Source organism: Trachurus japonicus, chromosome 6 (assembly GCF_045865225.1).
Source record: "Trachurus japonicus isolate A0001 chromosome 6, Traja_1.0".
NCBI lineage: Eukaryota > Metazoa > Chordata > Actinopteri > Carangiformes > Carangidae > Trachurus > Trachurus japonicus.
In genome coordinates this window covers 28,571,487-28,632,434 of record NC_140912.1, presented here as the reverse complement: position 1 = coordinate 28,632,434, position 60,948 = coordinate 28,571,487, and the positions used below count along the sequence as shown (strand labels likewise).

Genomic DNA, 60,948 nt, shown 5'->3' with positions numbered 1-60,948 from the left:
TGTGTAATAACATAGCGTAAAATCCGTGTTTTATGAAATTTTCCTTTCCTTATTCTGAAACCTTCATGTGTTTTGTCAAATGCCAGTGGGGCGATTGTGAGATGTCGCTGCATCGTTAAATATTGTGACCTGCAAAATGTCATTGTGTTTTCCCATCAGTTTTGTTCTTGTTGTGGTTGTTGTTTTGTGAAATGTTGAAATTTTGAACTTGTGAAATGTTGTGTTGCTCCAAAATTGCACATGAGAATAGAAACAGTCAACTTCCTGTTTGTTTCAGAGAATGTGTTTGTGCATCCTGACATTTTCTACACGTCCATGATTTTCTGAAATGTTTGTTTCGTGTCTTTGTGTTTTCTGAGATGTCGTGCATTGTTAAATTTTGTATTTTTGAAACATTGCAAACCTGCAAAATGTCATTAATCTTTTCTGAAATGTTGTGTAACATGAAATGTGCTTGATGAAACATTGTGGTTTGTAAAATGTCCCTCTGTCATCGTGTTTTCTGAGCTGTTGTGCATTATTAAATATTGTGTTTTTGGAATAAAGCATCATATTTTGTGTGATGGATGGTGTCTTTTGGTCTGAGATGTTTGGCTGTGTTTGACCCAACAGGCCACCGTACTGACGGGATTACAGTCACTTTATCATCCCTCGCTGACATGGAGGAGGATGTTGTGACAGCTCGACATGACCTACTTCCACGACTCGGTGAATATCATGTGTGTGAGATAAGAAGCTGATTGGTCACACCTTCCCGGTCAAGACTGGTGCGAGTCTAGAGAGAAACAGAAGTGTGAAAATGTTCCTTCACACAGGAAGTCGTCCTCGGGGAGAACAGAGGGCTGTAACTGAAACAGTTTTTTTTTTTTTTCCGTCTTCCTGAGGCGTCTGATCCAAAAGCCAATTACACACTTTTATCCTAAAGACAGAGTCAGATGAGTTATTCTCCTTAAACGTCCTGATTTCTCTTTTAAAGGATTTGACCATTGCCACTCGGCAAAACCATCTGAAATTTACCACACTTTTATCATTAGGACAATTTAAAGGGATAGTTCAACATTTTGGCAAATTGGCCCATTGCCATAATCCCTATAGTCATAGCAGTAGGTTTGTTACCTTTATTATGGTATATGCAAGCTATTTTTAGAACGGTGGAGCAGAGCTGTGAGCTGCTCAGAGCTACGCTACAGAGGCTAATGGGATTTCTTGGTTTCCCTCATCAAACTCATCAAATACACAATCCAACGACTCCAAAACGTTCTGGTGGACAAGTTGTGACCAGACAGAGTTGTTCTCTAGGTAAATTCAGAGACTGCTTGCTGAAAAGTTGCCCTTGACGGGAACACGCATCAGCTGTTTTGCACGAATTTACCTCCAAAACAACTCTGTCTCGTAACGTTCTGTTATTATCTCATAGCGTGGTGAATGTGCAGGTCACAACTTGTCCACCAGAGTGTAACAGACCCACTGCTATGACTATAGCGATTATGGCAATGGGCCAATTTGCCAAAATGTTGAACTATCCCTTTAAATCCATAGTTGCATCTTATTTTACCTCCAACTGCTCTTCTCTGTTTTCAATTTATCTTTGTCACTTTTACTTTTTGGTATTTTGGATGTGCTTATGTAGCCTACGTTTTGTGTTTTGTCTCGGCTATATTGTAAATGCGGTTGCTCCTAAATAAAGGTTATACTAAGATCATAACAATTAGAAATAGTTTCACCTTTGGCTTCCCACACTAATGCAGTCTGTAATAATCTGATATCTGACTTGAGGAGAGGAGCAGCTGATGAAACCAAGTGGCAATTTAAAGATAATGAAATATTTGCAAATGTTGCATGTGGGTTTGAGTGTTTCTTTGAAGACCACAGGCGTCTTCGTTACCTGCACACAGAAGAGGCTGTTTTCCTGCCTATCACGTTACCTCATGAATAATCAATGCTGACAGGATCCATCCCGTGAACTGAACTCGACATGAAACTGAGAACTTCATTCATTCAAACTTGTTGGCCGACGTCCTGCCTGCCCATGCACCGGGAGCCACATCATCTTCACCCCGGAGCATCGACGCTGAAGTTTCAAACCCTGAAATGTCACTCAGAGCCAGATCCCACACGGACCTGCAGACGGCGGGGACAGCAGCAGTCGTAGCGTCCTCTCTGGACGACAGCTTCTACAAGTCCTTCTCCATGAGCAGCAGCAACGTGGGCAGAGGCGGCCGCTTTGGGAACGGGGCGGGAGAAGAGGTCAAAGGTCTCTGCAGGCCGAGCAGGAGGCCCGTCCGGATAGTGAGGCCGGTCAGCGCCGTCAACCCCAACGGATCCTTCCTCCAGATCAACCACCTGCAGGGAGAGCTGGTCCGCAAGAGGAAGGTGAGGAGGAGGAGGGAGGAGGAAGGAGTCAGACTTCAGGCCAAACAGATTTAATTTCTTTTAAAAAAGCACCTGGAGGTTTGATGTTCATCATCATATTTTCATCTTCCTGTGTCGTATCTAAAATATAAATCTTCCCTTGAGGACAAAAACTCATTAATGTGCATGAGTTAACAACAACAGTGTGTGTGATGGCTGCAGGGCCAGGCTGAACTGCTGCTGTGCAGGTTGTTGACGGGCTTTTATTGTGGAAACTCCTGGAATGATAAGCAGACATTAGTATCTACTGAGGCACAACTCTTGAAGGATTAAAGTATATAACATTTATACCGGGGCTCGTGTCCCAGTAAAAGGCGTCTGGTGAGGAAGAATAGATGAAATTCTGCAAGAGAGAAAATTCAAACAATATAAGTTTATTTCATATTTTTCTGTTGTATATCTTTTTGGATGAACATCACACCTGATGTTGTCGACTCGTCTGCACAATGTCGTCACTGCTGAGAGTGAGGAGCAGGTTGCATGTAATTAGTTATTAGGTGTTATGTCACTCAAGAGTCATGGAAGCTGAGAAACTGGAAAATATGGACATTTAAAAGAAGGCAATACAAATAAAAATAAAAAACAATTGAAGAAGAAATACTCTAAAATATTTAAAATCAAAAAGAAAAGCCCAAAATAAAAAATAGAAATAGAAGAGTGCTTGGTGGTTGAGTGCACATCCCATGTTGGCAATGCCCAATGCGATGATCGCTGCATGTCGTTCCCCCAGTCTTTCTCCCCACTTTCCTGTCTCTCTTCACTGTCCTTGGGGGGGGGGGGGGGGTTGTCCCGTTGGCAAAGTGACAGTGGCCTCAGAGGACAAAAAAACTGGGACAACTGGGAGTATTTCAGGAGCATGGAGCAGTGAGGTGAAGATCTAAACCATATTTCGACACGTCTGCTGTTTCCTACTCCTTCTCCGTTGGTTTATTTATGAACGCGGAACTTGTGAATCGCGCTCTCTGGTTGGCTGGATTTTCCATTCGGGCTGCTGTAAAAACATGGCGGCGCAAGATGGCGACACTCTCTAAAGCAAGACCCTATATATAAAATTAGAATTGTAAGGCTACAAAAACCAAACAAATTTTATTTTATATCGATTACACACTTATATAAATATATTCATGGGTAATATATTCAGATTTTGTCAATAAACCTTAACAATTATTACACACTGGACCTTTAAAAATAATAATAAAAAAGGCTTTGCATTCAGGACTTGTCCTCACAGTGGTGAGTAAAAATGTAAACATTGAACATCCACAGCTCCGTTACAGCTCCAGCTGCGCAGTGAAGAAGATCATTTGACAGAGATGAAAGTTCAGACCACCTACTAAATGGACCTCATAGTGAGATTATTCTCTGAGCAACAGGTCCGGAGTCTAAACTCATGATGAAAATCAAACATTAAAGTCAAACGGTCACAGTGATGATGTTGAGACTGGACGTTAAGAGTCTAAATGTTCTGTCACGTCAGGTTTTTGATGGTTGAAATGAGTCAATTTATTTCTCTAATGTTACAAATGAGTTTGATTTCAAAGCAGAGGAGTCGTTCTTCACATTTTTTCCCCCCCATAATCTATCATTTTGGGCTCCTCAGGTTTTTCCTTCTGCACCACATGCCACTGATAATGTTGCTGATGTTTCCTCAGGAATGTGAAGATCTGAAGAAAGAAAACAAGTTCTTATCAAATGAGATCCACATGGAGCGGATCATGATGCGCACGGAGAACGAGCTGACCATGAGGAACCTCAGGAACCTGAACCAGGAGCTGCAGACGCAGGTCAAAGAGGTGCGTTCAAAAACACCGCTTTTTACACAGCGCATCATCACTCACAAGAGATAAGACGACGGGGCGAAGGAGGCCTTCAGACGTTAACACAGAGAAACCACCCAAACACATCAGTTTGACAGTCTGACACATTGGATGTAATGATATGAACTGTACAGTAAAGGTCAGGTCATTTTTTGGCTGTTATGAAATGTTATTATTATTATTTATGTATAAATATGAGGTAAAATACCATTTAGCTGTGCGCTTTAAAGTTTGTTTTCTCCACATGGATCATCTTAGTGAACAAGAATTGAAATTGAGAAATTTATCCTAATTATTATAATTTGCTTTGTGCACTTGTATATGCACTGATCTGCTTCATGTTGGTTTCTATTTTTGTTTGGCTTCATTTTCACTTTAAATAAGTGATTTCTGTCTCTCAACTCAACTCAACTCAACTCAAAATGTATTTATATAGCACATTTAAAAACAACCAGTTGCCCAAAGTGCTGCACAACATACATAGAGTCAAGTGCTAGCAATATAGATAAAAACACCATAAATCATCAACATAGAGTAACAATAAGATAGGGCAATAAAAACAGATGATGCCGACTCTCCATCACATCACATCTTTTAATCTGCATATGTACTAATCTGTATTATGTGATTATGTAGTGAAGACAAAGATAAAGAGGAGCAGGGAACTATCCTCTTGTCTTGGATGATGACTAAATAATCAAGTGTGATAATTAGACTCTGTGACAGTTTGACATTGTTACAGATACGAGATGAGTCACACAGTGAGCCACCGTTTATCAGGCTTTTCTCTGAACACCACGTTATCACAGTGTTACATGACGACACTTTGGTAATGGAACTGCTGCCTTTAAAATCTATTTGCACATAACATTTGCAAAATAATTGATAGTAAGAGGACCAGTATATTCTTGTGTATATCATATAAAAAATGCTGTAGAAAGTAAAACTTCAGTGCTGCAAATTGATTCAGAAGAGGCCAAGATGTGATGCCTTTTTATTTATGAGTCAAACTGCAAAAGGACTGGATCATACATTTCCCAGAATGCAACTAAAAGAATCTTTTACACACTTAATGCTCTACACAGTTATGTTAATGCGTAAAATCTGTGGACTGGCCCTTTAATAATAGGAGTTACAACGTACTGAGTCTCAGATTGTCTCCAGTCTCCAGTCGGATGTTGTGTTCCTACATTAATGTGAAAAGCAGTTTCAAGTCAAGTCACACCACAGTGTCGGTGTCACTGACTCTTATTCTTCAGCTGAGCCGGGAGTCGTGTTACATCTGCAGACAAAGCAGCCGTCTCCTGTTTCCTGACCGACTCCCCCATCTCCCCATCTCCCCATCTCTCTCTCTCTCTCTCTCTCTCTGTCTCTCCGTCTCTCCTCAGCTGAAGCAGAAGCTGTACCAGAGCCAGCAGAGGGCGACGCTGTGCTCCCGGGTGGCGGAGGAGGCCGAGGGGTCGAGGGGGGAGGCGGAGAAGAGCCGGGCCCTGGCCGAGGCCCGGGCCCTCGGCTGTCGGCAGGACAAAGAGGTGGCCGAGGCTGACAGGGGCCGAATGAGTGAGGAGCTGCAGCATCTTAGGAAAGAGGTGAGCACAGACACACACACACACACACACACACACACACACACACACACACACACACACACACACACACACACACACACACACACACACACACACACAGATACTGTCAGCTGATCTGCGCGGTCAAGTGTAAACAACTTATCAGCAACAGAGTGTGACAATTAAGTGTAACCATTATACAACATGTATTGTCATGTCAATTTTCCTGCCAGACATATTCACAAAGGCAACCTAACATTACTAATGCACCACAGAAAATAGTCCCCAGCACTATTAAAGAGATGGTTCAACATTTTTGGCAAATTGGCCCATTGCCATAATCCCTATAGTCATAGCAGTAGGTTCGTTACCTTTAATTGTCGGTGCAAGCTGTTTTTAGAACAGCGGAGCAGAGCTGTGAGCTGCTCAGAGCTACGCTACGGAGGCTAATGGGATTTCTTGGTTTCCTTCATCAAACTCATCAAATACACAATCCAACAACTCCAAAACGCTCTGGTGCTAAATGCAGAGACTGCTTGATGAAAAACTGCCCCCAAAAGAAATGCGCATCAGTGGTTTTGCATGAATTTACCTCTAAAACAACTCTGTCTGGTAACGTTCTGTTATTATCTCATAGCGTGGTGAATGTGCAGGTCACAACTTGTCCACCAGAGCGTTTTGGAGTTGTCTGATTGTGTATTTGATGAGTTTGATGAGGGAAACCAAGAAATCCCATTAGCCTCCGTAGCGTAGCTCTGAGGCTCTGCTCTGCTGTTCTAAAAATAGCTTGTACCGACAATTAAAGGTAACAAACCTACTGCTATGACTATGGCGATTATGGCAATGGGCATTTGACAGACGTGTAATAATGCTGTGGAAGATCTGAGGAATGAGGATGTTTCTGAGTCTAGGGTCCCTCAACGATGTTAGAGTTAATTACAGGTGATTGGAGAAGACCTAATCATTTAAAAAGGGACCAATTACAGTCAGGTTTTGATTAAGAAGGCAACAGAGAGAGACTAGTACCTGGTGCCATCCTGCACATCATGGGGCGAGAATATCAGTGATGAAATATCATCATCATCATCATTTCCACAGTTGTCAACGTTAATGAGCAGCAGATGGTAAATCCTTAAGCATTTACAGAGAGAGCGCCCTCTGTCTGTTACTGAATAAACATCATACAACTCAGTTTGTAAACCTGTCTTTGTCTCATCGCAGCACACTGATGTGCAGCTTCTTCTGGCACAAACGGAGAAGAATTATTTTGAAACCAAGCTGAAGCTGGACCGGGTGTCTGGAGAGAAACAGGCCCTGCTGCAGGAGAAACGGAGCCTGGAGTCGGACAGAGACGATCTCCGACACAAGCTGAGACAAGTCACACAGGAAAATGTCCAACTCAAAGACAGGTGAGAGTGTGTCTCTTCAGTTTAAGGTAAAAGGTTTGTTTGATATTATAGATCTACTCTATTTCTCTAATTTTAGGGAATACAATGTCATTTGGATCCATTTGATCCTTAATTGACCAGAAAAAAACTAAACTTGGTCAAGGTACAAAAACAAAAGTATAATTTATTCAGTCCTGATACATTCCCCTGTGTTGTTGCTGTATTGAGCTTTACATCTTTGGGCCACTAGGGGGCAGAAAAACATTATTTCCTTCTCACATATTGACACATTACCTGTTACACAGTCACAGAGAAGTGTGCTGAGGTTTGAAGAAAAGACAAAACAGTGTGTTTTCAGGAAAAAAAAAACAACCTTTGAAGCTGTGTGAAGGAAAGTTATGGGGACCAAGGATGGAGCCCTGATGGACGCCAGATTTCAGCATAAAAATAAACAAAGTGGTCAAAATTTTCTAAAAAGGATAATCAAAGTTATTTTTTTGTAGCATTTTTCTCATAGTAAGCTGAACATGAGCTCTACACACTGATGGGTCAAGGTTTGTTTGTTTAAAGTGGCTGAATGATTGTTATTTTTTGACACTTAGTCACAAACTGTGTTGACAGTGTCCACCGTTCTCAGCTGATAGTAGATAAAACCGTGTCCAGTATCACCTAATGAGTCTTAAAGGAGGGAAACTGGGACAATGAGCAGCGTCAGAGGAAGGACATGTTCATCGTCTCCTATGTCTTGTGTAACAAGAGGAAGAGGCTTTACAGTATGGTTGAACCTGATTATGGCGCCTTATCAACAAAGGAAGCAATAAATCCACACACAGTAGCAAACCTGATGAAATCTAGCCACCACAGTAAAAATCTGTCCAAAGGATAATTTAAGTAAAACTGATCTATTACATCAGCCAGTGCTGCATCCAGGGCCGTCGCATATAGGGGAGAAAAGTGATGATAAATATAGATTTAATGGTAGAACTCATACTAATGTTGCATCAGTATCAAAACATGAATAATTATAAAGTATGTTTTATTTTCTAAGCAACAAGCCCCTGCCTTCTCTTTAAAAAAAATCCTTTAGTGCATGCATGGAGCAACAGTAGCCCCCCGCAAAGTCTATAAGATAACGTAGCATAGACGAAGAGACAGAGTGAGATTATATAAAAAGTTGCGCAGTGGTGTCTTGAAAACTAGAGTTAATTTAAAGGGATAATTCACCCAAAATCGATAATTCACCAATCATCTACTCACCGTCATGCCAAGGAAGGGTTTGGAGAACTTTTGGAGTCATCAAAGCACTTTAGGAGTTCCAGGGGGGGTCCGGCTGGCAATGGATTTTCATATAATGGCGGTGGATAGAGTTCACTTTTGAATCATCCAAAACACACACTATGAAACATCCAGATACCTCCATACTGCTCATCTGTACTGACCCAAGTGTCCTGAAGCCACCACATGAAAAAGTTGTTCGGAAAAAATTAATTTGATCTCTGTTTTTATCCTTGTTGTAGTAGCTCCCAGTAGCTGTGTTGATGTTTGTGTGCATGCGCAAGATTTGCTGCGAGATGTTCGTTCGTTGTTGTAAACCATTGGATGTATGATGTAAACACGGAAGAACATCTCGCGCAGCCACTGGGAGCTACTACTACAACAAGGATAAAAACAGAGATCAAATTAATTTTTTCCGAACAACTTTTTCATGTGGCAGCTTCAGGACACTTGGGTCAGCACAGACGAGCAGTATGGAGGTACCTGGATGTTTCATAGTGTGTGTTTTGGACGATTCAAAAGTGAACTCTATCTGCCGCCATTATATGAAAATCTGTTGCCAGCCGGACCCCCCCTGGAACTCCTAAAGCGTTTTGATGACTCTGAAAGTTCTCCAAACCCTTCCTTGGCATGATGGTGAGTAGATGATTGGTGAATTAGCGATTTTAGGTGAAGTATCCCTTTAAAAAAAAAAAAGCAAACAAACCTAGAGCAAATGAAAATGTGGGGACATCATGCTAGAGAGCTAAAGAGCTAAAGTGTACATATCAAGAGTTATTTCAGACTGTTGTTTTGTCATGTTGAGATTCCCAATAAACGATGTTGTCATCTCAGGGAAACAGAGGAAATAAGATGTATGGATGTATGGCCACTCAGGGCTTCCATACTATAATATGTGTGGGAACGGACAGAGGAGCTGCAGATGAGACGAGGGATTGAAAAAAGACATAAGAAGCGGCGCGGTGCATTCCTGTGGGAAGGCCAAAAAATCCTGTCGTCCACACGTCTTTTTTCTCTCGTCCGTAGCTTTGAGAAACAAAGATGAGAGTGATGAAGTTTCATTCATCACAGGGTGTTTTTTTTCCCCCCCGCTGCACTCACTTAATAAAACCTCATTCAATCTCACTCCTTCACCCTGGTGTTGACTTGTGCAGCGGTGGTCCCTGGGTGATTCTTCAGAGGGAAACACCTGGATCCAGATGTGCTCAGTTATCCAAACACATTAGGACCTACAGGCCTGATTCTCATCTTTAAAAGCTTGTTCCTTTGATTTATTTGCTGAGAATTGGTGTGTTTATTATCTTCATGAAAGACTAGATTGATTTTTATTTCAAGTAGGCTTTGTGTAATCCTTAAAAAAATCAAAGTATGAGATCGTTTCAGAGATATTTAGGGATGTTACATCTGTGTTTCTGCTCTGTACAGTGAGATGACTACGAGGCGCAGGGCCGTGGCTTCGGAGGAGCAGAGCAAAAAGGCCCATCAGGCTCAGCGGGAGGCCGAGGCCGAGCGGCGGCTGGCCGAGAAGGAGAGGACGGAGAGGACGGCCGAGTGCCTCGGCTGGAGGGAGAAGCACCAGGAGCTGGCCGACAGGTTCAGAGCTCAGGAGGATCTGAAGGCTCTGAGGCAGAACAAAGCTGTGAGGAATAAACCACGAGGGGCTTCACCTGGTTTTGTATTTTCAAAATTGCATTTCAGGGTTTGTTCTTTTTGTTGTTTTTTTCCAACAGTGTCAGGCCAACATCAAGAGCTACGTCCTGTGCATGACAGAGAGCGACCAGAGGGTGAAAATCCTCAAAAATCAGGACGGTAGCCCGAGAAATTTCACGGTGAGATGCTCCTAAACTCATCTACAAATGGGTTAGGGTTAGGTTTTTGATCCCATATTGATGTTGTGAGGTCACTTCCTGTTTTATGAATGAATGAATGAATTGCTTTTATTATTGTGTCATGCATACTTCTGTATGCCTAGCCCACATCGGCTTGTAAGACACCAAGAAAACAAACGGGGTCCAGAGCACATCAAAGAAATAAGAGAACAAACAGGGGTTCAAAACCATTATCTGAAAAAAAGAAGAAAATAAAATAAAATGTAAAACAATGCCAAGGTTCAGGAGAAATCATCAAAAATTAATTAAACAAAGTTTCCTGTCTTCCTTTCCAGGCTTGAGAAATAAAACTAGCAGTTTTAAACACACTGAAATTGAACAACCACTCCAACTTCTGCTCATCAGAACACCAAAATATTTTAGGGTTTTGTCCACAGATTTCATGAAATAATACCTCTCTCAAATCATCATACTACATACAATATAAAAGGAAATGAGACTCACTTTCTACTTCATCCAACTCACACATTTCACATATTCTATTCTCCTCTGGAATATTCTTAAATCGAGAAACCTCAATGGCCAGAGGAAGAATACCAGTGATGTGTTTTGTTTTGTTTTTGTTCAGGAAGGAGATCCTGTGTTTATCTCCACACCAGAGTCCAGTCCTGACGAGATGGAGAGGAGCTCATCCAGGTAAACAAATGAAAAAAGGCTCAGGGCAGCAGCTGCTGTGAGTCGTGTGGCCACCAGGGGGCGCCACACACTGTGAAATATTTTCACCAGGTCATTTTAGTAGATCTAGAATAGATTTCACTGCAAATATTAACACTAACACTTAGATACAAATAAGAGATGATGGAAGAAAGAAATCATATTGATGAGTTTAGGAATGAAAAGTTAATTTAAAGGGACTTATACATAATTTATTTTTCTTTTAAATATCACTACATATTGAACTGTTTCCTCAGGACCATGCTCAGGGTCTCTGCCCCACACATCGGCCGGGATCTGGGTCCGAGTCGCTTCGACGACCTGCCTGCCTTCGGAGGAGGGGATCGACCCGACTCGACACCTCCGCGCAGGAGCAGGAAGGTGGTGGAGTATTTCTGGATCCCCACAGACCAGGAGTGATCGATCGCATTTTAAAGAAAAGAAAGGAGGAAAAATTTTGCTTTTTTTTTTTTTGAGAAAACGCTACAAATAAAAGGTGAAAAATACTGTTGGTGCTCATGTACTGGACTTTATTGACATTAAAGCAATAGAGGTGCACAATAATTATGAATACCTTATACAATATGATCCAAATCCATTGCCTTATACATAAACATGGCTTGTGAGCACGATTCTTCTTGGGTAAAACTTCATATATGTTGATCGTTTTTAGCTGTTAGACTTATTGTAGTGAGAAGAGGAGGGAGAGAGGGGGGAGAGGGGGGCAATTAAACTCATCTAGAAAACATAAAAAGAAAGATCTGCTTTCATTTTTAGCCAATTTAAGAACAAAACATTAAAACATTTACTCAATAATTAAAATCAAAACAAAAAGTCTAACTCAGTGTGAGCTTGAAGTGTGGAAACCTTTTAGCAGGTAAGTCCAATTCATTAAAAACAAGCTTTTTTGTTTTCTTCCTTCTTTTGCATTGCTTAATATTAATACTCGTAAACCATGTGAAGTGCCATAGGAAATATTCTGCTTCAATACATTTATTGTGCACTCAGGCCAGGACCAAATCAAATACTTCAACATCTGCTTGGACTCTTCGGGTCGTCTTAGATTTCATTATCCCAGCACAAGGAGAGAAAAAAAAATCAAAAACAAAACAAAAAAACAAAAAACAAAAGCCCATCTAACTAAGAGGTAGAAACACAGGCAACTTTGAAACGTTACGGCGGCACACCATTGATTACAGTTTTAAAATATTGTAACATTTGGAGGATAAGTATTGCAACCACTCAACGTAATAAAAGACAACAAAGGGAAGGAGGAGGGAGGCAGATAAAAGGGGAGGTGGGCATCACAAAAAAGGAAGATGCTCATCAGTGACTATGAAGAGCACTTTTATTTAAAATGAAAGAAAAGAAAAGAAAGAAAACATGTTTTAATTCATTATGAAATGTTTTGCCAGTTCATGCTTCACTCTCACTTCAGCGCAGCCCCTCGATTTTAACGATGTTGAGGATTTTCACTGCTGATTTCACATCCCCTCTGTTTGTTAAGCATCACATCATAAGTTTGTGTGTGTGTGAATAAATGTGAGATGAGAGGGGGAATCCAGGCCGGGCCCCTAAAGAAGATCACAGAAAGCAGATCACTGACAAAGACCTCTTGTTATTAACTTGTCTTATAATATATATACTGTATATATATTTTGTTTTTTAACTAGCGATTAGTGAAGCTTGCCACTAACTTGACTTAATTCATGGGGAGGAATCTAAACATCCTTTTTAAACCAGTTTCCTATCAGCGGGGGAGGAGGGAGGGAGAAGAAACAGAATCAGGGGAGGGAAACTAGATGGGAAAAGAAAAACATGCAATAATAACAATAACAAAAAAAATAAAATAAAATAAAAAAAGTTACAAACCTAACAATCAGAGCAAAAGAAAAAGAAAAACACAACAACACATGGTTGAGCCACTCCAGACTTCATGTAGCTGATCAGGACACAGATCCAAAATCAAACATCCATTTTTTTTTTAGGCAACAGATCACAACGATGCTCGTCAGCCTGTCGTCATGGTGAGGGTGGTAACACATGAGGCCCCTACAGGTACAAGCTTTTTTCGGTTTTATATGTTTTCTCTTTTTTTTTTTCTCGTAGCGAGACAAGAAGCAGCTGAGTGCCACGTGGTAGTGGTTAAATTAAGCACGGAGGAGTTTTAATCAAAGGAGAAAAAAAAAGGCGAGTGTAGTAGTAGTAGTAGTAGTAAAGATAAGGTTGTTCTTCTACACCATGACGCTCCTCAGTCTGCTTCGTCCTCCGACTCCTCCTCCTCCGCCGTCTCCAGCCAGGTGAGCCACTGGTTGACCTGGAAAAAATATATAAAAGGAGGATTTGAATTAATTTCTGTCAATCTAGAACAAAATTAATTGAACGCTGGAGTGTGACGGCGTGTCTGTACCTGGAATAAAGCTTTTCCTTTTCCAGGGAATTCTTGGGTGATGTCTTCTTTCCATGCGAGGAAGGCTTCTTCTTCAATGATCTCCATGTCGTAGAAGTTGACAAAGTAGCGCAGCAGCATGCCTGAGGGGGCAAAGAATCATTAATCAACAGTTCCAACAGCAAAATAAAGATATAACATTTTGTTATACCAGTCGTAAAACAGCATACGTTTGTGGTTTGAGACAAAATCAGGGCTCCGACACATGTGAAATTTCTAAATTTCATACTTTTCCAGACTTCTCAGTAAAAAAAATTCAAATAATTTGTGACATTTGAGTAATTACATGTGTATCATATAAATAAATTGTACAATTAATCGTATGCCATTATAGTTTAGTTTAACTGAGCGCTGCTCCCTGCTGGACAAACTATGGAATGAAAAACTGTTTCCAAGTGTCTCATTTCATTGTGCATTGTGTGTTCAGGGAGGGGGGGTCTGTACCTTTAGGGAAGCCGCTGGCGTTGCAGTGCACCTGCAGGGCGTACAGGGCGCTGACCTGCAGCTCGGTGTGGTCGTGCAGGAACTTCTGCATGACGGGCTTGAAGGCCAGCAGCAGCTGTTTCTCCTGCTCCAGCTGCTCTTTGGAGGGGGCCGCCAGCTGCTCGTCGCCGTCCGCCTCCGCCATGCACAGCTCCTGGGAGATGTACTGGAGGAAACTGAGGGGGGGGGGGGGGGCGTTACGTTACGAAATCACCAAACACAAGGAGAGCCAGTGTTGTAATGAGTGTTCTTTGAGTTTAGATAATACAATAAACGATAAACAAAACACTAGAAAGATCTAATCTGCCTGATGTTCCTTTGCTTTTCCTGTATGAGGCTGTTCTATTTATCTACATTAATATCACTATGAACTTAATACATCTGAGTTTTGAACTGTTTATTAAGCCTGAAAAGAAAAATCTGAAAACACTAGATGCTCCAAATTTGATCAGAATTCATTCTTCTAGTCGTCTGCAGCCCTGTGAAACACTGTGTGCTGTGTAACAAAAACCTACCGTCTTCCAACTTATTCAATGCACTGATCCACCATAAGCCACTAAAACAAAAACACAACAGCTTTGTGGAACTTTAACAAAGTCAATGAAACTGATAAAACACACAAGTGCATCTCAATAAATTTGAATATCATGGAAAAGTATATTTGTATGTCAGCAATTCAATTCAAAAAGTGAAGCTAATACATCATATAGATCCATTACACACAGAATTATTTATTTAATTTCTTTTAATTGTAATGATTATGGCTCATATTTAATGAGGACCTAAAATTCAGTATCTCAAAAATTTTAAGTATTACAAAAGACCAATTTAAAAAAGCATTTTTAATAAGGAAATGTTGGCTTTCTGAGAAGTATCTCTCTCTATATGCACTCAATACTTGGTTGGGGCTATTTGACTTCTACTGGAAATTGACTTTTCCATGATATTCTTGCACTTATGATTGTTTAAGTATAAAGTGTCTTTGAGCATTTGTAAAAGCGCTTACAAATAAAATGTATTATCTAGGGCTGACCTCCAAAAGTCGACTATTCGACGATTCGATTCGGAGGGGTCTGATTCGACTATGAACCTCGTAGTCGAATCTAACCAAGACCATACCATTCTGACTATATGGGGGTGCCCACGGCTGCTGAGCATAAATTGTTACATAGAATGTCTTTTTTCGTTATAAAAAGACTATTTTGATATAAAATCTGCCTACTTTCTGTTAATAAAGAGTTCAAAATTATGTGTGCGTTTAAACGGTAGTCTTAGCTTCTTACTACATATTAATAAATCACCCACTGCAGTTGCACAATTAAATGAGCGGAGGTTTTTTTTTTTTTTTTCAAATGAGCGGAGGTGAGCAGTAGGACCGTCAAAGTCACGGTACTCAGAAGTCACTGCAGAACACTCACTGAGTGGCAAAAAGACGAGAGGCAGAGCTGCCAAAGTTTAAAATCAAGGAAGTCTGACAGTCTAACTTTGTCAACATTTATCATGCATGACCTGACAGAACAGCAAAACATTGTGAGGATACATCTGACTTTGACCGAGTTAAATTCAAGAACCTGCTTTCAATCACGGAAAATAAATTAACTCCAGCGGCGATTTTTTTCCGATGGATCAGCTGTGTTTACCGTTTCAAGTGTCAATAGTTGTGATGGTTAGACAGATGAATTAGTCTCTAACACATCCTAAAGTTTGACATGTCAGAGTTTTTCAGAAGAGGAACTTGTTTTTTTTCCGACTTCCGAGTTGTAATGAACGCACCATAAGTGTCGGGGGTCACAGCTGTAATCTCGTCCCTCTGCAGCCTGTCTGTCTCTCTGCCGGTGCCGCGGTCACACTGTGTGTGTTACAGGATTGATTAACGTAATGTACGGATTGTCGAGTCCTTCTGACCTCCGTTTGTTTTGATACTACATGTTTTACCCGGTTTCTCTGTGTCCACGACCACCGCTATCCTTCATCACGTTGAGGGATGAGGGATGACTCACAGTCCGAGCAAAAGGAGCGTTGTCCAGGGCAACGTAACATAAACGCATACCCTGGCTCACAGTGGCTACTAAAAATCATCCAAAGTGTGGAAAATAAATAAAGGTATTTGTTTTACACCTACCATATTTTTTGGGTGTTTTAGCTCTTTTGTTTGAAACGGGAAAAAGTCGCAAATTTGCTGCTATCTAAAAAAAAAAAAAAAAAAAAAAGGTTCGACGATCAGTCGACTACGGCAAAATCTGACGAATCAGATTCGACTATGAAAATCCTTAGTCGAAAACAGCCCTAGTATTATCATTCTCACTCATTGATGATCGATCGGTGGCAAAAACTCCTTCACTCTAGTTCAGTTACGCTCCTGGAGCATGGTGTGTGTGTATATGTGTGGTGGTGTTATAGTTACCTAGTCATGAGGATGTTGACAAAGCCTTTATCGGTGTGAAGCTTGGGAGAGATGTTGTCTTTAATCCACTTGTAGATGGACTGTGGAGACGGGTCTGCCTTTATCTGCTTCAGCAGCTCCTTCTCCAGCTTCAGCAGCGGGAACAGGAAGCTCAGGCCCTTCCCCTCCAGGATCTCCAGCATGCGGTCCTTGTTCTGATCGATTTCTGCCAATCACACAGGGAGGAGAAGGACAAGGTGGTGAGGGGGGACGTGGGGGGTGTCACAGTGCTGATAACAGACAGAACAGGTCTGCCTTTGGTCAGCCCTACAAAGGCAAAGTGCAGTATCTGTAAAAATGCCAAACTGAGAAAAACAGCTTTTTGTGTTTTTTATTGTCAGGTTTAAGCATCAAATTATGAATAACTACCAAGTCTATAATTGATTAGATCAGTGGTTCTCAACCTTTTTGAGTCGCGACCCCCAATTTAACATGCACTGCTGTCCGCGACCCCCCCCCCAGACATGAGACTCGTGGACAGGTTCCTTGTTGTCGTTTTGGTGTAGTTACGGCCGACAGTAACTGGTTTTGAGTAATAAAATGCATGTTTGAGAGTTGCTCGTCGACGCTACATTAATTTATTAATTCATTTTGCATATTTATATTTTTCCAAAATGATTTGGCGACCCCCAGAAATCATCCCGGGACCCCAAGGTTGAGAATGGCTGGATTAGATAAATGTGGACTGAATTAAATGTATTTTGTAGTTTGTCTTTCTGACCAATTTAGACAGTTTTATGGCAGATACTGCACTTTTGCCTTGGTTTTGGTGCAGATACTGCACTTTGCCTTGGTTTTGGTGCAGATACTGCACTTTGCCTTGGTTTCACAGTGCTTTTTTGGATGGAAAAAGCCCAATAACTCTGAAAATTTTAGCAGTACCAATATCAAATTCTACCAGATTGAAGAGAATATGCCACATTTTTTTGATTGGTCCCCAAAAATATTTCTTGAAAAAAAATGCAGATACTGCAGTTTGCCTTTGTAGAGCAGAGCAGAGGTGAGGTTGTGATAGTGAACAGCCACGGAGACGAACCTGGGAGCATCTTCTGCATGTTGACCTTGCTCTGCTGGAAGAGGTCGGTCAGCCACTCCCGGTCCTTCAGCTTGGCCGTCTGTTGCAGGCAGAGCAGGAAGAGCGGGAAGTGGGTGCCGTTCTCCAGGGGGTGGGCCAGCTCCGCCACGCTCACCAGCTCCGCCATGACGGCCCGCGCCGCAAACTGGGCCAGGTACGACTTCACCAGCGGCACGTCCAGCTCGATCTTAGGGCACTGGTCTAGGACGTTGAGGAAAGCCTGCGGGTGGGGGGAGGGGGGAGGGAAATGTCAAGAGCATGAATAATGATGCAGCTCAGTGGGAACATGTGTCATCAATAATTAACAGCAGCCTTTGAGGGTAATTCATCACAATTTGAAAATGTCAGAATCAAACAGCGAGATGAGTTTGTCTCCTTTTTCTCTCTCTCCTGAACCCCCGGGGAGATTTAGAGCTGAGTAAACTTGACTGAATACAGACGGCCACTGAATGGATGCATTTTGCTCCTAAATTTTAAGACACATCACAGGTGTCAGGCCAATATGTGTGAAAATCATGAATGAAAAGGAAATGTGAATATTAGCTGTGAAAGTCGATTTTAAAAGGTCCAGTGTGTAATAATTGTCTAGGCTTACTGGCAAAATCTGAATATACCATCCATGAATATATTTTTATAAGTGTATAATCACTATAAAATTTGTTTGGTTTTCGTAGCCTTATTCCTCTTTTATATTTACATATAGCAAGGGTCTTGCTTTAGAGAGAGTAATTTCTAGGTGTGTTCACCTCTGCTTGTTCAATACATGTACAGTTTCATCTTCTTCATCATCTATTTATTTTTTCTTGTTAATCATACTCCATTACAAATAATGCTTTCTTTTTCTTTTACTGCTATTGCTGTTTATTATCTGTGCTATACATTTCTTTGCTGTTGTCTGTTTTTTATTGTTTCTTATTTTGTCAGGCTTTTTTGGGATTTTAAAAACCATGGGCCGCAGGATTTTACTTTTCATTGGTTGTGTCGTTTGTCACTGCTTTCTCTTTGTTAAATGTATCGTAAATTCTGATCCGTACAAGCACCTTGTTATTATGTTAAGAAAAGTGCTAAGAAAAGAGTAAATGCTGCATGTGCGCACCTGCATGAAGTTCTCTCCAGTGATGAGGCCCTCGGTGCGAAGTGTGTGGATCAGAGTGCTGGCGTGCTCCTTGTCCTCATCGGGACGGTCCAGGGAGCACACGATGATCTTGCTGAGCATCTCCGGCAGGAAGTGCTTGGGGGCCTTCATCTCACGCGCGCCGCTCACAGCCTCGGTCAGGTTCTTACTGTTCAAGTACTCAGTCACGATCGTCTCCTAGAAGAGGGGCAGGAGAGGGTTAGGGTTACACACACACACACACACAGAGTATATAAATGTATATGTATTTGTTTTGTTTAATTGATTCTTGGCGCTTTGGCAACATAGTTCTCGCAACATTCATGCCAATAAAGCAAATTTAAATTGAATTAAATTGAGAGAGAGAAAGGGAGAGAGAGTGAGAGAGAAAATGATTTTCTTTTGGATAATTTTTTTTGTGTGTGTGTGCGACCGTGTCTCTTATGGCTTGGTGATTGATAAATGGCTCAATTGTTAAGTTGTTTATATTTTATTGTTATTGTTTATGTTCTGCCATTGACTGTCACTTATTCATCTGTTTATTTTTTTGTCTTTATTAATATTATTTTATTGTTATATGCTTTGGCAATATAAGCACTGCCTTGTCATGCCAGTAAAGCTATTTAAATTGAAAATTGAAATTGAAAGAGAGAGGGAGAGAGAGAGAGATGAGCCGGGTCACACAGGAAACTAAAACAGACTCGTGTCAATAATATTTGTGTTTGTCTGTCCCCGGCGTCTCTCTGTCAATGAGCAGGACATCCCACGATGAACGTTGAGTAAATGTCACGGCAGATTTCAAACGCTCCACAGGAAGCGTTTATGTGCGTACAATAAGTATTTTGTGGTTATCTATTGTTTATGAGGACTTCCTACTGTTTTTTTTTTTTTACCCACCGTCATCTTAAGCAGTTCTTCCTTCGCAGGAGGTGGTTTCTTGTTCGTCTTCTGAGGTTTCTCTTGGATGGGAGGAGGGTTGGTCTTCAGGCCAAGCTGTGGAGGCTGCAGCAGCAAGGAGAGTTTGTGATTATCACTCAGATACAGTTGGATTTGGCTCATTTGAGTTTGTTTTTTTGTGGTTTTTAATTGTGCTGTGCTCTCTTACTTGTCCCAGAGGGGGGGTTTGGGTGCGTGGGGGCTGAGCGCTTGGAGGCATCATGGTGGGGATCTGAGGCTGCAGCTTGGGTACCTGGTTCTTGTTGAGGAGGAATGACTGAGCAGGCCTGAGGCTGATCTGTGAGACCAGGAAGCATCAAGGGACAGAGAGCAGTCCGACGACATTAGAAACCATCTTTATGAAAACATAAGGAAGCTGAAAATCGGACGATTCCATGCCCTCATATCTCATAATCGCAGTCAGCGGACCAGCTACCAGCTGAGGAGGAGGAAGAGGAAGAGGAAGAGGAGGAGGGACAGGAAAGATGGAGGAGATAACAGAGAGTAGAGAGGTAGAGGAGAAGCTGGCAGGAGGTTGGATTCCTCAGAATAACGCGTCTTTTTATAATCAGTGGGCAGAAAGCGAGTTACACCTTCACGTGCACAGCGTTGAGGACAGTTACCTCATCAGCATTGAGCTGTCCTTTCTTGCTGAATCGTGGAGGCATGTCCTTGGACTGCACCTGCTGCTGAGCCATGTGGTTCTGGTTCTGGTTGAGGAAATGCTGGTTCTGAACCTGGTGAAAGTCGCACAAGAGGAAGATCAGTTCTCAAATGATGCGTTCACACCAGAAGCGTAGTGAACATCGTAGGCAGCCAGCGTCCAGAGCTCAATTTGAAGTTGAGAGAAGCTCAACTTTATGCAAATGAGAAGCGTCCACCAAACCAGCAGCCAATTGCAGACCGTGAAATGTGCTGCGAAGCCTGAAAGCCCCTTTGGCCGCCTTCTGCAAGGCAGAACAACAGGCGTGTCTCCACTGCAGGAACCGCCCCCAAAGGAACTAAAGGAACTTTTACGGGGTCGAAAGGAGTCCCTGTTCCGGGGTAGGTGCTAAAATCGGCCACCAAAAACTCCCAGGTGGGGCTTGAGGTTTCCTCTGTTTCCTCTGCCCCAAAATCAGCTGCATTTTTAAAACCCAGCGGTTTTTTTAAGCGTCTATGCAGCCAGAAAAAGAGAGAATAACTCATATGCAAGTAGCAGTAGTAAAGAAAAAAAGGATGATAAATACGCGATCGCATGATTACGTGATGATCGAAACAGCGATTAAAAACCCAGCTTCATTAGAAAGCATAGAGAAAGTTGTAGAGAAACATCAGCAAACTGACGAACGACTGAAGAATAAATTACCTGGTTGGACTTAACGAAGGACTTGGGCCCCATGTCGAACTGTGACTGTGGTTGGGGGGCGATGTGGCCGCCGTGGCCGTTGAAGAGCGGGTTGGTTCTATGACGTCCCATCGTGGGCGAGTACCTGTCCTGAATAACCCCCGGACCAGTTCCAATCCCACTGCCTGGAAGACGACCAACAAATGTTTAAAAAATGAGCCAAGTATCGAAACAAACAACGTAAAGATTGAACTTCAAATAATTAGATGCAACTCCACAAAACACACGACTCTACTGAAACAACACATACCTGGCATCTGTCCAAACATGTCGGCCAATCCCCCAAGAGTCTCCCTGTCCAGTTTCATTCTGTTGGGCATGAAGGGGCTTTCCAGGAAGAAGTCCATCCTCATCCCCTGAGACATGGGCGCTGGGATGAAAACACCCAAATCCTACAACAACACACACACAGTGTCAGCGTCTTAGTGACGTGATCAGAGCTCTACTTTTTTACATTTCCTACATGAACTTAAGTGTTTAATAATAAACTACACAGCTGTCAAACCAGAAACTTCATTACTGCTGACTCACACTCTGCACAAAACGAAGCTCATGTGTATTAACTTGTAGCTAAAGGATTATAATCTTATATTTATACTTGAATGCTGCAACCTCAGCCTCTGATGTTGGACACCAACTTCTAATCATGATGACGACTGTGAATGTGACCGTTGTGTCTCTGGACTCACTTTCACTGCATCCTGACGGATCTGGTGAATCGTCTTTGGTCCGTTGTCGATGAAAGCCTTGCGGGGGATCCAGTTGTTTTCTCGCAGTTCCACTGTATCTTGCAGCAGGAAGCGGATCCTAGCGGGCAACTCCTTGTTGTTCATTAAGGATCGCATACGGCCAAAGTACTGATCCATTAAAGACTGGAGGGAGGGATGGAGAGGAGAGAAGAGGAGGACGGGGAGTCAGAAATAGCAGGAGATGCTTGTACATAGTTGATGACAGCTGGATTTACATTAGCAGTGGCTGGGAGCCAGTTGGGGCATTAGGTGAAGCTGCGTCTCGTCTGACGTCTCGCCAGAGCCCAGTCAGCGAATGACAAGGCAACAGTTTGACCCACACAGGGAAACAACTGTCCAGCTGAGCAGAAAACCTAAAATGTTCGGTTTTTCCTTCCCACACTGGTCATTTTATGGAGATTGTTAATTCTTTATAACTAATCGAATCTGATTCGTCAGGTTTTGCCTTTAGTCAACTAATCGTTGAATCATGTTGTTTTTTTCCGTCATCGATTCATGATCTCATTTGCGTCTTTTTCCGCTCCAAAAAAAGGAGCTAAAACACTCACATAAAACATTTTTAATCCTACAGGTGGCTTTAGATAACAACAACAGGACTTTCTCCATCCATCCCTTTCCTCATCTCAGTCATTAGGCTCGCATGCGGTGTGCATGACATCACCGACTCTCTTTCGGGGACGGTGTAGCAATGACGAGTATAAAAAAAGGAGAAAAATTTGTCTGTTTTTCCATTTTGAAACAAAAACCAAAAACCTAGACGAAAAAACATTGTTTTCAGTTTTTGTTTTGAAATGAAAGAACAGAGCGTACACGGATTGTGTGGCCATGATACGTGCATCAATGCTCGTCGCCGGTTCAGGGGTCGAGTGTCACAGCACCAAGGACAGCGCTGTTTTGTGTGTCTGTGTGTGTAATTGCGGCACGATCAATAGACAGAGAATCTGTCCATTAGTTTAATCTTGTAAATATAACTTTAGGCCCGAATTTAATTTTCCCTCCATTGAAGGGAAATGACATCAAGTGCTGAAAGAGAGTGAGAGAGAGAGAGAGAGACTGTGCGCCGGTGCTCAAACACTCATTGTGATGTTTGTATCAAAATATTCTCGCCTATATTATAAGAAAACAAAGACATTCTATGTAAAACCAGATGTTCAGCAGCAGGAGCACCCCTATATATTCAGAATGGTACGCTCTTTAATTCATAACCACATTTTGTGACGATTCAATGACAAGGTCGATAGTCAAATCAGACCTCTCCGAATCGAAACATCGAATAGTCGACTATTCAGGGTCACCCCTAATTCTTTATTCAATTGTGTTTTTACTAGTATAAAGTTTCAAGTTTATTTATTTAAGAAACTGGACAATGCATATTAATGAACATTCAAGAAAAAAAAAAAAGGAAACACGCCGTACAGCTAATTTCCATCTCTTAGTGGTAATTTATGAATAGATTCCTTTAGCTTTACTGCTACAGCCTCTGCAGGTGGCCGTGGTTTACAGGAGCCGTTACCTTTGCTTTCTCATGGTCGAGTCTCGGCCCCACTGTTCTCATTATCTGACAGAGGCACTCCAGATCCTCCCCCATATCCTTGAGCTGGACTCTCTTCTTCTTTTCCAGAAGCTTCAGAAAAAGAAGAAGAAAGAAGAAAAAAGATTAATGGGAGAAATGAAATCAGAGAGTCGTGCCAGGTATTCTGCTCTGTTTTGATCAAGGTATGCAGCGGTTTTTCTTTTGATGACAACTCGCACCGTCTTCCGCCGTCTCACAAACGAGAAACAGCGACTTCAAACGCAGCACAGCGGCAAAACAACAACAACGGCGGAGCCCACTTACTGTTTTGATGCACTTATGAAGGATAGATTCGTGGATGAGGTCGAGTTTGCCAAGTTCCCCGATGAATTTAATGTTGCCAAGCATCTTGATCTTGGCAATGGCACGCTGCTCCTCCTCCTCAGAAGTAAGAGGGTTGTCATGTTTGTCATAGACTGGAGGGGGAAAAGGGTGGAGGAGAAAAAAAAAACGCAGTTAGTGAAGCGAATGTTGCTAAACGAGCTGCTGCGGCGGCGGCGGCTCGGACATCATACGACGCGATGATGGACTTACTTTCAACATTTCTGGTGCGGTTTTCAAATTCATCTTGAAGCTTGGAAATCAGCAGTCTTCTGAAGGTCTGCAACAGCGACAAAGAAAAGCCGTCAGTCAGGTGTAATGCAGCGAGCCGTGTCAAAGCAAAGTGCTTCCAGAAAAGCTGAGCATGAAATCGCATTACAACCATTTGCATTTTACATTTTATATTTGAGAGCTGGTTAAAAAAAAAAAAATCATTAAGAAAAAAGTAGAGTGGTGCCTGCTCAGCAGAACTGAAGTGGCACCAGGGTAATAAGAGGATATAATTAGAGCTTTAAGGGCGTGGAAATGCCCCGGCAGAGTGAGGAACAACCAGACGTACTGTGCTCTGCTTTTGGGATGTTTGGATCTCAGATGATGGGCCATCAAAGTTTGGTGCGTCCTCTGCCAAGCGCAGACATAGCTGAGCATAGAGCGAGCTATACTTCGGCTCTTCTAGGGCTTTGTCTACAATCTGCACCACAGAGAGAGAGAGAGAAGGAGAGGGAGGGAGGGAGGAGGGAGAAACCAGAGACCACTCAGGTCATTATAACATGCATTGTATGGGTATGAGTCACTCGTTGCAGCCTGCCAAGTATCAATGAAAATGCGTTTCCATGTCGCAGATCGCTAAAGAATAAAATAAATCAAGTCAAATGTAGGCTTTCTTACCAGCAAGATGATTCCTTTAAGGACGAGTTTTGAATCTACGCCCACGTTCAGGAGCTCAAGGCATAGCTTGTCAAACTTCTCAGGCGTGAGTTTGTTGAGTATGCTGCAAACACGAGGAGGCAGAGAGAGCAGGAAGTTAGTACGACTGTAAGATCAAGATGCTGGGATGATGTTATTATTCTATCACAGTGGGTTTTTCTTTTGTATTTAGATGCATGTGGCTCCATAAAAATGGGCTTTAATAACACTAATCATAAAGAATTCATATACTAAAAACAGAAGACAGCAAGTAGTAAAAGTAATTAACCATTATTGTTTTGTACTGTTTTTACTGTAGTCATTCAAAAATTTTACAAACAATTGGTGACGCTTCGCTGTCTAACCGCTCCTTCACATGACTGACTGCAAAAAGCCCTTTATGATAAATTCACAGGACTCATTTACATCTCATTATACACACTTTGCACTGTTGTTGTTACTCAGAGAATGAATAGAATAGCTTTATTGTCATTGTACTGCTGTTAGTACAACTAAATTTAAAGAGCAAACTTTCAAGCGCTCCAAAGTATAAAAAAATTATATGCATGCACAATACAACAGTACTAAGACGTAATAAAACACAATAAATAAGTAATAACACTCCAGTCTTTAGAACAGCGCTCTGTTAGCGTGTCAGTCAGTGCTGAACACCTTTGCTGATCATGAATAGAGAAAAAAAAACAACAAGAAGAGAAACTGTGCCTAGGAAACAGGAACAGTTCCTCTTCTTGCTCTAATGCTCCGTCTCATTTAGCGCAGCAGCGTCGGTCTGGCCTAAATCTGGCTCATTTGCTGCAGAGAAGTCAACATGTGTAGTAGGTTATTCTTGACGGGGCTGCAGAGGCAAACATCTGCATCCTGCGGTGGCCACTAGCTACAGCTTACATTCCTCAGGAAACAAAGTCACTGCTTCAGTATTTTATTTTTTTTTTGTGCTTGTAAACATCACCTGACAGAGAGAGAAAAAGACACCGGGCTCCAAAACGCCTTTAAGCAAAGCACATGTTACATCTTAATGAATGTAATAAGACTGTCTGTGCCTGCAGGACGAACATTAATATGTTTACACTCATCTGACCTTTGGTGGCTTCAGCTATTTAAGAGGGGAAACTGAAATTTCATTTTCTAACAAGTAGTTTGGTATTTTATTTTCTCTGTGTCAATCTGACCCTGAGTTCTGCAACCTTTGTCCAAGACAACGCTCCAATTTTTAAGATCACTGTTCAAACATTTACTGGTGTTTTGTGTTTTGTTTTGTTTTTTCCCCAGGAAGGCTCTACTGGCATGAATGAACTGTTGCAAGCCAAGCTCCTCTAATCTGTTGATGCGATGGGTTTAGTACATTTTGTAAGAACTGTACTCTGAACACAAGTGAAATGCGGTAACAATCTTCAGGCCACAGGAGATCAACATTCCTGCACATTCTTACTGCGGTAAGACTGGATAGAGGGTCAAAGAGGAGGAGTGTTAAAGGGATAGTTTAACATTTTGGCAAATTGGCCCATTGTCATAATCCCTATAGTTTTAGCAGTAGGTCTGTTACCTTTAATTGTCGGTGCAAGCCGTTTTTAGAATGGCAGAGCAGAGCCGCGAGCTGCTCAGAGCTACGCTACGGAGGCTCATGGGATTTCTTGGTTTCCCTCATCAAACTCATCAAATACACAATCCAACAACTCCAAAACGCTCTGGTGGACAAGTTGTGACCTGCACATTCACCACGCTATGAGATAATAACAGAACGTTACCAGACAGAGTTGTTTTAGAGGTAAATACGGAGACTGTTTGCTGAAAAGCTGTCCCTGAAGGCAACGTGCATCAGCGGTTTTACATGAATTTACCTCTAAAACAACTCTGTCTTATAACGTTCTGTTATTATCTCATAGCGTGGTGAATGTGCAGGTCACAACTTGTCCACCAGAGCGTTTTGGAGTTGCTGGATTGTGTATTTGATGAGTTTGATGAGGGAAACCAAGAAATCCCACTAGCCTCCGTAGCGTAGCTCTGAGCAGCTCACGGCTCTGCTCCGTCGTTCTAAAAATAGCTTGCACCGACTCCTAAAACTATAGGGATTATGTCAAATGGATATGCCAAATTTGCCAAAAATGTTGAACTATCCCTTTAAATGTGACCTCAAGAGTTTGAACCTTACCCTCTCACTTTCCTGAAGATTGCATCATGTCGTTCTTTTTCGTTGCTGGAGTTGGCATCTCGTCTAGTGCTTCGTGAAGGAACCCATCTCTGAACGCTTTGCCCTGGGGTTTTCCCCAGGAACTCGCTGCAGAAGCAAACACAAAACAGACCCGAGTGAAGTTTCATACAATCTGATGACACTGCGGTTGCTAGAAAAAAGAAAGAAAAAAAAACACATACAAACACTCCTCCGGCACAGCTCTTGTTTGAAGAAACTAATCGCTTACAGTACTTATTTTTACAAGTAACTGCACACTTGTACTGCAAATGCTGCACTACTCGGTGTATCTTAGAGTCCACTCCACACACACACACTAGGGCCTCAGAGAAGATGCTTGGTCTTCCTTGCTTGAAATTCGAGTGTCTGGTGCAGATAATTCACCCCGAGCAGTCAAAACAATATTTGTTCTTTGTTTCATAAGTGTACCTGCTCTGCTGCCAGCTGTAGGCCTTGAAACGCCTTCATCCTTTTATACCGTTTGTTGTAAAACGATCCCAGACTGCTGCCTGAGCCGGTAAACAGCAGCGAGCGCTCTATCTGAGGTTGACTGACATCATGTTTCAGGACTTCTGGGTATTCAAATCAAGAGTTTCCTGGAATTCTCTGATCAACAAAAGTTGTCTAGTCTATTTTTCGGGCAGCGAAGGAAAACACTAACAATAGGCACGGTGCTAAAGTGTTGTTAATACCACCGCTACATGTTTGACACATGGTCTTTAAAACAAAATGATGGATGACAAACCTGTTGCCGACAGTCTTGGGATAGTGCTGAGGTGCACCCCTACCACCTCCTCCCCCCGAAGAAGCACTGCAGAGCAAACACAATGAGCGGGACACATTAGAACCACACACACACACACACACACACACACACACGATGCACTGACCTTAATTTACACAGCAAAAACACTTCAGCAACGAGCGCCCTGATGCAGGATACAGCTCCATTTTAAAACCAGGTTGCAGAGAACACAGTATGATCTGTTAGGATCAGGATGTACGTTTTCTATGCAATAATGATCGATCGTGTTTTAACTACTGCAGGGAAAACGATGTCAACTCTCCTCGTCAGTTATTGGAAAAACAATAAAAACAGGCATAAGAGCTCAGTCTGACCAAAAATTTCATGAATAAAAGTCACATCATATATTTTTGAATGACAATACACACATTTATATACAGCAACAGGCAAATACAATGCATATAGGGTGAAGTCACATACAGTACATTAATGCACCTTTCAATCAACTGAGAGCAGCAGAGCTCAGGCATGGAGGAGGGCTGCAACTAACTATTATTTTCATTATCGATTAATCTGTCGATTATTCAAATGATTAGATTAGATGTTTTTAATGGTCAATAAAATGTTTAAAAATGTCAATCTGTGTTTCCCAAACCACAGGATGACATCCTCAAATGTCTTGTTTTGTCCACAAAACAAAGAGATATTCAGTTTAATGTCATAAAGGAACAAAGAAACTAGAAATATTCACATTAAAGAAGCTGAAATCAGAGAATTTGGACGTTGTTTCTTCAAAAACTACCCAAACTGATTATTCAATTATGAAAATAGTTGACGATTAATTTAATAATCGATTAATTGTTGCCGTTCTAATGTGGAGCCACAGTTTTGGCCGACATTGTATCTTTCACATTCAGAAACAAGGGAACACCTTTCATGTTGCACTGCGTGTCAGAGTTTATTTCTGTGGTTTACGTGGCAACTGCTCACCAAATAAATCCATTATTGGATTAGGATTAATTTGGCTTTCGGTTATGTCACACGTTTTGCAATCTTTTCAACAAAACTTGGCATTTTAAACAAGTTTCCCCCCCAACTCCACTTTTGTTTTTCACTCTAACTGGTTTCTGTTTGAGTCCTTTAACTATTGATTAACCTACTAGGTTATAGATTCAATGCTCAAACTTGGTCACTGCCTGTGTTTTTCGATCAGTTTGATACAGCTCACATTTGACCTACAAGCCTGCACTGTGAATGTGAATTACAAATCATCCTGATAATATAAAATCATCCTGGATAAATTAAGGTAAACTGAAGAAGATATCACAAAACAATAACAGGTTACATGTTTTCACCAGCAGAACAAAAGCAGAACAGGTCACACTTCACACCGTTTGATCACAGACATCACGCTTGACAAATAGTCAAATTCTCTCAGCAGTGTGGAAACTACAAATGACTGCTGCTGTTTGTTTACTGAGGGCATCTGCAAGTGTTGTGATGCATTTTAAGGCATTTTTCAAAGGCCTGATTTGATTATCAACACAACCAATTTGGCAGCTGGACGACCATGTGAAACCTCTTAGGAGGTGCACCGTAATCTGCAGCCTCATCACCGCCAACTTTACGTTCACCAGAATTATCCCAGGGACATTTGAGGCGTCAATTTTTTTCTTGTTTTTTCAAAACATCCATTGTGTGACATCCTGTCAACCATGACCCCGTACACTAATCTGGGTGTGTGTGTGTGTGCGCCGCTGCCATCGCCACCACCACCACACAAACCAACAGGACAGAAAGCGTCCCCAAGGCTCATTATGTCAACCCCCCTCCCTCCCCTTTTCAAAAAGGTCTCACAAAGAGAAATGTCCGACTGCCATTTCGAGCCCTAACCACATCCTGCTTTGTGTTAAAGGCCGGAAGTTCCTTCCCAAAAAACACTACCAGAGGATTAACCAGTGAAAGAAAAAAACAACAACACAGAAACAGAAATCAATCTCCATGTCCATGATGGTATTTTTTTGAGAAAACTTTGGTTTATTGTTACCTGAAACGAGAAGCACCCCCTTCTGCAATCACACTCTCCACTTTGGCGGCTTGACAATGAAGAATACTTAAAAGAATAAGAATAATAGGAAGGGATGGGGAAAACGGTGCTGAGGAAGAGAAGAGAAGAGAAAAGGGGGGAGTGCAATTAGTCACTGCATCGGAGTTGGGAATAACGAAAACTTAGCAACAAGAATTTGAGAAGAAACTAAATTCATTTGTTAATTAAAGCCGCAAGCGGCGATGACGGGCCCTCGCTCACACATGCGACCGCGGGGCCTGAGGCATGTCGGGGCTGCAATGTTTTGTTCATCCACCAGGTGGCGCTAAGCAGTTGTAGGTGGGTGCGTTCAGGGGCGGCCCCTCATCACTCATGTGAAGTTTGGAGTGAATCGGACAAAGCATGAGGGAGTTATGAGCAGTTAATGGTTCATCCACTAGGGGGCAGTAATGGGATGCGTGCAGGTGCGTTCAGAGTCAGTCCCTCATCACACATGTGAAGTTTCGTGGAAATCGGACAATGTTGATGTAAAATATGGCACTTCCTGTTTCCACTAGGGGGCGACATGAGTGAGATCACCTATGAGCATATGGAGACATTGAGGTCGTGACCCTGGACCTGTGTACCAATTTTCATGTTGATACGAGTTCATTAAAGCCATCATAAAGGCAAACGTATTTTAATGGCGAGGAATGGTCGCCGCGTCGCCACACGGACGCCATTACTCGTAGCTTCACAGCGTTCATGATGTAGCTTCACCACCTTAGTCTGCATGTTTTAGAAGTGGAATGAAGTTGATGGGGTCAACTATGTGGCATCAGTACACGTTAAGGTAAAACCTGGCCACTTCCTGTTACCACCGGGGGGCGCTATGAGTGACGTAGGAAATTAATATATCGGGACGTTCAGGGCGGAGCCGTCATCATGTCCAGCAAGTTTGAAGTTGATCGGATAAAGTATGTGGGCGTTAGAGCTGTTCGAAGGTGAAATGGCGAGCAAACGAAAAGTCGCCAAAATCCTCAAGGCCCCAGAAGCCACGCCCTTTGACCTAGAGACCTGCGGAGCACAACTTTTGATCAGAGTGGCATCTCGGTGGTCTCTAGCCAATTTGAAGTCAATCGGACAAAATCTGTAGGAGAAGTTAGATCAAACAGGTCAAAAATTCAAATCAAAATGGCCGACTTCCTGTTGTGATTTCACCATGACATTAAGAGGCTTTTTTGTGTGTCTTGCCATGTTCTATAAACCCATTAAATTTCATTCGTCTAGGTGACACACAAAGGCGGGGCTGATGTTTTGAAATTTTCTAGGGGGCGCTATTTAGCCATTTGGCCACGCCCATTTCCAACGACTTTAAAATATCAAATTTTTCGCCAGTCCTGATGTGCATGCCAAAATTTACGCGTTTTGGGGCATGTTGAAGCCTCCAAAAATGCGATCCTTTTGAGAGAAAAAGAATGAAAGAAAGAAAGAATAATAATAAACAGAGCAATTACAATAGGGCTTTCGCTGGGCGACTTGCAGTCGCCGCTCGGGCCCTAATTATTCTATCCAAATTTAACATACACAAATATACATTTTCAGGTTAGAAGCCAAATTATCTGGAACTGTCTGCGTATAAACAACATATCTCCTCTGTATGTGATTGTGAAAATAAAAAAATCTGTTAAAACATAATCTTTCTTTGTAAGCTTCACAATATATTCATTGAATAAGTATTTTTCCCCCATTTTGTCTTGTTGTCACCCCAAACCCCCTGGCATGTTTATGACTGTATGTTTTTGTATTAATGTTGTTGTTGTGCATTCACTACTTCTTGTTTGTATTCATTTGTGTGTATACTCCTGTTTTGTTGTCAATAAAACAGGAAAAACAAACATAGCAACAAACAGGCTATGACACAGTTAATATACAAAACAGGGCATAACAAGTTCTGCAGCATTTTCATCCTTTTACAGTCATCATCAGTTAGCCAGCTTAGCTTAACGTTAGTCTTTTGTTATACAGGCCTTATTCCATCCCTCACATTAATTAACACAGCAGCGAGCTAGACAAGACATGCCACCAAATACAGATAACATCAGTTGTGCATCGATACGTGTGTTTGACAGCACAACTGGAAAACATGTTCCGTCTTTTCTAGGCTACAACAACAACAAAAGCAGCAGAGGTGCGTCAGCTAAGTGGCTAACGGCGTTCGCTCACGGTAGCTAACCAACCAATTAGCCGGCTAGGTTGCTAGGTTCCATACGTTAGCTACATCACGACACTGGTTCGGCAACGGTAACGAACTAATGATGCGTTCGTGACAACTCGGAACTCGGAATCTCCTAGTTGAAAACTCCCCATTTCCGACTTCAAAGCGTTCAAAGAGACACACCACTACGCCAGAATAACCAAAAACATGGCGGATAGGGACGATTGTTGCATTCAAAAAGACTTTAAAAAAAAATAATAATAATAATAAAACAGATCATAGAAAAGGGAAGAGAAATAACATAAATGTACTGTGTTCCACAACATCAGTCGGTTAATCTGTAACCGTAAGTAAAAAACAATGTATATTATATAACGTTGTAATGTATTTTGGCATTTATTGTGCATTTTAATCATTTAACCATACGTTTTTCTACCATTGACGGTGTGTGGTTCTGCGAGGGTGCAGGATTGTTGTTATGACGTCAGACAACAATTCTCGGAGAAGTCGGGGTAGATTTTTTTCTCCGACTTTTCCCGAGTGGGAGCTCCGACTTGGGGTGGCGTTTGATTGCACTTTTTCAAGTAGGATGTCGGGAAAATCCCTGACTGATCCTCTTTTTGTTGTCGGTTTATCTTCTCTATGCATTTTATTTTATTCTTCATCCCTTTTGCACCCATCTTTGGCACATCTATTTACCTCTTCTTTAAACTATGTTTTTTTTGTAATGATCTGTTATTATTATACAATGCTATGACTATGTGTTTTTTGATGTGCTGTTCTGCATCAATGTATTCCTTGTTGGTTCTGTATATACTTGCTCAATAAAAAGAAAATGTCCGGAAAATCCGAGTTGTCACGAACGCAGCATAATTAGCCGGCTAGGTGGCTAATTCCATAAGCTAGCTACGTCACGACACTGGTAACCTACCAAATATAATACATCTGTATGACTGCAACGGGGTTTAATCGGTTGTATAACCAAAAAGCATTTGACAGGAGGGGGGATGTTAGTAGCGTTGCTCGGCGATTTTTAGATGCTCTTTTTTGGGGGGGGAGGGTGATGGTTTTATTTTATTAATGGTCCCCTCGGTGACAGGACTAACGTTACGTTACCTCTATACCATAATAATGCAGAGAAATAGGGCAGGGCAGGGCGGCGTGGTGGTGGTGGGTTAGCCGCTAACTGTGCCTTTTTATCGCCATCACATCATCATGGCTGAGGCGGTTTGACATAAGGATTTAATTTAATATAAGGCCAGTTTAGGAGTGACCCTGGCCCGGGGACATTACTATGACTATTATCAATCAAAGATAAGCAACGCATCATCATCACGTTTATTTATTTTTTGCAAATACTAAATAAGAGTAGCTTGACGACGACGCCATTTTCTACTTGAATATAAATCAGCTGAGCCATCGGTGAGCTAGCTGGAGCTGGAGCTGGAGCTAGAGCTAGGCTATCTGCCGGCTCCTGAGCTAATATGCTATAGTTAGCTGAAGCAAGCTGCTGTTATTATAGACGTTGGGTAGTATCTTAGCTTAGCAAGAAGCCATTTTGGATAAACCGGTGCGGTTTTGTAAAGGAGGGGGGAGAGAAGGGAGGAAGAGAAAAAAAAATCTGCCTTACCTTTACCAAAGCAACTTCAGTTTTATATTTTTGTGGGACCACCAAAAGAAGAAATAATAAGACAGGTGTAAAAGAAAAGCGAGTGTTGCGACGGATATCAGGAGAGCTAAATGCAAGAAAGATGACCGCACAAACACACACATCAAAACCAAAACCCTGCTCTGCCCGCCTGCCTGCCTTGTTTGCCTTAGCTTTAGCTTGCTAGTAGGAGAAGAGCTCAAAAGCTTGCTGGCTGCCTTATGGGGGGACAGAGAAGTCAACAATTTGCATTGGTCACGTAATTTGTTGCTATGTCAATTCTGACCAATCACAGGGAAGATCTGTTTTTTAAGGCGGGTCCCAGCGGTTCCTTTCGACCAATCAGAGGCGACCTGAGACAAAAGCGGCCGCCTCCTCCAGTTGACTGACACCTTTTTACAGTCTATGACTGACACCAAATTTAACATCTGCAGTGCAGGAAAAGCTAGTTGTTATCTCCTTAAATTAATAGAGATTAAGGCATTAAATTACCACTAATTTTCCCCAACCATTGAAGTACTATTTCCACATAAGTCCTCGAAAAGAGCATTTTCTTTTTTTTTTTAAACGACCCAGCTTTCATTTTTGCCACTGAAAAAAGTATTTTCATCATAAAAACAGATAGTCTCATTATTTTTCAATGGTTTAAATGGGATGTAATTTATCGGCCTCACTAGAATTTAGCTGTGGTGAACCAGAAGCTTTTGTGCTGGTTGCAGCCCTGTATTATTCTTTCTGCAGTATTTCATTTAGTCATATTTACTGAGTCATTTCTCCTTCCATCTGTGTGGAGAAAACACTCTGAGCTTTTTGTTTATCAAATTTCAGGCACTTCTAGCACGGGCCTTAAGTTGACAGTTGGTTCCCTGACTGCTATTAAGAAACAGTCTATTCTATTGCTTTTCATTATTCTTATTTGGGTCAATCCTCAGGCAGGGATTCATTAGTTACATAAAGGTAAGCGGATCATAGCAACCTCTTTTGCATGCTTGACTATTTTTCTACTGCTCCACAGAAGGAAAGTACAGAAAGTTGTATTTGTACAGCAAAACAAAGTTTTATTTTACTGCAGTATATGATATACTGTATATAAAAAGCAACATGGCTGGATGATGGACATAACAAACACTCACAGGGCACTTAATTAGGTGCTTCAAACTAACATGGCCAGGCCTCCCTTTGCTGTCAATACAGCATCAATTATTGGTGGGATTGACTGAATGAGATATTGGAAAAATTCCTTTGAGATTCTGCTGCTTGTTGACATGGTGTCAAATGCACATTCATGATGCCAATCTCTCCCATTCAACCACGTCCCAAAGGTGTTCTATGGACAGATCTGGTGACTTGGGAGAGCACTTAAGGTCACTGAAAATGGCCCACAACAATACTTTGAGAGCAATTAGCAGCATTCAAATGATGATTGATTGGTTCGTATTGGTGTTGGGATTGGGACTTGACCCAGAGTGTACCAAGAAAACATTTTTACGCTAACAAATTACATAATTAGACCACTACCAGCAGCCTGGACTGTTGACATAGGGCAGGCTGGCTTCATGGATTAACTCTGTTGATGCCAAATTAGGATTCTACCATCTGGTTCGTCAGCAGAAATCCAGATTTATCAAATTTGTTCTTCTGTTGTTGTACATTGTAAAGAGTGGTTATCTAAGTTACCATAGTTTCAACCACATTAGCACTTTCAGAAATACCAAAATTAGCCTATAGCACCAGCCATGCACGGTCACTGCCATTGAGAACACATTTTTGTGAAAGTTGTGAACATCAGCTGAAATGGATAAACTGATGCATAGGTGTTCCTAGTACTTGGTAAGTGTGCAGTCAATACCTATAGGTATTTGGTCAGTTCTCCAAGATTGGTATTACAAGCACATTGAAATTGAAATGTAGCAATTGGTTACAACATTAAAGTGCCAAGTCTCAGTTTCTGTTAAATAAATAAATAATATGAAATTAAAAATGCGTGGGGGATATATATAGGAACATGAAAGGAACATTTATCTTAAATTTAGGTTTGTCATGTTTAATTCCAAGGGATTAATAAATGGCATCATGTGGGAAAAAAGGATTAAGTGGGTATATTTCTGGGTTCAGGATATCAGAGCCTTTAAGGGACACATATGTTTTTGCTGGAGACATATGTTTATTAAGTTCTGAACATGATTTCTGAAGAACATGCCAAGGGAACTGCATTACATCTGGCCCAAATACTCTCTTGGCCTCAAGCATGATAGAAATTCAAAGGTCAAGGTCACTGTGGCCCCACAAAACAAATTTTTGTCCATAAGTTAAGAATTTATAAGCTAATCATGACACAATTTAAAGATGAACTATGCTACATTTTTACCTTAATTAAACAGCTTTGGAGCAATTGGTTTAATAAATGGCTTAACTTGTTACGAGGGAGAATGGAGGCTCTCTGCCTTCCATGTGCGTGACACTTATTTGCGTCTCTTTGCCGCCCCGGTGTCCCAGCTCTTGTCTCTGTAGCACCGCAACACAAAGGCGCCCTGTAACCCGCAGTCTCTTGTTTATGACAGATTAAACTACACAAATATAGCTACATGTCGTAACATCGTATATGATATATAACGTTATCAACCGCTCTACTGATTGATATCTCGCCGGCTTTGTTGTAAACAAATGCACATGGCCGAGAGGAGGGTTAGCAAAACGGCGGAAAAGCGATCAGACTTCCTCTTTAATAATAATAATAATACATTTTATTTATAAGCGCTTTCTCAAATGCTCAAAGACACTTTACAGTTTAAAAATCATAAAATACAGCAATTTAAATTGTAATTCAGTTAAAAACAGCAGAGACAGTATAGAACACAGAAAACAGTATAGAACACAGAAAACAGTAGGCTATAGAACACAGAAAAATTATATATTAAAAGCTAATTTAAAAAGGTGGGTTTTGAGCATGGTCTTGAATGTAGGGAGGTGTACTGTGTACAGATGCGGATGGGAATTTAACACATTTAATTGGATAAAATGTGAAAGTGATGACATTTTATAAGGTCAACTTCACTGTGACATCATAGTGTTCAGCGAAAAAAAAACTTCTGGTCGTTACTCAACACTTTAGTAACTCAGGAACAGAAAGGGAGATTGTGAACATATTTCCTTCCTTCAGCTTGATTAGTTGGTGGAAGCATCCAGTGACCATGACTGATGATCCAAGACTTCTGATGAGTCCACTTGTGAGTTTATTCACCCTCTTAGCCCTGCCACAGTCCAGTATCAACCACTTATAACTTACTTCATTTTCACTTTATCCAGCGCTGCCAGGTTTAGAGCTGCTTCAGTCCAGGCCAAGGGCAAACTGCCACACATCATTCAGTCTGTGGAGAAGGGCACGGGTCATGACCTCCTCTTCTCCATGCAGGCAGGGAAAATAATTGGGGACCTCCATCACCCAAGACACCACAAAACTCCCTTTGGCACTTCCAGTTAATCAACCCTCCACCTCTTCACCTCTCCTGCAGCACTGTTGCTGGGAAAACATCCGTTCGGAGACGAAGAAATAAGAAGTAATTTGTTTTTGGGAAACATCTCTCTCCGTCTTTCAAGTAACCTTTGCTAACAAATTACTGTAACTTTGGAGGAAATGTGGTGAAAATCCAAATAGTTGCAGCTGTGAGGAGATTTCATATCATAGTGAAACAACAGTTAGGCTACCTACTTATCAGTGAAAGGAAATGAAATCATCTGCTGACGCTGGGCTCAAATGTAAACGATATGTAGCATCAGTTGAAAACAGAAACCCAACAAGAGTGGATGTGGATATTCATTGAAAACTAAGAATACAGCAGCTGATATTTAGTTCCCCCTTTTCTTATTCCAGACAAAATGAGCTGGTATAAGGTGGTTTGGTTGAGAGACACCCTGCACTTATGTTTCCATTAGGTGTCTAAGGGTGAGATGGAAAACACAACGACCACTGAGATGCAGGAAATAACAAAAGATGATTGAGAACGGTGAGAAATAGGGCAAACAAATAGGCGGCACAAGCTTAATAAGACAGACACCAATAATGAAACTCACACACAAACATGCATCGGCAGAGGAAACACTCCTTTAATGTTGCATATTGTGCATCTGAATCAAATCACAGATTTACGAGAGCGTGAACTCATCACTGGATGACTGCACGTTTCATATGTATTTCCATATAGTCAGTGCTATTATAGACAAAGGCTGGTTGGAGGAGATCACATGACTCAAACCCACTAAACTAATGTGAAAAACACAAAAGCATGAACATATAAGCTTTGGCAAACTTTGTGAACTTTGGTCTTTAGAGGTTGCAGTTAATTTGATGCTTTTGTGTGCACGTTATTTCGTCCACCACTGTGTTATCTGCGAACCCAGTCATTTGCACATATAGAGCCGACATCTACATAGTGCAAAAAAAAAAAAAAAAAAATCATTATATATCATTATGCAGAACATTCATCAGAGAAAATAATATAGTGCATGTATTTTCACTTTAAATAACTTGCATGCTTAATCAAAATGGCCATATACTGTAGTGTTTAGTATTCAGTGGTCGTAATGATGTAGCGTGTAGGTGTTCATATGCATTTATCTGATTTGCAGGTGTTCATGTTAATTTGCCCACTCCCTTTTTGCACAGATACACAGCTGCACCACACAAAAAGCTGTAGCAAAGAAAATATAATGACAATAATTACATTTCACATGATAATGATGTTTTGATGTTGAAGGATGAATAAAAAAAAAGAATCTGCATGCTCCAGATTATTAAAACAGTGGCCATGCAACACATTAGATTACTTAATGAGGTGTTCTTGTTATTGGTAATTATGTGTAGATTAAGATAAATGTGTAAAACGTCACACAATTTGCTTTGAACTGCACTGGTGGTGGTAGTAGTACAGTATAAGACCTGTGCTTTAGATGCATTGTGGTGTATTTTCCACTAGAGGGCAGGCTGAGCCCTCCTGTTGAGATGAAAGGCAGCAGACAGGTTCAGGGACTCTGCTGCTGCCGTGTCGCTCTGTCCTCCATTAGGATGCACACTCCGTCCGGACCTCTCCTGAATCCTATTACCTTCCCCCTATCATAACCACTGACTTCAAACCCTGCAGACAAAATAAAACACTTGTGTGCCGTACCCTTGACAACACTATCATGTTGTTCTCTCTAACCCCTTTTCTCTCTCTCTCTCTCTATCTTCATTGTTCTCCCTGCTTCCTTCAGGAAAACTTTCATCCTGCAGGTCTGCAGTAACCCGTCTTATTGCTTTCTGCGGATAAAGATCTCTGACCCAATTATAATTAGCTGTCTTTATTAAATAACAGTCCACTGGCCCTCATTTAAACCACCAGCCGACCCTCGCGCCAACCTCAGCCCCGCCGCTTTTGTGTTTCTAAAGTACAAAGTGATTACAGATTTAATTAGCTCAGGACCTTGCGTCCGTATCCATACTGATATTTTGTGCAGAGTCTGAAGATAGAAGCCCTCGGCTGTGTGATGATAACTTGCAGGGGAAATGAAACAAAGGTTGGGCTCTGGTTATCTTGACTGCTTCCACGAGAAGCTGGGTGATAAATCAAAACAACAAGCGTTTTTCAGGTAATTTCCATAAAAATTACCATCCAGCCCTGAAACACCATCAAAAAGTGTTAAATCGCTTCTCCCAACATCTGGTACAAGGAGCCGTCTGGTAACTGTGCTGCTGAGTCTCAGCTGGTTAAACCTCACTTCTGTTCCCTCCAGATCTCCATCGCCATGCCGTGTTTAGTTTACTTTATTTATTTCCTCAGTAGTTTTTTCTTTTCTTTTCTTTTCTTTTCTTTTCTTAGCTACATACAGTATTTTCCTGTTTTGGGTGTCAGACAACTGCAGAATACAAAGACAACGATATAAGGGATCATAAAAGTTAACCAAGGCCAGCAGTGAATCCTGTATATTGCTGCACTAACACATCATAAAACCAACAATTTCAGGATTATAAAGTTTGTGACAAAATAAACACGTCAACACCATAAATGTATATTAAGCTGTATTGATTTAAAATGAGTTATCGTACAAATCGGAGAAGTTTGCCCTGCTCTGCTCCTCCACCGTGAGTCTATAGTCCCTTTTTTTTTTTTTAAAAAAAAGCTCAACTTTTGGATGCATTTATCCGACATTATCAAAACATTTACAGTCTGTCATAAATCTTTGGCTGACGTGGCCAGACATCAAGGCCACTGAATGCATGTGGATGGGGAGCAATAAAAATGCACTTTCAAGTTCATCTGGTTTTGTCTGGACACAGTCTAATGGTTGTTTTGGTTTTCTATGATAACAGTGTCGGCGCTGACGAATACACCACTCCAACTTTCTGCTGCAGAGTGGTGCTTAAGCATTATGCACAGACATGGCAGCTATCATTCTTTTATGCTTTGCTCCACTTAAGAAGCATTTGCTGTCATTATAGAAAGGCTTCGGCTGCTATAAATAAAGGTCACTGACTGAGCTAATGATTTACTAGGAAGTAAAATATGCATGCATAGAAAAAAAAGTAGATGAATGGGGTCACCGCTTCAATCTAAGACTCTGAGTAAAGCTGTCACATCACAAACATCAAACTTTATTCATGTTTCTCCTAATAGGATTTTAAAGAGAAGCGTTTTTAAAGAAGCACGTCCTGTCAACCCAACCACCTGCGAGGAGCAGGGAACCAGCATGACCTTTTCCATTGACGTGTTTATCGCTCAGTGACAGCTACAGCATGAGTTTTTTTTCTGTCTTTTTTTTGTTGGAGATCAGCTTGACTGACTCCATCTGTCTGTGCTGCAAAAAGGTGGACAAGAGATAAGGAAGATCTGATGGTTCAAGAAAGGGATGAGTGAAATAACCAGACCACCTTCATGCTGTAGTTTCAAAGCAAGTTATGGATTTTGTTGAAAAACCTTCATCGTGTATCAAGTAAATTTTTTTCCATCTAACAGTTAAACTTCCAATAGCTGAAGCAGAAGCCCAACCTTGACCCTTTGTTCAGTATAGCGTGAACATTTTGGGTCTGACAAGGTCGTTGCTCTGCACCTGCCTGCACTGGCTATTTATGTCCGTCTCACCTTTAACCCGCTCCTATGTGTATTTATCCCTGACCTTCAGAGAACGCTGAAAATATGAATGAAACACTCCTTCGCTCTCTCCCCTTGAGAGGACGGTGACCTTTCTCACACATTTTAGAGCCTCTATTTATCCAGGAACAGTTTTTTCTCAGTGTGTGGCGTGATTTTTTTTTTTTTTTAGCTCCATGTTGCTTGGAGTTCATATGAAATTCACACCTGAAAGGCACCGAGTATTGTTCAAGTCCTCTGCTGTCAGCCAGCCAATCAGCAGAGCTACAGTAGTGGGGGAAAATGTACACAAGATTCATTTTAAGAGACCTTGGAAATGTATCTGCTTTTTCTTTTTTTTTCTCCTTCTGTTTTGACATTCAATCGTCGTATACAAAGAGAAAGCCATCGCAATGGAGGAGGTAGAGCCAGTGTTTTTCACAACACTAGCCTCAATAGGCCTCGCTGTAACAAGCATAAAACATGTATTTTGAGAGCGGGCTATGACTCTTGTGTGTTGTTTACAGAGAAGAGCTCTGGCTCTGCTGTCTGCCACCGCCAACACAACTTCACACCACATACTGTATGTTTGTCGAAGGGTATTCTGGGAAGTGTGGGTAATGGCTAATTGGAACAGGAGTGCTTGTTTTTTTTTTTGCAGGTTTTAAGGAAAGAAGTAAAAAGAAAAAAAATCCTAGAAAACTTCGATGATGGAGAATCTGGAGGTGTTTTTTTTTAAGCCATGCAGGGATGGCAGAAACCTCCAGGGCTGAAAAGTTCCCCGACTGGCCACTTGATGCCTAATTTTACAGCAGAAAAACATGTTTTCAGTCTGGTACAGAAAACATGCCCCACTGCTTTTGCCCGTTCTGGATGAGATGAAGCAGCTCACTTGGAGCTTTGAAACTTCTCCTCAAACAAACCTAAGAGTGACATAACAGAGGCAACACCCATCTTTAGTTATACTCCGACCTTTGTCCAAGCATGAGACATAACAGCCACTACAAATTGCCATTATGTCTTGATCTGGGCGGTACAGTGTTGTGGTGGCTAGGTTTCTCTTGCCTCCAAGCAAGAAGGTTCAAATCCTTCCTTTCTGGGTTTGCATGTTCTGTCATGTATGCATGAGCTCTCTGCAGAAACTCTGGCTTCTTCCCACCGCCCAATAACATGCATATGATTGGCAACTCTAATTGCACCCGTATAGTGCTTGAATGTGAGTGCGTTGCCTAGCGACTTGGTGTACCATGCCCGCTCCTTGCCCTGCAACCCAAGCAGTGTAGTCATGTTCCCCAGAGGATGAAGCCTTAAGACAGTGTTTTTCAACCTTGGGGTCGGGACCCCATGTGGGGTCGCCTGGAATCCAAATGGGGTCACCGAAATGTCCAGTAATTGATCAAAAAAATGACTGATAAAAATATTTTTTAAACTAATTATTATTCTTTTTAAAAAATATGATTAAAAACACCACAGACAATCCTTAACAACTGTATTCTATACTTTCACTTGCTCAAATTTAAACCGAGTTCAAATAAAATGCAGCATATAAAAATATTTGAGCTGGTGCATCTTGATTGACGGGGTCGCCAGAAGTTTGTGATGTCAAATTGGGGTCACGAGCCAGAAAAGGTTGGGAACCATGCACTGCCTTTTAAGAGCTCTGGTTATTGCCTGACTTTACCTCTACATTGCCTCATTGATTTGATTCAAACTCCATCATCTGGACAAATGACTTCAATCTTCACGCCATCATTAAATCAGATTTATCATCTGTCTGATATTTTGATTTTTGACCTTTGTTGTAGGTACTTTCTCTTTAGTAGCGTTGTTATTGTGAGCAGGTTGTTATGCTATAATGTTAACATTCAGCCCAAAGCACTGCTGTGTACATATAGTGAGGTATGACCTCTAGTCAGCTCATGATTCAGTTCTTCAATCCTCCATTCACAGGCTCTCTTATGTAAATATCAGGCCACTATATAGGCTAGCTGCATCTTTTTTTCCCCTCCACTGTAATTTATGTTGAGAGGTGTCTGATGTATTATGCCAGACATCCTTTTTCAATATAAGGTCAGTAATAGTAGGCATGAGAGTAGAAATAGGCTGTAGTCAGAAACTTGAAAACAATTGACTGGTGCAACCCTTTAATCCTTCCCCCTTGTCCCTGAAGGGTTTTTATAAAAAGTCTCCCATTCCCAGGCTGTCTGCCACGGTGCTGATAAACTGCAGTACATGCGACCCTCCTCACATGCGAATCAATAATGCACTGTGATATCTTCTTTTTAATCTACCCCAGTCAATTACATTGTACCTGACAGGCTAATCTAAAAGAACGCATTACTGTTTGAGTGGCCCGTGGCAAAGGTTATCGCTCCCCGGTATAAGAAAAGGTGGGTTTCTGGCTTGCTCGTTTGAATTAGAGTCGAGAAAACAAAATGACTGCATATCAAATTTCAAACACTCTTCATGTGAAAATCAATGGGAGTCCATATGTGTGCAAACATCCAGTCAATTTCTGGCGCATATCACGAGACGGTGACGTGTTTGACAGACTTTTCCCCACAAACCTCTTTAAGCAGAACAATTGATCCACTTGTCAGCCACATGTCAAAAATGACCAATTAAGACTTGGGTGGAGCATTTGGGGAGTGCATTTCCAGGATGAAGTACAAAAGAAAGCATAAAACACAGAAGCTATGACAGAAACAAATATCTTGTTTATTTGTGTTTTTCTCTTTGCTTCGAGTATTTCTCCGTCTTGGGAATACAGGATTAAAATATTAGCACTTCCTATTCAAACTCTTCCCTCTAGTTCAAAACAAAAATCAATACAAGCTCAATTGTGTTAAAAAATGTTCAAAAGAAACCTGGTCCCAAGGGTGGGATTTCTCACTCTGAGTATTCTGGTGTGTTTAGACTTGAGGATACAGCTCTGGTTGAACCAGCGACAGCTTTTGGGCTAAAACTTTAAAGTTCACTTGAAGCTTGAAACACAAAGTGGTGGGTAAAAATCCATTTTTATAGTTTTATGTTCAGTATCAAGAGACGTGGCTCCTGGGTGTACCGTGGCCTCTGCAAACAAATGCTTTTGTATGCAGGGGAAAGTCACTTTTCATATGATCGCGGTGGCTGACAAGTCTCAGATAAATGCAAAAGCCACAACACAATGGAAGTAAAACAGATGTTGACATTAAAGCAACACAATGTAGTTTTTTTTTTTTTAACCTTAAAATAATGTTGCTCAACTCATTTAAGTGGTAGAAAAATGGTTAATAGGATGAATCGTGCCGCTGCTGCAGCCTGAGCGGGGTCACTGTAACTTTCCTGTTCAGGTAACAGCGCCACCACACTAGTCCAGAGACCGAGCTCAAGCCCAGTCTCCTTGACCAGGCTCTGCTTGGCACCGGCAACAGCACTGTTATCGGCAACGGCACCGGCTCTGTCAACAAATTCATAGGCTACTGTGCTTCTCCGGGGATACAGCATACAGTCCTATTTACAACACAGGTAGGCTAGCAGTAACAGTTGTCCTTCTCAACCAGAGTACTAAATCTTACATCGTGTTGCTTTAAACGACCAAAGGTAACGTTACTCAGCAATGTCAGAAGTAAATTAAGTGCAAGGAAATCTAATTAATTTGATGGAAATAGCTCAATGCTAGCTAGCTAGCAAACTGATTGACCTGATGATAACTCACTGAAGGCTAGATGTGATTAGGAAGTTAAAAACGATTTGCTGATTGACGAAAGTTAGCTAAAAGAGCTATGCACACACGGCTACCTTAATAGCCTAATGTTAGATACAGTATCAAGATAATGAAGCTAAAGGAACTACATTACAGACACGGCTGCTGGGCGGATTGATTTCAAAAGTACAAGTAGTTCCGAGTATTTGCTTCATGTGTAGTAATGTTACAAAATTATACATGACTATAAGAATTATGGCTTTAGGCGAATTTGCCAAAATGTTGAACTATCCCTTTAAGGTCAGCAAACGCAAATAATACACATGCCATTAATGTCAGCATCCGTTTTCGTTCCTTTCTGTTGTGTTGTGACTTTTGCATTTGTGTTTTCCCTACAGAGGTGGTGCTGTGCTGGGCTGTTGATTTTGGCAGTGGATGTAGAAAAGCCCTCATTGATCTCAGAAACAAACAATAAACACAGTAAATGGTAAATTATATCAAGCGAGCCAGGTGAATATATTCATGAGATTCTTTCTTCCCTTAAAACAGGCAAATTAAGATTCGTGTTCTTTCTTGTGCCTTTTAAATGCTTAGTCCCCGCTGGCATTAAAATCTGAGCCCAAATATCACACACACACACACATTTTCCTTTTTCTCTCACCTTGTGTTAAAAAAAAAGAGAGAGAACTGTTAGTGGCACAAAATGGCACTCGAACACACCATTACTCTGGACCTCTGTGGTAATTTTTGCTCCCTGCCAATTACTCCGCCCCATCATTTGTGTCATCCAAACAGTAATGGGCAGCCTCACATAAGAGGGCAAAAGCATCCGTAAATAATTTCTGACTGTGGGAAATGGAGGAGACCACTGAGCGGGAAAAGTGGCCGTGCTGCTAATTAAAAAGCCACGGCTCCGGCCGCCGATTGTCTCTCCCTCATTAAAGCCTTCAGTCCTCCGCAGGCTCAGGAGAAACACTCTGTTCCTGGACTGAGCAGGAGCATCCAGAGGAGTCGCAGTCAGAGGTTAGAAAGGACTAGTCTATATAGAGGGAGAAAGAAAAAAAAGGCGAGACAGCTTTGTAGAGGATGACATCCAAATCCAAATTAAGTTAATTTAAGGTTCTGCAGCGGTGCCTGTCAAGTCCTCACAGCGTCACGACTCCGGCAGACGAACAGCTAATAGGCAGGACAACTCTGTGGATGAAACACTGTGGAGTCAGTGTCACTTTCTGTCTGAGCCTCGGCCCCCCCACCCCTCCCCTCCGCTCCCCTCCACACCCCCGACCCCCGTCACTGAGACTGAACCCGAGGAAATTACAGTTAATCTGTCTGAGGTGCATCCGGTTTGCATTTCCTGAGGTTTCTGTGGACAAAATGTGGCACACATGAGATGCATTTCTTCTTTTTTTAATCCTTATTAGCATTAGGGGAAAATAATGGATGACGCACAAGAGCGAGACACGTTTGTGTTTGTTCTCGGAGGCGATTCCTCATTTTGCAGTGAAAAGGGACATCAACAATGGAGCATGTGCAGAAATTAACATTGACTCCGCAGTCGATGAAGAGGCCGAGGCCGACCCTCCCTTTCTGTTTGTGATTCTGTAAACTAACAAATTACCACCTGGCCCTTTTCAGATTTACACATGAAAGACATGTGTTATTATTATTTTTTTTGTTTGTTTGTTTCATTTTGATAAAAGGGGTTTTCAGCATTAAACTTCAAAGTGATGTACACAAAGGGCAGAAGTAGGGAAGGGAGGAGGGGATTTGCTCTGCAGAGCATGAAAGAGCTCAATCATCATCACAAGGACAAACACATTACATGACGATGGTATAGAGTCGAAAATATGGCCTTTACGGGAGAATGAATGAGAAGTTCATGACAAGTGAGTACAAGTAGTTATTTCCTCTGTTGGAAATCTAATTGGGCCACTGCTCGGAAAGTGATTCATTCAAATGGCAGGAAAACAGCGTAACCCCATTTAACATCATGAATAAGGTTTTGTCGTCAGGAAGTCCAGCAGAGACTGCTTCGTCAAGAATACAGAATACATTCAAAAAGATTAACCTCATTGAACCTGGCTTTGAAAAAGACCAGTTGAGGCCGACATCTGATCCCCGAATAATATGGAAACCAATCACATTCAGCGGGATTTATTTTAATATAGGTGAGCTTCACGCAATGACGACAGATCAGCAAGGTTGTACTTTCTTTGCAAAACCAGTAGAAGTCCTTAGATGCCATTGCACCTGCAAAACTACAACACCCATAGTTGTTGACATATTTTTCATGGCTCTGCATACTGTAGCATCTGTGGAGGTTTTCCCCGTTAATATCTATGTGAGGCCGTGTGGGGAGTGCAAAGGCATCAGACAGAAAAGAGGGGTTCAACAGAAAGTAGAGCTTTAATAATACTTCTCTGGTAAATCCAAAATAATCAGTCTTCGTCTTTAAACCAAACAGTTGTAGATCTGTTTTTTTGTTGTTGTTGTTGGATACTCAATATCCAATGAGAGTGAGATACAGTCTGGTGTCAGCCAGGATAGACATTTATAGCATTTAAAGGACATTTCAAGAACCTTGTGTAACAGCCTCAAAGAGCCCTGCAGGTCTTCAGAGGACTCACCAGGAGCCAATGTTCTCTGCAATTATACTGTTACGCCCCAGTACTTTGTTGGCCCAGAGGGGCATAACAAGGGACCCAACAATGACCCAAAATACAAAGACAAAGGCACTAACTTAACTAAAAGAGATTTAATACAAAAATATACAGATACAAACAAGTAGACAAACTAAAACAGAAAGCCATGATGGGAGGCAGGCAAGCCCAGCAGTCCCCAGCACTGCCCCCCGCCCTCTGGTGTCAGCTGCAGGGTATTTAGCTCAGTGGACCAGGTGAGCCTCGTTTCACTGATGGGACCTGGGTGGAGCTGTGGGGGAACAAGGAGAAGGGAGGGAGAGACACACACACACACACACACACACAAGGCTGAACCCCTATCAGCCGTAACACCCCCCCCCCCTTAAGACAATGAATAAAACAGAATATCAAACTGTCTATTCATTGACATTTCTAAACAAAAAGGACTACCGAACCTGGACTCAACTCAAAACAGGACAAATGAAAAAGGGTCAAAGTGGATCCAACAAGATCAAAATACAAAAAAGGCCAACCAACACACTGCCACTCGATGTAAAGAGTGAGCAGCCAAACAGTAGCCACACAAGTGGGTGCCACTCCCACCAGATAACCAAATGGCTACCACCATGAGGGAAACTACGAAACGAAGGTAAACTTACTAAACACTGCAGGTGACCAAACACAAAATCGAGCACAGCCACAACCTAAAGGGTCACTCAAGTTGCTGTCTATCAACACACAAAGACCCGAACAAATTGAACTGCCACGACACAAAATGGCCACCAAGCAGTCTGCCATTAACCAACGGACACAGACCTTATAATTCACCAAGTCAACTCCATCACACAAAGATCCACTGATCTATGGAGAGACGCACACGAGGTCCAACGAAGCCACAACTAAGTAAACAGTAACATACACAAGTGACTCAACCGAAAAGTGGACTGCAACAGCACAACACAAAAGAGGTCACACAGTAGCCACTGCTACACAAAATGTTGCCAACTTACACCTAAGCTGCAACCGAACGACCCAACGAACGCACTGTGCAGGTACCACACAAAAAGTCACATCCCAAAAGTTACTGTTACTATTTTACACACAGAATCCAGACGAAAGTAGAGGTAGAGTCAACCCACTAGAGATTGTGATATGCTGCTGTGCAACTCTGTAGAAGAGTGACGTTGTGGAGAGGCACCCTGTGATATGGTTAACTATCTAGTCTTCAGTGGCTTCCCGGGAGGCTTCTTTAAACGTTGAACTCTGCAAGTGAACAATGGACCAAGGCAAGGCCCACTGCCACACAGAAAACGTACCCACACCCAGGTTTCACCACCAAAAATAAGAAAGGCAAAACAACAAAGTGGCAAGAGTCTCTCTCTGCCCGACGACTACCTCACAGGGAACTCTCAAGCAAACACAGACAGGCAATTAAATCACAAACCATCTTGAAAAGAAGACTTAGACTACTACCTCACACAACAGCTACAAACCTTCACTTCACCTCATGGTTGTTCAGATCCCGGACACAAGCCCCCAATGATAATCGAATCTGCACAGTATGGATTCATCATAAAGTCTAGTGTATTAGGTTGCACTGCATTGAACCGGTGGGGGGGAGAAAAAAGAAAAGAAAAACTCCTTTCAGTGGGTTTTACCTGTAAAGTGAAATCTATATGTTTCTCACAACTTGAAGTGCAGACCACCATCTTCAACTTTTCTATAAACACCTAACATCTATTGTCAAGACTCAGCTCTAGAGTCGTCACCGTGACCAGAGGATCAACACATCTTGTGGTAAAAAATCACCTCAGGCTATAAAATCTGTTTTGAGTCTGTATAGGTAGAATATAATTTGTTTTTGAGACAATCCTGTTAGCAGGTCCATCAGTGAGAAAGTTCAGACCCTTCACATTGTTCACATTTAGTTTTGTTGCAGCCTTGTTGTGCTGAAATTGTTTCAGGTAATTTCCTCCCTCATCAATCCACAATCAGAATCTCAAAATGACTAAGTGGAAAGAGAACAGTTGACATTTTTGCAAATGTCTCCCGGTGAGATCTAACCTATTTCCCTGAATGCCAAACACTTCTTGCAGCAGTTACTTGGGTCTAATGGCAGCTCAACTTCCTGATAAACCTGCAGTGCTCTGCAACACACAGACTGACGACAAAGGGCGGCTAATGGGAGAAATGACAACAACCTATTCTGCTCGAGTGTTGGCATTTTCCTCGTATGGAAAGAAAAGAGTTAAATGGGAGGAAGTCAGGTGAAAGTGGACAGACAGGAGTTGCCTGGTTTCTGATCGATCTTGGTTTCATCCGTCCAGAGAATCTCATTTCTCATGTTCTGAGAGTCCTTCACATGCTCTCTCCTGCTTATTTCTCTGAATTGATATCAATAAATAACCATAATCCCAAAGTTCGTGGACCTCTTATGGGCACTGATGTGGAGCTGTCCAATACGCTTCTTTGATTAAGTGGAGAATATCAGGTCCCAGATCAGATCCAGCCTGATCATTGAATTCTTTCCATTTAATTCTGCCTCTTTTACCAAGGTTCAATCTAACTGCGATAATGTTAAAGAGGACCACTAACCAGCTCATGTATAAGCTTTAGTCATTTTACCTTTTCCAGTTTTAAACATGCCACTATTCGTACTATTAAAAGAAACCTAATTTGGACTCTTGTCTTTTCTATCTCAGGTTTTAAGAAGGTGGAGAAAGTAATTTAACCTCAATCGACACCTTTTATGAAAAAGTAGTGTTTTTAACTATTTCCGGTGTGGTTTCTGAGCACTACACAGCACTTGTTAAGGTTTTACTATAATGATCTCCTGTGTGTGAATAGCATACCCAGGTGACTGCTCACTTTTACTTCTTTTCAATGCTAAGAGCAGTGTGGATCGTAGCATCCTCTTACAGCACTTGTGTCAGGGTCGAGTTGTCTCCTTCCTTTTTGTTTTCTCTCTGTCTTTCTCTGTGTCTCCCTGTGTGGAAGTCAATCTATCTGGAGGTGGGTTAGTCCAAGAGTTTCTCTCTGCTCTGTTGTCATCCTCTTTTTGTCCTGTGCCTCAGATATCACAACCAGCTAGGAGCATCTGTAAAAGTTTTTTTTTTATTGTTGTTTCTGCATTTCGTCTGCATGGGAGTCCTAAAACTGTATTTTTTTGTAAACGGGTCCCAGAGTGGGTAAATCTCAAAACGCTGTCCCAGTGTTTTCATGTAGACAACCAAAACCCATCTTTTGTCAAACAACGACGTCATAGCACCGCCTCTCTAACCTGTTACCTGAGCCACAACACTAGACGTCACGTAAAAACAACAACAATGGTGGATAACTGTTGGTTGCGTCCCTCTGATCCATTATATTGACATATATTGACTGGGACGATTCCCAATCAACATCCTCATGTTCAGACAACTTATAATGTTTGGAGTTTGTTTACTGTGTGCAGCTTTATGTGCATGTGTGACGGAGGTCCGTGGGTATAGCCACAGTCACGAGGTACCAGTGAGGAGAAGTGAACGCGTGTGGCAGTTGGCGGTACTGAAATTAAACTCAGTCGGCCATAAAATACGTGCTAACCCTCTTGCCAAGTGGTCATTGTCCTCTTGGCGAAACGGTTAGCATCGTCGTCCGCAGTGCGGGAGAACCAAGTTCGAAACCCACTCAGGGCAGGCCAGAACAATATCGGTCTCATTCACCGATGTTCACCGACGATGCTAACCGTTTTGCCAAGAGGTCAATGACCACTTGGCAAGTGGGTTAGTACGTCTTTTATGGGCGAGTGAGTTTAACTTCAGTAGGCCTACCACTAACTGCCACACGTCGTCACTTCTCCTCACTGGTACCTCGTGACTGTGGCTATACCCGCAGACCTCCGTTACACATGCTCCATGTCGGTGTTTTCAGCGGTTTTGTGTGTTCGCAGACATTTCTTCAAACAATTCTATGTTTTTAAGAACATAAACAGAACACAATCGTTTAGGGAGACCTCTGTGTCCGTGTGGATACTGCCTCAGTCCTCATCTGCCAACGGTTTGGATTCACCTTCAGCTCTGCCACCAGCTAATCTCTCCTGAATCATGGAAAACACATACATTTGTGGAAAAAAAACTCCCATAAATGTCACGGACTAGACAAACCGGCAATGCGGTGTTTAACAAAATTGAGATTGAAACACTTTTTCTTTTGCATTCAAGTCATGGTGCCTGCCGTGTTATAACCGCAGGGAGTCATTTCCAACCAAGAGGCCACAAATCTGTTGTTGCATTGAAGTGGGATGACATTGTGAGAGGAGAAAACACAGCTTTATTCACATAACATCAACATTCACAACTGTGTTTTGCAGATGTCTTAAAAAAAGCTTCTATTTTATATGTTTACTGTAGATTAATAAGAATTTATACCATCTATCCGAGTCAAGGAGCGCTCAAGGATATGTTTTGATTTCTTCCTCATGAGCAATAAATAAATCATCAAGCTGCTTGATAATTGTCTCCCATTTAGTTCCTTGCTAGTTTCCATCCTCAGTGCACATGTAATGCAAATCAAGTGCTGGCAAATGTTTCTGTGACTTCTTCCCTCCACCCTCCTCTCTTCTCTCTGTGCCTCTGAGTCCTGGCGGAGGGAAAGACTCACCCGAGTGGCTTGTACATGGGTGTAATTAAGATGTGAGGCTATGATAAGAAATCTCTGAGAAAAAGTTTACAAACTGAGGCAACATGAAACAGTAATGCTTAATTTATGTCCATGCCTTTCAACATTTAATGACGTCCTCAGATGTTCTTTAGGAAGAAAAAAAAAAAAAAAGCACACATATTTCCATGCAAATGAGATGACAAACACAAACACGTACGCCAGTCTCCTGGATCACCACATATCACACGCAGCCAGACTCCCAGATTATGCCAACGATTGAACAAATATGCCCTCCTCTTCTTTATTCATGGCTTTTTCTGTTTAGTTTGTCGCCTTGTTTGTGTTTGCGCAAAGAGTGTATTACTCTGTTCCAGCGGTTGTTACTGTCAGACAGAGGCCCGGTTCACATACACACACACACACACACACACACAACACGTGCACACAGACACTCACACAACTTGTCTTACCGCATGTGGAGACTTTGAAAGAAGTGTTTTAATTCAACTAAAATGAAGCTAATGTGCAATTAATCTTGTACAACAACAAGGGAAATTAAACATCTCCATTCAGCATGAAAAGGTGCAGTAGGAGAGGAGATTAGTTTAACTGGTACAATGACACACCGTCTGCCCGCGGGGGGAATCAGCGTTGTTTAAGCTCGCTGGCGATTAGCCGCGATTAGGTGATGTCTGATAAGCAAGTGCTGATTTGTTATTGTATTTGTTGACAGGGAGATTGAAGAACTTTCAGCTGCAATATCATTGTTGCTAAATAGTCTACTGCAGTGGTTCTCAACCTTTTTGGGGCACTGCATACTCTTAGTTAAAAAGTTAAATTACAATTTGACAGAAATGGTAGAAGCAGCCTTTTCAATTGCATCATTGCATATTTATTAACGGTTCTGAAAGGAAATACAGTACACATGTAATTTCAAAAGTTGCTGTACACTGAACATTGCACATTAATGAGTTTTACACCATCTTCCTGTGCGATATTTCACAATAAGAGCCCAATTGGAGACTGTTCACTGAAACACTTAGTTGTGGCCCAAGACACCAAGGAGTTTGCTTTTGGTTATAAAAGAGTCTCATATTAATGTGGATGAATCTATATTGTTAATGGGTCAATTTTCAATAAATATATTGTTTTGTCTTTATAGTTATTTTGACATTATTATTTAGTGGTTGGTTCACCCAGTATTTCCTAGTTTCGGTTTCGTGGATGCTGCCCGGCGGGTCATGGGAATAACGCCACCGGATCGCCGTTTATGGTCGGAACTACGACGGCATCAGATTGTCTTTGAAACTTTGACTTTCATTCTAGATTAATGAAAACATTCTTGGCAAATGTTTTCGCTTTCGTCCGTCTTGCGCCGGTCCAAGAATTTCACCGTGCGCATGGAGGCTCATGGGAAATGTAGTGTGAAAACACTTCGCTTTCCAAAACTCCTCGTAGTCCCTTTAAAAAGAACACAGGAAATGTTGAGTTTGTAGTAACTTTAGAAGGACTAACCAGAGTGATGTGGTTTCTTATTCAAATATGCACAATTTACCATCAAAACATATGGGATTGAGAAAAATGCCAATAAGCTTAGCTTCTGCAGTTTAGGCAACAATGATGGCTCTGGTCACTATTTTAGTAAAATGATAAATGTCTGTAAAGGTCACTCAATAAAATGATATTTTATAGTTTTAAGTACCCCTTGCATGTACAAGTACTTGCAAGTACCACTAGGGGTCCGAGTACCCCGGGTTGAGAAACACTGGTCTACTGCATGCAATGTAAGCCATCTGCATTCAAATTAAGTCTAAGAGTGTTTGTGGTCACAGGTAAACACCTCCCACATCATAAAGCGCTCTGTCTGCAGCACATCTGTGTTTTCTTTTCGGCAGCTCACAGCTGTCAGACGTTCACCTGCAGACAGAAACAGCTAATGAATTTCCCATTCTTGTGTTTTCTGTTGTTTTCCTGGGCGCGAAGCCTTTCAGTTTCTGTGCCCACAGAATAAAAAAACCCAGACAGAACAATGGAAGCCAGCATAATGGATTCCAGAGGGATTGTGAGGAATGAAGTCTTGAATGTTGTGTAGATCATCACTGGCGAGGCCACCGAGGGCTTGTTATGTTTGTGCTGTATAAATAAAGTTTGAGTTTGTCATAGTTCAGTCATTATTTTCTGTCACTCAGAAACAAACACAAGTAGCTCGGGGTTACCTCATCATTGCAGGACGAATAAATATATGCAGGTCCTGTGTAACGAGCCTCTTTTCAAAGGTTTGGAAAGTTTGGTGATCTCTATGCATTGGTGATTTGAGTGATTGAGTGAATTGAGTGAATTACAGTACCACTAAAGTAAAATATATCTGAATATTAGGAGAGTTGGTGCCAATATCTAGTTTGAAAATCTTTAAGCTGCGTTCACCATTATTTCACAACTTCTGTATGTAATGTAAAAACCACAAACCGCAGACTGTAGTTTTGCGTCGTGACTTATTTGACTGAACTATTTTGGTTTTACGGAGCCAAAATGTTCTGTTCTGAGCTGCTGCAGTGGAAAACACAGATAAACCTCCTGCACCTTATCTGCTGTCTGACATATTTAGCAACTACCAGGTGAACTTGGTGCTGCATTCAGCAGCTAAAGAGCCAGACATTTTTTTTTTTTACAGAGCAGGGCTGAAAAACCACAAACAAACAAACAAACAAACAAACAAAAGGATAGTTCATATGAGACACTGATCTGGGAGCCAGAAACAGGAGCCAAAGATAATACCAACGCTGCTACACGCAGAAATGAAAATCAGCACATTTCCCATATCAGGTTTATGAAATTTTGTCACCATTCTTTTGCTGCCTGCAAGTGTTCAATAAACATGCCATGAAAATGCAAAGACATGATGTATATTCCCAAATGAAAGTGTGCTAATAAAATTAAGTAATTGTCATTATATGGTATTATTACAGCCCGTAGTAGAACTTTAAGGGGCCTACAAATGAATTTTATAGAGGGCCCTCAGTGCCTCAGTGCAGTCAGTACTATTGTTAGTACTTGTACCAGGTACAGATCAAGTTGACACAATGAAGGAGTCAGGGATTAAACAGGCTCAGTGGTGGTTTATTCAAAAGCAGGGTCAAAAACAGGACATTTAGAAACTCTCAGACAAAGGTACAGAAATCTGGCAGGCACAACTCAGGGAACGAGGAACTCTAACAAGTACTCAACAACGATCTGGCACAGAAGGGAAGGAGAACACAGCTGATGGCATTTTACAATAGCACTGCTCAGCTCGACTCAACTTTTTTTGTTTTTCCACTAGGGATAGCACCTGGTACCTGGTACCAGATACTTCTTTTTGGTAACGACTCATCTGAGGTCCTGATCTAGAAATGTCCTTAAATTATTGAAAATAACGCACTTACTCGTTCGCCAACAATGCAAAAATGCCAGTTCTTAGGCACTTTAACAATACCCATATCCCACCACCAGGAGGCGCGTGTGACCAACTTTCCGCTTGACCAATGGGTGACATTACTCTCTTATTCCAGCACTCTAGCTACGATGACCCCACCAACTATGTGACTCAGTTGTATAATGAAAAATAACCAAAACCAAGTCGAGCCGAGACAGAAAACACAACTAAACCAGACTTTTTGACATTTGACAAACTAACTGGTCCTGACAGCCTGGTTATTTCTGTTTATCTAACACACCCTTAAAAAAGTTATACTCAGTATTTTCAAGCCTGTTCACGATTTGTATGATTGACACTGACATAACAAATCACCTATACATAAAAAATCAAGCTCTTGTTGGACACTTCATATTCTCAGCGGGCTCTAAACAGACACTTAGTTTGCTTACGCCTCTGGCCGACACCGGTATCTGGGAGTATAATGAAGCTGAGACGTGTAGTCTGATGTGTGGACTGTACTTGACAGGGTAAACACACAATGCACAGAGGGTGGAGGTGTCAGTGGTGCTCGGGTTTATCTGTATGTGTAACCGTGGTTGGTGGTGGAGCTCTGGGAAACAGCTGAGAAACCCTCCTCCACATTACAGTCATGTGACTACACTGCAGCCATAAGACGGTAAATGCAAAACACCTGTACGACACTTTCCCAGTGTTGCGTGACACTCAAAGCGCATTTCGCACATTGGCTTTCTCTCCACGTATACAGCCATCAATGCAAACATGATAAAAACAACAAAACAATAAAACGTTAAAACTGCAGGTTCACTGATTTCCTACATCATCAGCGAAACAGCTTGTACCCTGTTATTGCTCTGTCAGAGTTATCATGAAATATGACGTCTTTCCATATCATCAACCCAACTGGGAGCAGCGCAGGGTGAAAGACTGTCATGTCAGACGGTTGCGCACACAGATATCAGACTGCACACACACACACACACACACACACACAGAGAATGTGCACTCAATCTGCCGCCGCTGTCAAAACACACATTTGACGGGTAATGAGTTAGGGTCATTACGTCTTGAAGTGCTCGCCGCCATGCGCTGTGATGCATGGAGGCTTAGTGATGCAGCCAATCAGAGGTGGCTGCCGTTTGCATTAATTGCTCGTTACGACGGGGCGCCCCTCGGTTAATGAGACACGGTCCTATACACGGTGCACACTGTGTTGTATTTTCTTTTTTGTCGTTGTTGCAATTTATCACTCGCTGGTAGAAGTTTGAAAAAGAAAAGGCCAGTTAACGGATGCTCTTTTTGTCGTCATGACAGCGGGGGCCAGTGGACTTGTCGTGCTTGCAAAGTACGGCGTGTCACCACAAATCAGACGGCCTGTCAAAACATCCACTGTCACTGTCACTGTATGCAACTTAGCACAGGAATATAAAGCAACCAGCAGCAGCAGCAGCAGCCTGCAGCTTATAGCCTGTGACGCTTCAGCCTCCATATTTCAATATGAGGATCAGGTTGTTTGCTCCCAAACAACAGTGATTACCCCTGACACCTGTCATCAACACCTGATTTTCATGTCACTGCTCTCTCTCTCTCTCTCTCTCTCCTCAGAGGTGGTGGTGCCTCTCGTGCCCCCCGCCCCCGCCCTTCCCACTGCATCCCTCTGTGTTGTCGATGCAGCGTGCATGGCTGCCCTGAGGCGATGTGTGCGCAACATGCAGCATTGCAGAGAAAGACCCCTAGCCTCTAATAGAGATCACAAACCATGAGTTTTTTTTCTTTCCAGGCATGAAAGCTGCAGGAGACGTGACAAAGGTTGACAACGACTCTGAAGACACGTGAAGTCTCCTGTCAGTGTCAGCAGCGACTCAGACCTGCTGAGGAATCAAGACGCAGGCAGACACGCTACAGTATCACCTACTTAGCATAGTCTTTAAAGGAGGAAGTCAGAGTGAACTTTATGTCTTGTTTCAGCAGAAAGTTCAGGAGTTCAATGTGTCCTCAGAAAACAACAACAACAAAGACAACACCCAGACACAAACACGGATCACAGCAGTAAGGCAGAAAAACTCTGTCAAGGCTGCACAAACGTGCTTTTAATCTGCATCGGGATCAGCGGCGGTGGTGGTGGCGGCGGCGGTGGTATCAAGCTACACGTGGTGATAGATATCCATGAGTTTGAGAGAATACATAAATCCTGTCTGGGAGCCCTGAGCAGGTCGATTGAAATTCATCACGCTGCTGTTGTGCCATCTACAGGTGAGACAACATCAGATTTTGCAGCAGTCAAAGTCTGCACTTGTCACCAGGGCACTTACATGGAAAGAGAGATTGGTCAAACAGTTACAGGAAATCTGTTTATTTAGAAAAAAAACAACACGTTTTTTTAAACATGTGAAGTCATATTTAGCAAAACAAAAACAGAATTCAATAAAAAGGATGTAAAATTACAAATTTGAGTGTCACATCGTCTGATGCACTGTTAAGTAGTCTGGGGCCGAGAGACAGGCCTTTCCGTCAAAATAAAAGCACCAAGCTAATAAAATGCGGTGAAACTTTTTAATTTAAGGAATATAATTTACAAGAAAATCCCAGAGCCATTAACCGTTTTATTTTATTGTATTACAAGTTATTGTCTATTTTATAAGTTTTATGTTGGTGAACACTTTTACTTTGGTGAATTTGGTGATTTCTGGATCTGCTAGAAGACCGGAACCAGGATGCAGACAAAATTTGGAGTAAACAGAAACCAGGCTCTTCTCCTTTCTGAAGATCCTGGTGACGCGAGGCTAACTGTTAAGTGATAATTCAGTGTTGCCAATGTAAATGTGTGATTATGTTATATTGTAGCTGACTTCATGCAGTAAAAGTCAGTGTGTTATGGTTAAGTTATGAACTACAGTCATCTATGTAAAAACAGGAATAAGTTTTGTTTAGTGCATTATTTATGTTTAAATGTCTTTGAGTTGATGCAGCCGGATAGCAAGTGCTGAGCCCTTATGTTTGCAGGTTTTCAAAATAAAAGCATCCTGTTATATAGGAGGATTTAACATAGACTTATCATCGATAAGAGAAAGAGAGACTTTACACAATTCTAACATGTCTGAGAAACCTGTCTAAAGAGTGATTTGTGAAAACGTAATTTGCAAATGTAAAAGCCAATAATAGTGTTTGCATGTTTTGTCTATAGCAGACTGCAGACTACTGCATATGGGTTAAAATGAATATGTGTCCTGAATAGGAATGAATGTCTCTGCTGGGAGTAAAGAAGTAAAGAAACGAAGCATCAGCATCTCTCCCTTTCTCAGGCTTTTAAAAAAAATGTATGGGAAACGTGGCCTTCAGAGCCGCTGCGGCTGACACACGGAGGTGAACCTATAGTGAGAAACAGTGAACTATATAGTGCCCAGACTGAACACACTGTTATTATCTCCAGTACAGAGAAATATAGAAAAAAAAAAGTTTCCAACAAATTTCAATTTCAAGTTTTCAAGACAGAGACACAAAGATGCAGACATAACCTCTTTGGCAGAGACTCAAACAAGTCTGGAGAGCAACTGTGTGTGTGTTAGTGAATGCTCAGCTGCTGCACCTTGATGGACAGTCATTGCAGTCGTCGTCTTTCCTTCAGACCTGTGGTTCCTTCAGACCTCAGCCTGACATGTGAGTCGCAGAGGTCATGTGACAATCTCATGTCAAGACTTGTCAGCATGGGAGAGATGACAGGAGCTCGCCGGCTTCACAGCAATTCACACCTGTGTGACTCGGACCAACACACACAGTTAAGAGACTTAAAAACTCACAGCAGCAGCAGCAGCAGCAGCAGCAGATACAGGCGCCTCTAAGATGCTGTTGCACTTCATTTGTTTTGTCTTGTAATGAGTCTTTCTGCCCTTTTTGAAGCTTTTCTATTTGATTAATTGCGTGCTAATGTGCTAATGTGATCAGCTGTTTGTATTTAAAGCTAAAAGCCAAAATAGACTCTTAAAAAAAAGCACTAAGTTTCTAATAGCCTTACTCCAACCTGTTAAAAGGATTTTATACCTTTGTTCAATCTGTTTATCATGAACAAATAACCACAGGTCATGTGTTTCTTTAAAAATGTCAGTGAGAGAGAGAGAGAGAGCGTGTAAGAGAGAGAGAGTCTAAAAACAAAATGATGCACAAATTGAGTCCTGAGGGAACAGATTGTTCTGGCTTCTAACACTGGCAGCTGATCTCTTACTCAGAGCTGGACCAGAGCTTTCCATTGCTCTGAGAAGAAACAAAATAAAACACACCGCAGCCTTCGCCAACCCAGCAGCCCACCTACCTGTGTGCATTACACTTTGTTTGACCGACAACAAGCTTCACTTCAGCCACCAATGGTGTTGTGGAGTCCAGGACCAAGACTTCGAGGAGGCGAGACCGAGTCCATTTTCAAGACCACCACTGTATTCATTACTGGTATAATCATGTGGCTTTATGTTTATATTATTCCTCAGCTAAAAAGAAAAGATAATTTGATATCAAATCTAAAGCATATTTAAAGGAATAGTTCACCAAAAAATGAAATTCAGCCATTAGTAGTTTTTCATTCCTCAAAGTGCATCTGGAGACCCGGGAGGCTGGTTCGTAGTCCAACAATATCTCGCTTTCACGCAATGCACACGTTCATCATGCCTGACACAAACAGGTCCATAAAACTACACAAAAATCTTGAAATATTCCTCGACACCGGTTGCCCGCGGCAATCCAAGTGTCCTGAAGGGATATAGTCCAGAGTTTACTCGAAACAACGTCATTTAGGCAAGTCTGGTCACGTCCGCGTGCATGGCGTGAACGCGCCCCAGGCAAATTCAATATAGGACTGTTTAGTAAAAATGTCCTAAATGACGTTGGTTCTAGGACTTCAGGACACTTGGATTGCAGCGGACGAGCAGTGTGGAGGAATATTAGAGGGGTTTTGTGTAGTTTTATGGACGCTTTTGTGTCGGGCTCTATTGACTCTCATATAAAGTTTTCCTTGGACTACGAACCGGCCTCCCGGGTCTCCAGATGCACTTTGAGGAATAAAAAACTACTCCAGAGTATTCATCAGCATGAGGGTGAGTCACTTATGACTGAATTTCATTTTTGGTGAACTATTCCTTTCATGGAAACAAAGTTTGGATTGAACAGAAGAATACATCACAGAACCTGCTTAAGTCTCCTCCCACTGTTGACACTAGTGCAATCAAGTTTTTCAGATGGTTACCCACAAGCAGGAAACTTTTGTAGAACAATTTTAAAGATCTTAAAGTTCTTGACTTACATTACATGAACCAAAGTGAGCAAGTGACTGAGAGATTTGCTGGTAAAAAAACAAAAACAAAAAAAACTATGTCACTGCAGCTGTGGTTTTGACTGATCTTGAGAAAAAAAAATCAGGAATCCAGCTCGACCGAGACAAGACCAAGACCTTGAAAATGTGGTCCACAACACTAGGCGCCAAGTTAAATAAATAAATAAATAACTCAAAAAGACAGCCAGCAAAGGTCACAGAGACCACAAACAAACCACAATATAAATCTCCTCATTTAACAGCTTAGGCGGCGTCGTCGTCGAGCGTTTTGCAGCAGCGAACACACTCCTGGGAGAGAAGTTTCCACGCAGGAGTGTTTTTGCCATGCAGATGGTGCGTGACTTTCATAAAAGCCCTTAACAAATGGAAGGAGTAAATGAAGTGGACAAGTTTCTCTCAAGCAGAACATCTGGGAGGTTCTACAATCTCTGAGAAAATAGCTTCACATCTAGATTTTCACTGGTCCAAGGAAATAATGACACATGAAAAACTATCCTGCAGCAACTAACTTTGTTGGTAGTCGGACTCAGAGAGGCTGATACCCCCCCCCATCCCCCTCCCACTCCCCATGTGGGCTCAATATTAGTCAGACAAGCTTCCTTCCTCTGGGTATACAACAGATCTATTGTTATTTGTTTTACAGTTGTGTTTCAGCACAGCAGCAGCAGCAGCACACAGAAGACGTTTTAAAAACCCAGAGACCGATCCATATTTCATTGAAGTCTGTCAGGTTTGGAGAGATTAGGTTTCAGAGTCTGCTTTTCTTTCTGGCATATGTGTGTGTGATGTGCATCGTCTAATATGACTGTTTTTTTTTTATAGTATTTTTTCTCCACCAGCCA

At 41.8% G+C, this 60,948-nt stretch overlaps 2 protein-coding genes and 1 non-coding gene across 3 annotated transcripts; 1 reads left to right on the top strand and 2 right to left on the bottom strand.

Annotated features, from left to right (window-relative positions):
• Positions 1 to 1,891: 1,891 nt before the first annotated feature.
• On the top strand, positions 1,892 to 11,443 carry LOC146986355 (uncharacterized). The gene is made up of 8 exons (XM_085780621.1): positions 1,892 to 2,373; positions 4,065 to 4,205; positions 5,618 to 5,818; positions 7,019 to 7,206; positions 9,886 to 10,099; positions 10,191 to 10,289; positions 10,918 to 10,985; positions 11,261 to 11,443. The coding sequence occupies exons 1-8, from the start codon at positions 2,092 to 2,094 to the stop codon at positions 11,421 to 11,423; spliced, it is 1,356 nt and encodes a 451-aa protein (XP_085636747.1). The 5' UTR covers positions 1,892 to 2,091; the 3' UTR covers positions 11,424 to 11,443.
• A 69-nt stretch (positions 11,444 to 11,512) lies between these two features.
• eif4g2b (eukaryotic translation initiation factor 4, gamma 2b) lies at positions 11,513 to 33,461 on the bottom strand. Its single transcript, XM_085780129.1, has 21 exons — positions 33,268 to 33,461; positions 29,441 to 29,549; positions 27,394 to 27,459; positions 26,610 to 26,735; positions 24,422 to 24,524; positions 24,093 to 24,224; positions 23,747 to 23,813; positions 23,477 to 23,628; positions 23,153 to 23,263; positions 21,580 to 21,762; positions 21,141 to 21,282; positions 20,852 to 21,015; positions 20,127 to 20,240; positions 19,673 to 19,801; positions 19,465 to 19,569; positions 18,550 to 18,765; positions 17,415 to 17,673; positions 16,340 to 16,544; positions 13,897 to 14,111; positions 13,414 to 13,535; positions 11,513 to 13,320 (listed from the first exon to the last, which is right to left on the bottom strand). The coding sequence occupies exons 8-21, from the start codon at positions 23,558 to 23,560 to the stop codon at positions 13,255 to 13,257; spliced, it is 2,115 nt and encodes a 704-aa protein (XP_085636255.1). The 5' UTR covers positions 23,561 to 23,628; positions 23,747 to 23,813; positions 24,093 to 24,224; positions 24,422 to 24,524; positions 26,610 to 26,735; positions 27,394 to 27,459; positions 29,441 to 29,549; positions 33,268 to 33,461; the 3' UTR covers positions 11,513 to 13,254.
• On the bottom strand, positions 19,899 to 20,082 carry LOC146986354 (small nucleolar RNA SNORD97). Its single transcript, XR_015036096.1, has one exon. It is a non-coding gene; the product is annotated as a small nucleolar RNA SNORD97 (small nucleolar RNA).
• Positions 33,462 to 60,948: the final 27,487 nt, after the last annotated feature.

Excerpts from the sequence above, each read along its gene's own strand:
- eif4g2b (XM_085780129.1), bottom strand. The coding sequence starts at position 23,560 with ATGCTTGGCAACATTAAATTCATCGGGGAACTTGGCAAACTCGACCTC. Across the intron at positions 23,264-23,476 it reads TTCATAAGTGCATCAAAACA|CTTCTGGAAAAGAAGAAGAG; the intron begins GTAAGTGGGCTC and ends CTTTTTCTGAAG. Across the intron at positions 14,112-16,339 it reads GTCAACATCCTCATGACTAG|TTTCCTCCAGTACATCTCCC; the intron begins GTAACTATAACA and ends CCCCCCCCTCAG.
- LOC146986355 (XM_085780621.1), top strand. The coding sequence starts at position 2,092 with ATGTCACTCAGAGCCAGATCCCACACGGACCTGCAGACGGCGGGGACA. Across the intron at positions 2,374-4,064 it reads AGCTGGTCCGCAAGAGGAAG|GAATGTGAAGATCTGAAGAA; the intron begins GTGAGGAGGAGG and ends ATGTTTCCTCAG. Across the intron at positions 10,986-11,260 it reads ATGGAGAGGAGCTCATCCAG|GACCATGCTCAGGGTCTCTG; the intron begins GTAAACAAATGA and ends CTGTTTCCTCAG.